This window comes from Amia ocellicauda, chromosome 11 (assembly GCF_036373705.1).
Source record: "Amia ocellicauda isolate fAmiCal2 chromosome 11, fAmiCal2.hap1, whole genome shotgun sequence".
NCBI lineage: Eukaryota > Metazoa > Chordata > Actinopteri > Amiiformes > Amiidae > Amia > Amia ocellicauda.
This window is the reverse complement of record NC_089860.1, coordinates 24,934,843-24,997,992: the sequence shown is the minus strand read 5'-3', so window position 1 is coordinate 24,997,992 and position 63,150 is coordinate 24,934,843. Positions and strand designations below refer to the sequence as shown.

Genomic DNA, 63,150 nt, shown 5'->3' with positions numbered 1-63,150 from the left:
CGAGACTCGCTGTGTCCAGTAGGGTTGATTCTTGATCCCAGCAGCTGCTGGGATCCTGATGGGGGAAGTTCCCACAGACAGTCTCAAGGGGCCGGTTTGGCGGACAGGGATTAAGCCTAGTCTTGGACTAAATTGCCCTTTTAAATTGGATTAGTGCAAGGTGGCTTTCTCAGACTCAAAGAGTCCTAGATGTAGCCTTGTCTGGATTAAACTAATCAAGTTTCCATAAAGAAGAGTAGAACTACTCCAGGACTAAATGAAGGTTTAATATTTGGAGCAACCCATTGAGAGATCATTTTCCGAGACAGTGAAAATACAGTGGAGATCATTTCAGTTCCTTTGTTGACACCACATACATCTCCAATGTGTAAAATAGTTCATAAAGTCTGCAGGGCCTTTTGTGAACAGAAACATGATTTAATGAAGTTCCCTGTTGCTGCAAGCCAAGCCAACTACAAGGTACAATTCTACCAATATGGGAGTTATTGGCTGCATTGATGGATGCCATATTCCAATCAAGTGTCCCTCAAAAGCAGATGCTAACAATGACAGAAATCACAAGAACTGTTGCAATTATTGTTCAGGGTGTATGCACTCCACATGTACTGTTCTAAAACATTGTTGCTTGGTGCAAGGTTGCAACTCACGATTCAATAATTTTCCTGAGCTCCTCTTTGCATGCTCAGTTTGAAAGAGCAGACCATGGTGGAATTGTACTTGGTGACAGTGGGTATCTCAGAACAACTTCTTCTTCACACCATATCTGAATGCAAACATAGCCAGGCTTATATCCGCACCAGAGGTCTGGTAGAACGCGTGTTTGGTACATGGAAGAATCATTTCCAGTGTCTAAGGAAAACATGTCCGTTTGAACCAAGAAGATGCTGCATTGCCATCATTGCAACAGCCATAATCCCCAACTATTTCAAGTAGTATCACTTCCCAGATCCTCAAATGGAAGATATGGATCTACCAGATGTTCCCACTGTTAGGGTAGAGAATGATAGATGTACTTCTCTGACTAGATGGAATGTTAAATGCTAAATACACAAGTCTGACATTTGTTATTCAGTAGGTCACCTAACGAGTCATTTTGTACCTGCTTTGGGGTCCACCACCAGTCTTAAACCTTTCTCTTCTTTTTAGGCTGATTTTGTCATTCTTCCACAGGACATTTCAGGATGGACAGAGCAATGTCACACAAACTGAAATAATAAAAATTAAGGTGGTTCTTACCTGAAGTAGTATTGTTTGTGTCACTTTCATAAGCATTGAATTAATTGCAGATGTCTGTCCATGCATGTTTCTTCTTACATTCAATAGCCAAATTGTGCTGTTTATTTTCTATTATGGTGTGGTTTGACACTATTTGCTTTAATCAAGTTTTTTCATACTCGCTGAAATTACACGTTTCTTCTCTTATTTTGTCTGTCTCCTGCTCCAGTTCCACACAATGATATATGTTTTGTAATCCATTCCTGGTTTTATGAGCAGTTGAAGGCTTGAGCCATGTGCACACACTAAAATTAATCAGGACTAACATAGTCAAGCACTCCATAGTCAAGAAGTAATTAATCCAAAATTAAGCTACCAAGAAAGCCACTTTCTTAAGCATGATTAACTATTCTAGCTTAAGGTCTGTTCCTGGCTTAATTTATACCCTGTCTGGGAAGCCGGCCCTAAATAAGATTGTATGGAATTTGAAAACATCTACTTGTGCATGTAATCCAATCCCTACTAGCCTCTTTAAGAAGATTTTTAACTACTTGTCTGAATATATTCTAGTTATTGTGAACTGTTCACTTGAGAGTGGTGTGTTTCATAGTGTTTTCAAAATTGCTTTGGTGAAGCCTTTACTAAAGAAAAGCAGTTTGGATCCAACTATCCTCAGTCTATCCTATTTCTGAGCAAAATCCTGGAGAAGGTGGTTTTTAAGCACAAACAGAAACAATATTCATGAGAAATTTCAGGTCAGGTCTTCCCATTAATCACTGCACTGAGACAGCAATTATCAAGGTGGTTAATCCTTTACACTCATTGGGGAAATTCCACAAATTTCCATTTGGAAATGATAGAATATCCATCTTTGAAACTGCTTATCCTGGTGAGGGTTGCAGGGAAGCCAGAGCTGATCCTGGGAGGCATAGGGTGCAAGGCAGGAATACACCCACGACGGGATGACACAGACAGAGTAATTTAGACTGACCAATCAACATAACCTGGATTGAATATGATATAATAACATGATATTAATATGGATTGAACATATCACAATATTTTACTCAATTCGTTATTATTATTTTTTTGTTATTTACATTTGTTTTGTTTTCATTAATTCAAGACTAGAACATAAAATTAAAGTGTAGACTCCAAAAAACAAAAAACAAAAAAAAAACAACCTGTTATTTCTGATTGGGATATCCAATTTAATTTATGTCGGCATAAGCCATAAACCAGAGCGTTTGCGCCATGCCTTTAACGGCGGGGGAGGTCGGATCACAGTCTCTCCGTGGATCCGCGGACAGAATGCAGCAGAATCGCTACCTTTAACGCATACCCCAGTCGCATAACAGTATCACTGCCTAGGGTGGGGGGGGGAGAGATTTACATATTAAAAAGACGAAAACATCAACAACCAACATGGTATCGTGGATCATCTCTCGATTAGTGGTGTAAGTATGAGCAGCGCGTTTGCTGTGCAAGATGAGCCATTGCCGCAGCTGTATCATCCATCCGGGAGGATGCGGGAGCACGGAGCAGCTGCGGCCGTGTTGTCTTTCCACGGGCAGTGCGGAATAATGTGCATGCTGATGTGCAGGGACAATGGCCGGAGATGCAGTGCTTACCTGGAGCTGTTTCTCTGTCTGTCGCTCTATTATCTCTGTTTTGCAGAATTGCATGTAATCGTACATGTTTTTCATGGGGAATGGCCAGCTGTGTGCGTTTTGTGTGTATGCGTGCGCGCTTACCTGCTATTTTCCATAAACATGTATGTATGTATGTATATATATGTGTAAATATGTTCGACGTGACTAGCAGGAAGATGCTGCTTCATAGTTCTAGCTTTGCAGGTGTACATATTTCTTAATTTTTTAATGTTATATTTGCTCCTATGATATGATGTCAAATTCGCTGTTGCTCGCAGTGTTGTGCACATGTCCTGAGCGGGGTGATGTGTCATGGCAGCATGATGACCACTTGCTGTGGCCCTCACCTGTCTCCGAGCGGCCATGGCAGGGCTATCTGTGGAGATGTGGAAATAATCAGGGAGTTCTTTTGTTTTTTAGTTCTTTGCTTATTAATCACAAATGACGCTTTCATCACCATCACCATCACCATCATCATAATCATGAAGGCAACTTCACTGAAATGTCTTTGGTGTGAGTGGCTCTTTGGTCAGACAGAGGCATCCCCCTCTCTCAGCTCAGGCGATTGGGTCTGTCTGGCCACCCTGAGGCGTCTCTCTCTCAGAAGGAGCTGCTGTGTGTGGAGGTGGGATTCCAACACTAGATGCTGTCATGATAAATTAATACTAAATAAATGATTACAGCTACATAGACTACTTCTTCTACTACTGCTACTAATATTACTATTACTATGTCTACTAGTTCTAGAGCTACTACTACTGCTAGTTCTAAACATTAAGGTTTTAGTGTACATTTCACTCCAGAGCTGGTGCCCAGCAGCTCCTCTCCAGCCCTGTTCGGTTTTGACCGCTGATGGATATGAATGATGTCTAAGTAGGCCAACTAATTAGGCTCTTGGCATATTTAGACTTATTTAGTCAGGAGACTCAGAGTTTTAATTCTGCCTATTTTTGTCTCTCCCTCTCTCCCACTAGGTGTTGGTAGCAAATTTCACATGCTGTTAAATTTTTGTTGTTGTGATCTTTTCTTTTTCCTTGACACACCTGTGTGTGTGCAAGTGCTGAGTAACGGCTGGGTAGGACATCCTGCTGCCTTCACCTGGGTCAGTTTGCAAGTGCGTTTGTCTTGGCATGTGCGCTGCAGTACTCCATGCCTGTGAACACGGTGAACAACTGCGTTCAGCTCAGAGCTGGTCATGCACTGCATTGTGTTCACACCAGGACACCAACACTGTGTATGGCCAGGCTGGGCAGGGAATCATAATGGACTTGTGGCAGGACTCAACTAGACTGGACTGGACTGCTGCAGAATCACTGAATGGACTGGACTGGACTACTGCAGAGTCACTGACTGGACTGGACTGGATTGGACTGGACTGCTGCAGAGTCACTGACTGAACTGGACTGGATTGGACTGGACTGCTGCAGAGTCACTGACTGGACTGGACTGCTGCAGAGTCACTGACTGAACTGGACTGGATTGGACTGGACTGCTGCAGAGTCACTGACTGGACTGGACTGCTACAGAGTCACTGACTGGACTGTATTACTGCAGAGACATTGAGTGGACTTAGCAGGGTCACTGACAGCCCTGTAGCTATATGTCCATCTCTGTGTAACTGTCCGTATTGGGTCAGGAGAATGAGTGCGGTGTCTGTGAAGTTAAGACTTCGTGCCCACGTTACTGGGCTCTGTGTGCCCTGGCTCTGTGTCCTGCTCTTTGCCCTGGCTCTGTTTTCCACCCTGTGCCCTGGCTCTGTGTGTCACTCTGTGAGCCACTCTGTATCCTAGCTCTGTGTGCCACTGTGTGCCCTGGCTCTTTGTGCTGCTCTGTGCTCTGGCTCTGTGTGCAGCTCTGTGTGCTGCTGTGTACCCTGGCTCTGTGTGCCTTGTCACTTTCTGGCTCTGTGTGCCGCTCTGTGTCCTGGCTCTGTGTGCTGCTGTGTACCCTGGCTCTGTGTGCCACTCTGTGTCCTGGCTCTGTGTGCTGCTGTGTACCCTGGCTCTGTGTACCCTGGCTCTGTGTACCCTGGCTCTGTGTGTAGCTCTGTGTGCTGCTGTGTACCCTGGCTCTGTGTGCCACTCTGTGTCCTGGCTCTGTGTGCTGCTGTGTACCCTGGCTCTGTGTGCCTTGTCACTTTCTGGCTCTGTGTGCAGCTCTGTGTCCTGGCTCTGTGTGTTGCTGTGTGTGCTGCTCTGCCTGCCCTACTTTTCTTCCTGTGGGAATTTGAATTTGTTTTAGAAAGTGGATCTTCACTTTCTGGGTGACCCTTGTGTTGATGTGAGTGTACGTTTGTTGGTATGTGCATGTATGTACATGTATGTACATCTGTGAGTGTGTTTGCACTTGTGAGAGTGCTGCCTGGCAGACATGCACATATGACAGAGCACATTCTACTTCTTCCTGGCTCTCGAGGCGCAGAGCATGTGCTAGCACAAATGAAGCCACAATATTCAGAGTGACTACTCACTCCAGCTACAGCCCTCTCTCTCCTGGGAGGCAGCAGGGCTTGGCAGTGCTGCGACAGTACAGTACAGAGGAGGGCCGGGCAGCTGGGTTCACAAGTCTGGTGTAACAGTGCAGCATAGAGACGTGTCAATATTTAACGCATCGATCAATAGGAGGGGCCAGGGCCTTTCTCAAGGCAGCTGCAAGACTGTGTCATTCAGCGCAGGATAGTTTTGATGCAGTACAGAGACACTTCAATATTTAACCTGTCACCTGTACCTGACCCGTTGTCTCTCTCTCAATTCAATTCAATTCAATTCAGTTTGCTTGATAACAAATAATATTTCAAAAATAAACAATACAGAAAATACATATATATATACCCCCCACCCTCACACAACCCAAATATAAACAGAACAGGTCCCCTTCCATCTCTCCCTCTCTTTCTCTCTCTCTTTCAAATGAGCATCATTGGCATGACATTGTCGTGTTGCCAAAGCTTACCACAAATAACATATAATAACCAAAAAAAAACACAATACAAATATATAAATAAATATCTATTAAAAAACAAAATTGAGGAATATGGATAGAATCTTTCCCCCCCACCTCCCATTCAACAGCAACAGGCAAGTAACAGACAGAGTGTGGCAGGCAGGGTCTCACACACTGTTCCTAAGGTCCCTCTGCTCACTGTTTCCATCTCACATTTTCAATTTTCAAATTTCAAATTGCTTTATTGGCATGACAGTTATACAATAGTATTGCCAAAGCATTATAAAAAATCTCGCTCTTTCTCTCTCTCTCTCTCTCTCTCTCTCTCTGGCTGTGCTGTGCTAGGCTGGGCTTTACCTGGGGGGTTTGCATCGCAGTGTCAGCCGGGCTGCTCAGGCCACTCGCTGACAGCTCCCTTGATTCCTGTCTCCCCGGGTTGAGAGAGAGACAGAGACAGAGAGAGAGGGAGACAGTGAGCAGAGGGACAGCCTCATGGCAGTGAAGCAGGGAGATTATAAGATGAATAGCGATCCGGCGCAGCAGTGCTGAGCAAGGAGAGCGGGTGAAGTGCCTGCAGGCTCCTGTCCTCTCTCTGGGCATTATTACAATGTCCAGCCAGTACCTCAACCAGTCAGGAAGGAAAGAAAGAACTGTTGCTGGTGGGAGATAGAGAGGCAAGAACAGTGGCTTTAAAAATATATGTGTATATATTGTTGTTTTTTTAAATTCTATTTAATTTTTCTTTTCATTCCCATTCTGTTGCTTGTGAGAGTGGGAAGGTGGCTGTGTATCTACACAGTAGGATGAATGGCTTCTGTGCTGATGGGGGAAGGGAGATTAATGCAGAAACCCACAAAATAAAGTTTTGAATGAAAGTCAGTGTGTTGGCAAGAGTTTTGTTGAGAGTTTAATGTCTTTGTGTGGGGTACAGGCAGAGAGCGAGAGAGAGGGAGGGTGATTGTTCTGCACAGTGCTGGTTTGCAGTAGTAGGTGAACATGAATAATATACTGCAGTTATATTATGATTTTTATCCTTTTAACTATTAGGGCAGCAAAAAGTAAATCGCAAACCAAAAGATAAGTGGTTACTGGTTACTTCTTTACCTCTTTCTCCTATCTTTTCTCTCTCTCTCAACTGTCTTTCTCTCCTTTCCTTTCTCTTTCCCAACTCTCTCTCTCTCTCTCTGCTGTCTCTTTCTCTCCTCTCCACTCTCTCCTCTCTCCTTTAGGCTAATATTTGGGACACTGTACCCAGCCTACTCCTCCTACAAGGCAGTGAAGACAAAGAATGTCAAAGAATATGTAAGTACCCTGTCTGTCTGTTGCTGCACCTGTCCCCCTGTCCCCCTGTCCCCCTGTCCCCCTGTCCTCCCTCACTTGTGAGTCCAGGGCGGAGTCTGAGAGACCCTTGATGGCTGCAGCAGCCTTCAAAGGGATTGCCTAATATACTGGCCGGATAGAACTGCTTTCACTACTGCATACACTACTACTACTGCTGTCACCCATTTATGCCAGTGTCGTATAGTATAGTGTGGCTGAGTACTGGGAAACCCCTCTACCACACAGCTGTTTAGACCCCCCCCACTGCTGCTCTGTATGGAACACTGAGTTCTGGAACATTCTTCCCACGGATATGGAACACTAGGGTCGGAGCTACCTAACAACAGTTGTCACGGAGACCTGGAAGCCGAGTGCCATGGCTGGCTGTAGCGCTGGGACGGGGGATGGGTTCAGTGCTGTTTGTGTGATTGTTCAGCACAGTCGATTTTGCAGGCAGGTAGTGATACAGCTCCCTCTGGATTGCCAGAGCCCCCACTGCTGGTTGTCACACTGCCATCACACTACTGACACACTGCTGCCACAACATCACACTACCATCACACTGCTGTCACACTGAAACACTGCGGTCACACCGTCATAGTGTTGTCACACTGCCGTCACATGCTGTCACACTGTTGTCATACTGCCATTACACTGCTGTCACACTGAAACACTGCTCTCACACCGTCACAGTGTTGTCAGACTGCCATTGCACTGCTGCCACACTATTGTCATACTGCCACACTGTTGTCACACTGCCGTCACACTGACACACTGCTGCTACACTGTCACACTGCCGTCACACTGTTGTCACACTTTTGTCACACTGTCATCACACTGCCATACTGTGTATCATTGTGTTGGTGTGTCAGTAATCTGTGTGTGTTGCAGGTGAAGTGGATGATGTACTGGATCGTATTTGCGTTCTTCACCACGGCCGAGACGCTCACTGACATCATCCTGTCTTGGTGAGTCACTCCGGCCAGCAGGTCATTTCCCGGTGGACTGGTCAGTTTTCATTCTCACAGCCACTCAGTGATCAGGGTGCTCCTTGTTGGGAACCTTTTGACTGAGAAGAAGAAGCTGATGTGTGATATTTTAGCCCTCGGACACAAAGCGCTCGGCCTGTGCTTCCCCCAGCTGCCCTGTTGCCATCCAGTGTTCATTAGTGAATAAGAACAAAGAGGAGTCACACTGTACCACAGCGGACAGAAGAGGCTCCCTCACACAGCTCACCCTGCCCTGGCTGCTCTGTCCCCTCTGTCCTCCTCTGACAGCTTCACCCGCATTAATCAGAGGAGCAGACTGAAATCATAATAATATATTATTATTAAAATATTAATAATGATGATAATGATAATATTAATGAGTAGTGGATTCAAGAAGTGCAGTTCAACTAGAGAGGTGAGCTGTGATTGGTGTGTCGACAGTGTCAGTGAAAGTGCTGCTGTGATTGGTCTGTTGACAGGTTGTCAACGTGAAGGCTGCTGTCAATGTTGGAGATTGTAATTATGGGGAAATGGAAAGGTTGGCATTCTGGAACCCACGCCAGTTAGTCATGGAACAGATTAACCCACAGTCAACAACAACAACAATAATAATAATCCCTTGGCTGAGGATTCGGTAGATAGGGCTGTTGGCGAAGGTTCTTTTGTTTCATTATTATCGAAAGAAGATGTATGAATAGAACATTCATTTTCGATGAAGCTGTGGAATGCACAGGTAGGAACACAGTTGATTTATGAGAAGTGATGTGTGTGTGTGTGTTGCTTAGCCCTGACACGTGCCCACTGTCCTCCCAGGTTCCCGTTTTATTTTGAGCTGAAGATCGCCTTTGTTATCTGGCTCCTCTCCCCCTACACCAAAGGCTCCAGCGTGCTATACAGGAAGTTTGTCCACCCGACGCTGTCCAACAAGGAGAAGGTGAGAACTCAGTGTGCTGTGCAGTGTGTACCTGTACTCCAGGTGTGTGTGTATGTAGTGCACGGTGTCTGTACATCAGGTTAACATATATAATATATATATATATATATATATATATATATATATATATATATATATATATATATATAATGTGTACCTTCCTCTCTCCTCTTCTCTCTGTCTTACTCCCTCTTCCCCCCCCCCCTCTCTGATTTTTACATAGAACTTTTTTGAAAATCAAAATAAAATCTCTCTCTCGTTTCCCCCGCCCCTTGGTCCCTCCCTCTCTGTCAGGAGATTGATGAGTACATCACTCAGGCTCGTGATCGCAGCTATGAGACGATGATGCGATTCGGGAAGAGAGGCCTGAACCTGGCAGCCAGTGCAGCAGTCACCGCGGCCACCAAGGTGAGGCGGGCACTCTGTCAGTCAGCAAACCAGACAATTAATTGATCAGTCTATGCAGTTCAGCCAATCAGTCAGTAAGTCAGAAATCTGTGTGTGTGTGCAGTATACACTCAGTACAGTTGTGTGTGTGTGTGTGTGTGTGTGTGTTGTGCAGGGCCAGGGTGTGCTTTCGGAGAAGCTGCGCAGCTTCAGCATGCAGGACCTGACGCTCATCCACGACGAGGAAGACATGCACCTGCGCAGCTCTGACCCCCGTCTGCGCAGCTCTGCTGCCAGTCAGCTGGACTCTGTGGATGACTCAGGAGGTGGGGGCAGCGCCCCGAGGGGCAAAGGTACAGCAGCACAACACGAGGCAACCCAGTACAACACAACCAGTACAACACAACTAGTATGTTATTATGTTGTGGAGGGAGTCTGTGACTGCAGACTCAGTGATGTTGGGCAGGCGCCTTCATAGGCTGTGGTACTGCATGATAATCCACACAACACACACACACACACACACACACACACACACACACACACACACACACACACACACACACAGTATGTTTCCGTTCAACACTAAAATGCAGCCCTCCCCTTTTCTCCCCAGTCTGGAAATGGTTTGGTCCAGGAAGGGATATTATTTAAACACAGGTTGTGCTCACACACTCACACTCGATTCAATTCAATCCAGTGCTTGGGAACAGGGCGGTGGGAACAATAAACACAGTCACACACTCTCACTTACGCACTCTCTGTGCTCTGTGCAGCCTGCTGAGACAGCAGCAGTCACAATAGACTCTGCCTCAGTACAGACAGCAGGCAGCACAGTCTCTCTCTCGCTCTCTCTCTGTCTCTCTCAGTGTGTGTTTCTCAGGGCAGGGAGACTGGCTCTGTCAGAGACATTACCTCACTCAGAGCTGGCAGGCTGGCCAGTCTGTGGCAGTGAGAGTCTGGCTGTGTGCCTGACAGCCCTGGAGCAGAGTCCTAGGGACAGGAGTCTTCATTGTTGGCTGGGCTGGGTTTACTATACTGGGCTCAGCTAGGCTGGGACTAACTGGGCAGGGCTGCACTAAGCTTTCTCTCCTTGCTCTCTCTGTCCCATCTCTGTCTTCCAGCCCGCAGCCCCGCCCCCTCCTCCTCCGCTGACGAATCGCACCACAGCCAGAAGTCTGATGGGGACCAATCGGATGCGCGGACAGAGCAGTCGGACGAGGATGCGGCAGAAAAGGCACCCAAGCGTGTGGTCACCACCAAGGCCACCAAGAAACCGGTCGCTAAGACGGAGGTACAGCCCTCTAGGGGTGCCGGTGGTGGGGGTGAAAGTGCACAAGTTGCTATGTGGGGGGCTATTGCATTAAAATCTATTTATTTCTGTGTTATTTGGAGCCCCCCACTCTGTGCTGCTGGTGGAAGAGTGGGCTGAGTGAGTGAGTGAGTGAGTGAGTGAGTGTGTGAGTGTGTGTGTGTGTGTGAGTGTGTGTGTGTGTGTGTGTGAGTGTGTGTGTGTGTGATGTGTCCAGAAGCTCATTGTTTAGAACGGTCAATAGGTGGGTTTTAAAAGGAATGCTGAACTGCAACAATAAGCTCTTGTTCGACTCTCTCTCCCTCCCTCTCCCCCTCTCTCTGTTTCTCTCCCTCTCCCTCAATCTCTCTTTCTCTCTCCCTCTCTCTCTTTCTCTTTCAGACTCAGACTAAGACGGTGAAGAGGCAGCCAAAGAAGAAATCCACGCCTACTGTCAGCAGCAATACCGAGACTGCGTGAGCCACACCCTCGGTCACGCCCCCTGCTATGCCTCAGTCTGCCCTTCCACATCTGTGGCCACACACACTTTCACACACGCAAACAAAACACACACACACACTTTCACACGCACACAGACACACTCTCAACCTCAAACACAATCTGCCTTGTTCCCGCAGGCTCTCTCTCCCAGAGCTGAGCCATAGTGCTCTCTGTGTAGTCCCTCACAGACAAACCTACATGCTTAACATACAACTTTACATTTATATGTGTGTGTGTGTGTGTGTGTGTGTGTGTGTGTGTGTGTTATATATATATCAATATTGTCTGTCTCCTTGACTTCAGTCTGGCCCAATCCTCATTCTTCCACAGGGAAAGAACCACTGTACCACTGAGCTGCTCTCATGGTTCTGATCTCCTCGTGCATGCGTGTGTGTGTGTGTGTGTGTGTGTGTGTGTGTGTGTGTTTGCTTGCTTGCAATGGCCACAGCTGAGTTCTGTGTTGTCCCCAGGGAGGTGTCCTGGGCCTCCCCACTGCAGGTCAGAGCAGGCCAGCAGAGGGAGCTGTTGAAGCTTTAAGTTTCATTTTAACTTTAGAGGCATCTGTTTGTGGTTTTAGTGACTCTGCTTAGGGTTGGGAGGGGGGGGGGGGTGCAGCAGGTGCCCCTCTCTGGAAGGCCTTTTAATTAGAGGGGGTGTTGACATACTAAGCTTGTTAACTGATTGATTAGTTATTTATTATTATTATTATTATTATTATTATTATTATTATTATTATTGAGGTGGATTTAATTAGGGAGGTCCAGGTGTATCCTGTGACCTGTACTAGCATGAACTGGAAGGTCTGGTCATGTGAATAAGTACTGTTTTAAAATAGACAGAATACATAGTTTTGAAAGAGAGGGAGAGGCAGTAGGAGAAGGAGAGTGGTAGTGAGAGAATGAGAAAAGATAGAGTGGGGAGGATGGACACAGTGGGATGCAGAATGAGAATGAAGGACTAAGAGAGAAAGAGAGAGAGAGAGATAGAGAGAGCTGGAGTCTCTGAATGAGTGAGTGAGTGTGGATTTCTGTTTGGATGAGCGTGTATCTTAGGTTTTCACACTAAAGAGTAAAACTTGGTGTAATATAGAAATGAACCAATCGATAAATCAATGGATAATCTGTAGTTTATTTGCTCTATGACAATAGAAATAGAAAGCTTTCCTTAGAAAAATCCAGGCTGCAGTTTTTAAGTTTAGTTTTTACTTCTGGTTTAAATGACAGGACCCTTCACATTGTATCTCTCTTAATTTTAGTTTACCTTTTTGTCGTTCGCTGTACAGTCATTGGCCATAGCTGACACAGGCAGGACATTTCCATGTGTTTTACAGCCGAGTCTTGGTAGTATGTCGCTTCTCTTCTTTCACACATAGTGGGAAAAGAGAGACAGTCACCTGCACAGTCCGAGGGGTGGGGTCTGAAAGCAATTATCTTTTAAGCAAATTAGTGGTAATTCCATCATCCAGATGAATATTGTTACTTAGTTACCACACCCTGCAGACAGAAAGCCATGCCATCTGTGGAACGATAATCACGCGCGGTGCTGTTAACAGGAGAGGCAGCATGGCGTTAAGGTGTTAATGACGGCAGAGGAAGCACAGGAAGTAAGAGAACTGGATGCCTAGCGATAGCCTACAGATATGCCCTCGAGCTTTATTCATATTTATTGTATTTTATTGCAGATCAAGTTGACTCCTTTCAGCCACAGAGAAAGGTCTGACTGAGATGTTAATGTCTTTAGCATGAATCCCCATCCCGCCCCAGAGCGTCACATTGAGCCAGGGGCTGTGTGCTCTCCCTGCGGCCTAATGACGATCCGGTATCGCCTGCATGGCCCGGGTCTGCCTCCCTGCTGTAGGAGTTCAAGTACAGCTTACGTTATCTACAGACATGTCCGCACATCTTCTGTACTGTATGTGTACAAATAGACGCTGTACAAAGTGTATATATATATATTGTGTACATTATCTGTCGTGCACTGTATAGGAAATGTATACAGTATATGCAGATATCTATCTTATCTACCTGTGCGTGTGCGTGTGTGTGTGCGTGTGCGTGTGCGTGTGCGTGTTACAGCCACCTGTATGCAGTTACATTATGTGCAGGAGGTGTGTATAGGGAGCTGTATGGATGAAAGTGATTATCAGCCTGATGAACACTGTTTATAAAGACAGATGTCCATTGACGTTCAGGTTTGTTGGTTTGTAAGAATTCTCTTATCGGTACCCTTCCATTTTTTGTTTTTTTTTTTGTCCTGCCTGCCCATAAAACTGAGATTTACACCCTTTTACACCAGGGGGACGTCTGTCCTGGGGCAGGGTGGATGTGGGGTAGGGGGGACAGCAATGTCTCCAAGCTTTAGATTAGTATGCACACATGGATCATAGAAACATATATAATAACATTTTCTGACTTGTAAGGTGTTGAATCTGTCTCTGGGGGCTCCACTGATGGCAGCAGGTTTACAGTGATCCTGTTTTACACCGCCGAGCTGCCACTCTCACCTGTGCCAGAGCTCCTGGAAGCCAGTGAAAGGCTGCTGTTCTTTCGGTCTGCATTGGGTCACAGTGGGATACTCTAAAACAGGGTGTCCAGCCCTGGTCCTAGAGACACAGTACACTGTATATAATCCTACGGCACTGTATTATAACCCGTCTCTCCAGGGCGGGAAACCCAAGCAGTGCCCTGGCAGTGGGTAAGACAGAGAACTCTCTCTCTCTTCACTGCTGCCCGGGTTGTGTGTGTTTGGGTGTTTATTGAAGAGTGTGTGGCTGTTTCTTTGTGTGTATGGACGCACTGTTGCACTTGTCCTTTACAGCGTTTTTGATCACGATACAATCTCACTTTGCAATTTATATGACCTGGGCCAGTTAATAATAATAATAATATTACAGACCTGGCCTTAATTTGTTTAGTTTTATTCTAATTTATTCTTTAGTTATTGTATATTAACGATAATTAACACATTATGAAGAAGAAGGAGATAGAGATAGAGGGATGGAGAAGAAGATGACTAAGGAGGGGTGGAGGGGAGGAAGGGAATGGATGGATGGATGAATGAACAGAGGAAGGAGGGAGGAATTGGAGAGCCGGGAGCAGGAGGGGAGGAGGGGGATCGAGGGAGGAGGAAAGTATGGAGCAGTATAGGAGTGGACAGGGTGTCAGGGCAGTGCAGTGAGAGCAGGCGGGCACAGGGTGGCGCTCCAGAGCTGCACTTTATTTACCCCGGCTCCCTCTGCACCACTGGGCCGGCCTCCCCTGACCCTCCTGCAGTGGAGACCAAGGAATCACAGATCGACAGGCAGACAGTTAAACAATGCAATGCTTAACAACAACTTCTACTACTACTATTTATATATATATATATATATATATAGAAAGAGAGAGAATAGAGCAAATGGAATAAATACCGGACAGGCTTTTTCTCATGTACAGTCATGACATTGATTTTATTCTGCTGTCATCTATCTATGACATCTACCAGTTTGGTTAGATCTTTGGTCTGTTTTTTATTTTTCTCCTGTCTTCTTTCTTAGCTTTTTTTAATGATTTGAATGTTGCACTAGTGATATTGCAGATGTTATTTTATTTTTTATTTTTTGAAAGATAAAATGTATTTAAAACCGGCTGTATGTAACTGATTATGTTTTCCAAACTGATTAAGGCAGAGATGAGGTGTGGAAATTAAACTGCAGAACTTACAGAATGTATTAAAAAGTTGATACTTTATATCTGTTTCCTGTTCTTATTGGTGCTGTTCTGCGTGTCCTGCTGGCTTCCCGTTGGGGACAGAATTGTCACAGCCTCCTGTTTGGCCCCTGGTCCTATCAGACATTTCACATGGACATATCTGATATTATACTACAGCTACTAACCTACTTACTCTTACAACTATTAACTATTACTCATGTATTCTACTCTTAACCTAAATTATACAATTTCTACTTCTATTACAATGTATCACTAATTTTAACCTGCATACTACCACACATTAAAATATATCCAATAATAGATCATGCAAAAAGTCCTGTCACACACACAGTATGTTCAGATATTTAAATTCAAATTTTTTGTATGTATTCAGTCTTATTATTATAGCTGTAGTACTTGGCTCCCAACACAAGATGATGTATACTTACCAAGTGAGAAAATAGTTATGTAGATGTTAAAGGTAAGGGGTTGGGGAGAAAGTAACATTTTTGGTGGTGATGGGGTTGTTTATTCCCTTCATACCTTGAATAAACTGTATGTGTTTGTATGTTTGTACACACACACACACATATATATATATATATATATACATACACTCACCTAAAGGATTATTAGGAACACCATACTAATACTGTGTTTGACCCCCTTTCGCCTTCAGAACTGCCTTAATTCTACGTGGCATTGATTCAACAAGGTGCTGAAAGCATTCTTTAGAAATGTTGGCCCATATTGATAGGATAGCATCTTGCAGTTGATGGAGATTTGTGGGATGCACATCCAGGGCACGAAGCTCCCATTCCACCACATCCCAAAGATGCTCTATTGGGTTGAGATCTGGTGACTGTGGGGGCCAGTTTAGTACAGTGAACTCATTGTCACGTTCAAGAAACCAATTTGAAATGATTCGACCTGTGTGACATGGTGCATTATCCTGCTGGAAGTAGCCATCAGAGGATGGGTACATGGTGGTCATAAAGGGATGGACATGGTCAGAAACAATGCTCAGGTAGGCCGTGGCATTTAAACGATGCCCAATTGGCACTAAGGGGCCTAAAGTGTGCCAAGAAAACATCCCCCACACCATTACACCACCACCACCAGCCTGCACAGTGGTAACAAGGCATGATGGATCCATGTTCTCATTCTGTTTACGCCAAATTCTGACTCTACCATCTGAATGTCTCAACAGAAATCGAGACTCATCAGTCTTCAACTGTCCAATTTTGGTGAGCTTGTGCAAATTGTAGCCTCTTTTTCCTATCTGTAGTGGAGATGAGTGGTACCCGGTGGGGTCTTCTGCTGTTGTAGCCCATCCGCCTCAAGGTTGTACGTGTTGTGGCTTCACAAATGCTTTGCTGCATACCTCGGTTGTAACGAGTGGTTATTTCAGTCAAAGTTGCTCTTCTATCAGCTTGAATCAGTCGGCCCATTCTCCTCTGACCTCTAGCATCAACAAGGCATTTTCGCCCACAGGACTGCCGCATACTGGATGTTTTTCCCTTTTCACACCATTCTTTGTAAACCCTAGAAATGGTTGTGCGTGAAAATCCCAGTAACTGAGCAGATTGTGAAATACTCAGACCGGCCCGTCTGGCACCAACAACCATGCCACGCTCAAAATTGCTTAAATCACCTTTCTTTCCCATTCAGACATTCAGTTTGGAGTTCAGGAGATTGTCTTGACCAGGACCACACCCCTAAATGCATTGAAGCAACTGCCATGTGATTGGTTGGTTAGATAATTGCATTAATGAGAAATTGAACAGGTGTTCCTAATAATCCTTCAGGTGAGTGTATATATATAACATTTTAACTGTTTAAGAATGTGTTTCAGAGTTTCTGGGTCAAAGTGTGAGTGTATATGAAAATGTGTGTGTTTATGAGAGAGAGAGAGAGAGAGAGAGAGAGAGAGAGAGAGAGAGAGAGAGAGAGAGATTGATTGATTGATTGATTGATTGATTGATTGATTGATTGTGTGTGTGTGTGTGTGTCAGACAGTTAAACAGTCCCTGCTGCTGCTGTAAGATGCAGAAATCTCTGCAGTGTCTGAATCTCATTACAGACACCCCCCTGCAGCCCCCTCATAGCCCCCCTACAGTGACCAGGCAGGGGCACCAACAGGGGGGACTGAGCGGGCCAACATCTCCACTGGAGTGTAGGGATTCCCCTGCCTGAGGAGGGTGTGAGATAATGTCAGCTGGGGTATCTCTCTGTCTCTCACGCTTCCTGTCCTGTCTGTCTCTCTTTCTGTGTCTTCTTTCATTGGTTTTAACGAGAGGCAGGTGTTTCTCAGGGTGTGTGGGTGTGTTGGGGTGTTTTTCAGGGTTTTGGTGTGTTTCTCTGGGTGTGTGAATGTGTTGCGGTGTTTCTCAGGATGTGTGGGTGTGTTGGTGTGTTTTCAGGATTTATTGAGGTGTTTCTCAGGGTGTGTGGGTGTGCTGGGGGTGTTTCTCAGTGTGTGTGGATGTGATGGGGTGTTTCTCAGGGTTTTTGGGTGATTCTCAGGGTGTGTGGGTGTGTTGATGTGTTTCTTAGGGTTCTGGTGTGTTTCTCTGGGTGTGTGGATGTTGCGGTGTTTCTCAGGATGTGTGGGTGTTTTGGGGTGCTTCTCAGGGTGTGTTGCCGTGTTGCTCAGGGTGTGTGGGTGTGTTGGAGTGTTTCTTAGGGTTTTGGTGTGTTTCACAGGGTGTGTGGGTGCATTGTGGGTGTTTCTCAGTGTGTGTGGGTGTTTTGGCGTGTTTTCAGGATTTATTGAGGTGTTTCTCAGGGGGTGTGGGTGTTTCAGGGTGCTTCTTAGGGTTTCGGGGTGTTTCTCAGGGGGTGTGGGTGTGTTGGGGTGTTTCTCCAGGTGTTGTAGTGTTTCTCAGCATGTGTGGGTGTGTTGGGATGTTTCTCAGGGTTTTGGTGTGATTCTCAGGGTGTGTATGTGTGATGGGGGTGTTTCTCAGAGTGTGGGTGTGTTGTAGTGTTTCTCAGGGTGTGTGGGTGTTTCTCAGGGTGTGTTGGGGGTGTCCTCAGGGTGCATTGGGGTGTATCTCAGGGTGTGTGGGTGTGTTGGGGTGTTTCTTAGGATGTGGGGTTGTTTCTCCAAGTGTATTGTGGTAATTTTTAATGGTTTTGTATTTTGGGAGTTTGGTGGTGGGTGGAGTAATGATTTCAGAGGATGGTGGTGAAAAAGTCTCTCCTCTCTTTAACTATCTCCCCACCCCCCTTCCCTCTCTCTCTCTCTCTCGCTCGCTCGCTCTGTTGCAGGGATGCTGTGTCTTCCCCTTGCCTGCTGACGTGAGAAAGGGAGACCCGGTGAAATTACAGCTGGTGAGAAGAGGGAGGGAGGGAGAGGAGAGAGGAGAGCCGGGGAGGGCCCAAAGTTATTCTGCCCAGAAATGTGCTGATGCCTCCCCCCACCTCCCCCAAAACATTGCGCTCCCTTCCCCATCCCCTCCACACTCTCACACACACACACACAAACACACTCTTTCTCACAGCCAATGAGAGAGGAAGATGTTGAATGCCAGCCAATGAGAGAGGCAGGGCTGAGTGCAGGGCCTACCGTAACCTCTCATCATCTTCATCATCGTCAGCCTCAGCTGCTGCGCCATAGCGAAACCTGTGTGGATTGTGAGGTGCGCTCAGGGTCTGAGAGAGGAGAGCTGGCATCTGTATGGAGACTGCAGAGAGAGCGATGAAGGGACAGGGGAGGAGGCTGTGTATTTCTGGCTATTCCTCCTTCCTCTTTTTAAATATTCTTTCTTTAAATCCCCCCCATCCCCTGTAGCGAGAGAGAGAGAGAGAGAGAGAGAGAGAGAGAGAGAGATGCTGAGAGACCCGAGACTATCAGCAGAGGGAGGCAGGGATCCCCCTCTGTGATGTCATGGCAGGCCTGTTGTATAAGAGCGGCTGGCAGAACTGGGGCAGGGCGCTCACGGGGGTATTCCACTGAGTAGGTGTGACTGAGTGCGTGCAAATGTGTGATTGTGTGTGCTTGTGAGTGCGTATGTGTATGTAAGTGTGTGTATTTGTGTTTGGGAGAGGGAGTGCATGTATATGTGTGTATGAGTGAGTGAATGTTATTATTATTATTTATTATTATTATTAGTAGTAGTAGCAGTATTACCTGGGGTTGCCGAATCCTGCCTGTATCAACGTGATGAAAATAAAAACATTACCGCCCATGTCCACTAGAGGCCGCCCTTAATCCACTTATTGATCCCTGGGAGGCTCCTCACAGTAAATTCTGCTCCAGCTTCCGCGCACCATTAACAATAACCGTCAGCTGTATCTTCTTCTCTTGCAAACCTGTGTGTGGAACTCCCCACTAGAGGCCCTCAGTCCCCTTGGAGACACACAGGGCAGCTCTGGTCCCGAGCTGTGTGCTGTGGGGGGCTACAGTGTCTGAGTTTCCTGGTCTTGTTTCGTGCTGGCAGAGCTGGAGAGGGAGATCCCCTGCCAGCTGCCCCGGGATCAGGCGTTTGCAAGTGTGTGTATTCAGACCTTGGGCAGCAGTGCCAGAGTGGGGTCTGTGATGGCTGGGGCGGGGCTTACCCTGAGCTCGCCCACTCCCCCAGGGGTCTGACTCTAAGCTAACCCCTGCGGCCACCCAACCCTCGAGGAGTGGAACTGCCACCTGCTCCCAGCTGTGGAATGTGTGTACCTGTGTTCACAAGCTGTCCAGTAGGGGGCAATAGATTAATGCCATCATTGCTTGCGCTAGAACCCAAGCCTCCACCCTGGGGACAGCCCACACATTCTGCCCTCACCCCAAATGCTGCAGAAGCACAACACAACAGTTGAGTTTGTGTGTGAGTGTGTGTGTGTGAGTGTTTGTTGGTGTTTTTTCAAATTCTAAGTATAGCCCATTGGATTGTCTGTAAATCCCAGTCAGCGGGGAACAGATAGCTCTTATGTAAAGCTGTAGGTGTGTGACTCAGAGCTGTAGACAGGCAATTCTCCACTCTCCATTCCTAATGCAAAACAGACACACACTCACACACTCACACTCACACACTCACACACCCAACACTCTGGGCCGTGAGAATTGAGATGAGTGGATTCACCCCCTCGTCCTCTGTCTTCCTTTTCCCTTTCTTTTTCACAGCAACCCCCCCTGCCACGCCGATGCCCCTGAAACCTGCCTCCTCTCTTTCTCAGCAGCCCCTCCAGGGTGGCGGGCAGCAGCACAGTGTCAGGAACGGCAGCCCTTGCACTCGGTGCTGCTCCGGCCCCGCCTCTGCTATCGGAATTTCAGATGATGTGTTATGCAACCTGTCAGCTGTCAGCTGTGGACTGGAGAACAGAAATACATGATGGCAGTACAAACACACGGGAAGAAGGGTTCCTGCCTGAGAATGTGGAGGGGGGGAGTCAGACAGACAGGGGGTTTGAAAACTGACCCATTTTCCTGTGAACTGCTCACTCACTCCGCTCACTCACTCATGTAAGGAACATGTGTGCACCTGGGCTCCCCTCACTCCAGCTGGAGGACACTTCCCACAGAGCGCCGCAGGAGGGACGGCTGCTGCATTTCATGGGGGTAGGATGGGGGGCTGTTGGGTTACCTGTGGAGCACACCTGTAAACACCCCTGTGCACCAGGACTGATTCTACACTGACTGACTGACTGACTGACACACTGACACACTGACTGACCGCCTGACTGATGGACTGAATGACTTTGGCTCTTCAGGACCAGGGCTCCCCCCCCACTCTGCAGCTCGGCGATGCTGGAACCCACGGATGCTTTGAGTGTCACCGGTTACCATGGCGATGGCGTGGCGATGCGGCGTCCTTGTCTCCGGGCCCGATGCCCAGGCCTGGTGGGGGGGGATTCTGACCTGGTCCAGTGTGCTGCTGCTCTCTGGCACAGTACTGCAGTGACATCATTGCCCTGCACTGGACGCAGTGTGCTTCTGTGGGCCGGTGGAGCAGCAGGAGGGGGCGGCCTGCGCAGGTAACACATCGCAAGGAAGTTAAAATCAAAACAAACGCCCCAACTGTGTTTGATCGCATTTATTTCCTGTAGGTATTGCTTTTCCTCTTCTCCTGTTCCAATGCTTTGTTAGAGCCCTCGCCACAGATTCTTCTCTCTTTTCATTTTATTTTTGTACTTTTTTTTTTATGTGCTTCTCATTTTTATCTGCTTTTTTAAATGCCACAGCTCCGCGTGCGTCTCCATGGCAACACGCACTCCACACGTGCGCAGCCTCCCATCACACACGACAGCAGAGACAATTAGTGCCTCACTAGTGAACCTGTAGCCAGGGTGGACAAGAACCCCTCTGTCTGTCTCTGTCTCTCTGTCTCTGTCTCTCCATCTTTCTGACCACAGCAGTAGTGTAGAGTAATACCAGCAGTAAATCCATGTGAAAAGTGAGACACTCCTACGGTCAATGTACCAGTGCACACGTGCAGGATGGGCAGTCTCACTCACCAGGGAGGGGGAGGCTCTGAGGAACCCAGCTTGGGTACCGACAGACCAGCCAGGCTGCTCGTGTGAGTGGGGGCTGACAGCAGTGCAATAATTCGCTCCCAGGCCTTCATTACTGGCCAGTAATACTGTCAGCCTCAGACCTACAGAGAAGCTCGAATCAATAGTAACCTAATAAGGCCAGTATATTTATCTCAGATCAGGAAGTCTGGCTGGAGCTGACAGTGCCTGGGCTGGTGCGTGGGTCTGGGAGTTCCCCTCCGACTCACCTCTCCGGGGCATCCCCTGCAGGACCCCAGCACTACAGCGTTTCAGGCCAATTTTAGACCACCTATTGCAGAGTGTGAGAGAGTGCGTGAGCCGAGACCCCACAGCAGGACAATGAGCCGCACTTTAATACCCCTGCGACTCTGTCCACCCCACACCCCCAACTCCACACACAGACACACACACACCAGCCCTGCAGTCTCCCCCCCCATTGATCGATCTCTCTCTCTCTCGCTCCCTCTATCTATCTCCCTTCTCTATCTCTCTCTCTCTCCAACTCTATCCATCTTATTCTACTCTGTGTCCCAGCCGAGCCATGCGGTCCTCTCCTGTCACTGGTGGTTTAAATCGATGTGACGCCTGCAAATTATTTATTTATCCAGCAGGAGGAAGGGCTCCTGTTCTCCCCCTTTTCTCTTGACAGACATGGACGTCTTCATTCGCTCTCCGGGCTCCCGAGTGCTGTGGAAGTGCCGCCCGCACCCGCGCTCCGGGGGAGAGCGGCACAGTGTTCCACTCCTGGTGTTAAGCAGCAGGTATCCTGTCAAGACAGCAACAGGGTACAAAGTTGTTATTTATTTATTCATTTATGTATTTATTATATATTGTTTGCTTTAAAAAGTTTTTGTTTCACTTGTTTTTATTGTTTTTTTAAGTCTTTAAGCTCTGTCCCTCTGTCTCTCTCTCTCTCCCTCCCTCTCTCTCTGTCTCTCTCCCTCTCTGCATGTATTTAATTGGCCAATGCTAGCCCTTGCTCTGTGTGTGTGTGTGGGGGGGGGCATCCTGTGTGTCCTTCTTGTGTTACAGCTTCAACCAGCCACTGCTATTAACATCAGGGATCGAGAGAAAATAAAACAGAATAAAGAGAGGCAGAGAGATGGAGAGAGAGAACGAGAGAGAGGGGGAGGCAGGCTCTGCTGGCAGCAGGCAGTCCCGGCAGTGTGTGTGGGTGCTGATGGAGATCTCCCTGATCTTTCCAAAGAGAATACCCCAATCACCCCCGCCCTCAGCCCCCGACCAACGAGGTCCCTGATCAGTCTCCCTCCCTCCCTCTCTCCCTTTTTGCTTCCCTCCACCTATCTCCCTTTGCTCCCCTCTCTCCCTCTCATCCATCTATTGACCCTCTTTGACACCCCGTCCCCACGCAGCACATTAAAACTAGACAAACACACTTCCCCTCTGACACTCTCCCTCTCTCTCTCTATATATATATATTGCCTGTTCTCTCAGCTCTCTCTATCTCTCTCTCTCTCCCACTCCCTCGCTCCCTCTCTCCCTCCAAGGCTGTTGCCAGGTAGACAGACGCCCTTGTTTCTGCACAGAGGTTGTGCTGAGGACAGGACAGAGACACGAGCAACACACGATACTACTAAATCAACTTAGTACCAAATTAACTTTAAATTAACTATGACTATTGTCCTGTGCTTGTGCTATTAAACACACTTCCAGGTTGAGTCAATGTCTCTCTTTTCCACCTGCAGCAATTTTATCATAATAATCCTAATCCAAATCATAAAAAGAAGGAGAAGGAGAAAATGAAGAGATGGAGAAGGAGAAGGAGAAAGAAGGAAAGGAGAAGGAGAATCTTAGGCAGAGAGAGGGAGATGAGTTGGATTCTCACACAGCGAAGTCTCTTTAAGGCAGCAGAGGAATTTCAACAAGCCAGTGAGTCAGCCGAGACGACAACTGTTGCTAGTTTCCCCCAGGCGACCGCCCACCACACTTTCAATACACTGGAATACAGGGCAACTGACAGACACACACACACACACACATACACACACACTCACTCACACAGTGTCTGTGAGTGTGTCTGTGTGTGTGTGTGTGTGTGTGTGTGTGTGTGAGTGTCCTACTAGGGTCAGTGTCTGTTTGTTTAATGTTAGCTGGCAGGACACTCCTGGGGCCCCTGTGTTGTGTCTACATTTAGTCTTCGGCGGGATTACCGACACATTGACCTATTCACTAGGGCTCAGCATCAATGTCAGCCGGCCGATGTGATAGTACGTCCGGCGCCCAGTAGCATCACCCTGACAACGAAACAGTTGCATCTGGCAACCCTTCAGAGTTTAACCCTTCCAATGCCGTAGGGGAGGTGTGTGTGTATGTGTGCGTATATGTGTGTGCGTGTGTGTGTGTGTGTGTGTGGAACATGTGTGGCCTGGGGGGACACTGTTGCTATGAGATTACATTACGGGATTGCTGTACTGTTGCTATAGAGATGGTAGGGAGGGAGAGCGCAGCGGAGGGTGTATCATTCCCCAGTCAAACACCTCGAAGAATGGGTTTCATTGCCTTTATTACATACTTCTACTTCTTCTTCTTCTTCTTCTTCTTCTTCTTCTTCATGTCCTCCTCTTCCTCCTCCTCTTTCTTCTCCTCCCTCCCATTTCTTCTTCTCTCTCTAATTTTCACATGAACAAGACAACTAACTTCTCTGAACTCTTTCGCTCTCCTGCCCGGGCTGCTGTATTCTTCTCTTGTTGAAGCTCTCACTACACTGCTACTCAACTCTCACTACACTGCTACTCCGCTCTCCCTACACCACTCTGTACACCCCACCCTGGGCCACAAGAGCTGCACCAAACAGGGGTCTGATACAAGAGGCGATATCCTACAGGTCATAGCTGAGGGTTTAACTGTGTTCACACCAAAGTGCGCCGCCACTGATACGTACTGCATATAGTTTATAAGTACATCTCCTTGGAATGTGCAGTTTATGCACCTATATATATACACAAAAATCTAGATCAAGTATATATGTGAAAAAATAACCCTCCTGTCTCTCTTCAAGTCCTGTTCTCCATTCCAGACGCATCTGAGTTCACACAGGCAAACACATTTGTCCTATTACTGTTGTTAGAATATGACAATATTCTAATACCCCTCCCCACTCCCTCCACCCTTAAAATGAACGAGAACAAGATAAAATGAGGTGTGGGGAGGCTTGCTGTGAAACTGTCCATCGTGGATTAATCCTATGTCCACATGAACTCATCCAAGAAGATTTCATTTGTGAACGTTGTCAGCATGTTGAAATCCTAGAGATCAAGGTCCATGATCTTAAGGCTCAGCTTATCTGTGCTGTATTAGTGATATAGAAGAATTAGTCAATCACCCCATGAGAAAGATGGTGTTTGCTCCAAAACCTAGGAGAGTTGAGACCTTAGAGGGGGAAAGTGGACAGAACTGCTGGGTTACAGTAGGTCGTAACCACAGAAAAGGACGTACACAACCCTTAGAGACATCCCAAGAGCTAGAAATGCCCAACAGGTTCCAACTGCTGGACAATGAGTTGGACAGTGACAGACGCTTTCTAACTCAATTTGTCAGGGAACCAACCAGAGAGAGAGCATGCATTGACTGGATCTTTTCAAATGACCAAGATAGAGTCTGATGGACACTAGTTAGAGAACCAATGGCAAACTGTGATCACAGTATGGTTAGCTTTGAGGCATTCTTTCAAAAAACAAGAACCAAGTCTACAAGGTCTACAATTTTAGAAAAGCAAACCTTGAAGGTATGAGGCGGCACTTAGAAGCGGTAGACTGGAACACAGTGGATACAGAGTCAGTTGAAAATGGATGGTTATATTTAAAGAATATACTACTTGAGGCTCATGAGAAATTTGTACCAAAACTTAGCAAATTGAGGACCAAAAAACACTGGCCAAAATTGTTTAATGTTGTACAGCACATACAAAAGGGATAGAGATGAAACACAATACAAAGAATATGTTGAAAAGCAAAGAGGGAAATGAAAGAAACATAGCTCTAAAACTAATGCAAAGAGTTTTTTCAATCATACAACAGCAAGAGGTCAATAAAAGAGGAAGTGAAACAGATAAAGGGCAAACATTTAAGTATCTTGGAAAACTAACAAGATGTGGCAAATGTTCTAAATTACTATTTCACAGAGGTTTTTCCACAAAATACGGATAACGGATAACATGCCACAGGTTAACAACCAGTCCAGTCAAACCCTAAGAGAGATCAGGATAAATGAGGAGGAGGTACTACAGGGACTAGCAGAATTAAAATCAAACAAATCACCTGGGCCAGATGGTATATTTCCAACACTACTTAAAGAAATGAGGGAAATAATTTATAGGCCAGTAACTAAAATATTTCAAATGACACTTAGAACAGGGGATGTGCCAACTGATTGGAAGACAGCAAATGTCATCCAATCCACAAGAAAGGGGACAAAACTGAGCCAGGAAATTACAGACCAATCAGTCTCACCTGCATCACCTGTAAAATGTTGGAAACAATGATTAGATAAAAAATAGAAGAGCATCTTAATGAAAACCATATTCTTGTAGATAGTCAACATGGGTTTAGACGAGGCAGATCATGTCTTACTCATTTATTAGAATTTTTTGAACACGCAACTGCAGCTGTGGATCATGTGAAAGCATATGATACGATATACTTAGATTTCCAAAAAGCTTTTGATAAAGTTCCACACCAAAGACTGATCCTCAAATTGGAAGCTGTAGGCATTCAGGGTAATGTAAGTAGATGGATTATGAACTGGTTGATGAATAGGAAACAGAGGGTGTCGATTAGAGGAGTCGCTTCTAACTGGAGTGAGGTTGTTAGTGGAGTTCCACAGGGATCCGTACTAGGGCCTTTGCTTTTTCTAATCTATATTAATGATCTGGACTCTGGGATAGTCAAAATTTGTCAAATTTGCAGATGATACCAAAGTAGGTGGCTCAGGAGATACAATCATGGCAGCACAAGTTATTCAAAGGGACTTGGATAATATTCAGTTGTGGGCCGACACCTGGCAGATGAAATTCGATGTGGACAAGTGCAAGGTAATATATGCAGGTAACAAAAATGTCCACTATAATAACACTATGGGAGGAATAGAACTAGATGAAGTATTGCATGAGAAAGACCTAGGAGTCTACGTGGACTCCTCACTTTCTCCATCCAAACAATGTGGGGAAGCAATAAAAAAGGCAAACAGGATGTTAGGGTATATTGTCAGAAGTGTAGAATTGAGAACAAGGGCAGTGATGTTCAGACTGTACAATGCGCTAGTTAGAGCTCATCTGGTTACTGTGCACAGTTCTGGGCTCCACACTTCAAGAAAGATATCGCTGCTCTAGAGGCAGTTCAGAGGAGAGCAACCAGACTTATTCCAGGTCTGAAGGGAAAGTCCTACGGAGAGACTGAGGAACTGAACCTTTTCACCCTGGAACAGAGGAGACTACGTGGGGACTTGATTCAAGTCTTCAAAACCATGAAAGGCATCGACCACATCAAACCAGAGGAGCTTTTCCAGATCAGCAGGGACACACGCACCTGGGGACACAAATGGAAATTGGGCTTCAAGACATTCAAAACGGAAAACAGGAGGCCTTATGCCTGCCTCTGCGTGTCTGTCCGCTCTCCAGAGCTGCCCCCTTCAACACCTATAGTGTGAAGAAACCAAGGCAGAAAGAAGGAGAGAGAGAGAGAGAGAAGGAGAGGGGGACGGAGAGGGTGAGGGAGAGAAAGAGAGAGAGGAAGACAGTGGGAGAGAGGAGGGAGAGGGCGGAAGGGTCCTTGCTGTAGAAACAGATAAGACGTCGGCATGCCGTTTCTATGGAGATCACATCAGATGACAAATTGACGTTGACCTTCAGGTGCTTCGTTTATAAAGAAAAAAAAGAAAAACAGAGAAAAGAGAAATATTGATGTAGAACTATTTACGGTTTACAGCAAGAAAGACATGAAACTCGAACGCCACACTGAAACACCTTCTGGGGGAGATGACTAAAGGGGTCCCCCCACACCCCCCATCTCCCACTCAGTAAGGTGAGGCGGAGGGCTGTGGCCCATGAAGGGGTACAGGCCTGTAGAAGTGTAGGTGCTGAAAGTGATTATGTTATTGGGACAGTATTAATATTATTATTTATTGGCAGTCACCCTTATCCAGCCCTTATCAAGTTACAGTTATTAATATGTAAACATAAAAAACATCTAGAATATCTGTGATTTATTTTTCCAATTTTAAATTGGCCATTATTTTCCTGGTCTTAACATGACTGTCCCAATCTGCCGTGCACAATAAAGCAGCCACGTCAATTCAGCAGAGACTCTGTACACTTCTGACGCGTTTGTAAATTTCAGCTTCAGGGCAACTTTACAATCTTGTTGAGCCTGTTTGTGCCCCAGGACTGTGAGCCTGTTGGTAAAGCAAACAGCTCACTATATTATCCCCTGGACATGGTTACATAATCACGCCTTGGCTAAATGTAACACAGAGGACTGTATTGTGAAGTGACTCAATTAAAAATACTGCTTCTTAATAGTTTATGGGTGACGCAAGGCCCATGATTGACTTCTCAAAGTCCAGGTCTCAGAAAACACATGGACAGTCATTCGTGACGGGACAGAACTGCCAGCTGTCTAGGACCCGGACTCCACTTCCGGTAGCTTATGAATATTAATTTTCACTGTAGCTCATGAATATTAATTGAACACTGTAGCTCATGCATATTAATATGAAACCAGTGTTGCGGTTGTTTCCTGTGTGGCTTCAGCACTTTTGCACTGCACCCTGGGGAGACCCTGATATACTGTGATCAGTGTCTATGAGGCTTGTGTACTTTGGCAGACATGGGGTCACACACACACACACACACACACACTCTTGTACATGCACACACTCTCAGAGACACACACACACTCACTCGCTCACAGAGATACACTCTGACATACTCTCAGTTATTGAGCGCTGAAGTAGAAGGAGCTATTAACACCTGAGAGAGAAAGAGGTAGAGAGAGAGATGGGGAGAGAGAGAGAGAGAGAGAGAGAGAGAGTGGTTGAGAAAGCAGCAGAGAAGCACAGAGGGAGAGAGAGAAGCCAAGCTAATGATGTCAGAGCAGAGCGCTCTGGCAGACGGCTTCATTAGAGGCCTGTGCCGAGCCGGCCGCATTGATCCAGCAGCAGCGGCTGATCGATGGCTGGGGCTCGCTTCCCCCGCGCTGGGGAATCCGCAGCGCCCGCCCCCGGCTGCGTGAACTCCCTGGGAAGTGACAGGACGTGCCAGCCCCCGCAGGCCCACGGAGCCACCCCCAGGAACAGGCCCCCCGGCACTGCGGTCTCACATGGGCCGACATGGGCAGTGGGAGACGGGCTGCCTGGCTCTACCCTGTCCACATCCCTGGCATACACACAGCTTTATTGCATTGGCATGTTTGTGTGTGTGTGTGTGTGTACATGCATGTGTAAATATGTATGCATGTACATGTATGTATATATGTATACAGCTCTGAAAAAAATTAAGAGACCACTTAACATTGATTTCTGAACTTGGAGTGGTCTCTTAATTTTTTCCAGAGCTGTCTATGTATCTGTGTATATGTATTTATGAGTGCCAGCCAGTGGTGTTTGACTAGCACAGGGGAAAGGAATTAATAATGATGCAACAGAAATGGCAAGAAAACAAGAAAACATACAAACTCACACCATTTTTGTATTTAAAGCTCCAAACTTGAAATATAATATAATATATATAATATATTATATAAATATAATATAAAATTTGAAAATATTTAAATCTTGTATTGTATTGTAAGAGGCCCTTAAAGACAACACAGAGTGACCTGTTTTCTTTAGATTTCCAGCAGCTGTCACCAACATTAGTGTTCAGATAACCCATATCATCCCCAGAGTGCTGGCACCATGTTAAAGAGACCTTAATCCCACTCCATGACAACTGCAGGAAGTATGAAAATTGCAGGAAAAACAGACATAGTTCTGAAACTCTTAAAAAATAGAAAACAGGAAAGAGATATTAAAGGCCCATGTCTCCAGTTAGCAGACAGGTTTGGTTCTTCGGTTCTGGTTCCAGAGCTCTGAGATACTTTATTGAACTCTTACTCACAGGACTGGAGGCCCTACAACTTTTACAAGTATGTATTTTTGAACAGCAGTAAATCCACAGCCCACTGCCAGGGAATGAGTGTCTAGTGTTAATGTGAGCTCAATCATGCACACACAGGATAGGAACGCAGGAAACGTATGAGGTTGATGGGAACCCGGGCATTGCTGGCTCTGTCTGCCGGGGATGCGCGGCCTGTTTACACTGCTGCGGTGGAGCTGGGGTGATGGAATTTAGAAAATCAATCAGCCAGTCGGCTCATGAGCTCGACTTTGAAGGGGTTTGAGTCTAACAGCAGTAGCAGAAGCAGCTGAACAAAAGGCGACATTTAAAAAAGAGAAGGAAAAAAATGGCATATATAAAAATAAAATGAAACAGAAATCCCTAGTTCTTTTTCCAATGCGCTGTCAATCTCACCGGGAAGAGATTTAGTTTCTTTTGCATCCCAGCGGGGGATAAATCTTTGTCTTAATAAACGTTTGACACATCCGTCATTGTTTTGGGGAGATAAGTCGAGGAGTGCGGAGTATAGTAGATGGGCAGGAGCCGGGGGGGTTGGCCGGCAGCCCGTGCTGTGTATCTTACTGTGACACTTACATTATCTCAGATGTACCCGGTTAAATCCTGTTCACGGAAAAGCGGATGGGTTTGTGTGTTTGTTGTCACGGCTGTATTTCTGTGCTTCTCCTCCACCGACGCTGCTGCGGAAGATAGTTTATGGTTCCTTAGAGACTAGGGAAGCTGACCATTTTCCTTAAAGTGCCTTTAAGTCTTTAATTAATCAATCAATTAATCAATTATTTTGTGTCAGCTGTTCGTCATATTTCATTCTTCTTCTCGTTCCTCTCTTTCCTCTTGTTCTCCTTCTTCATCCAGAGGTAGAACAGTCATAGAGATGTTACCAGTCCCCCACTCGGTGCTTCAGACGTCTGTTCTGTAATGTGCTCTATGCAGTGGCTGTGATTGATTTTTTGACAGAAATACTCTCATTAGGTCTGTTCAAGCAGCATGAAAAGAAACACAGAGCAAAAAGGATTTTATATATATATATATATATATATATATATATATAAAAAAAAAAGAAGTTAACTTGTTTTTGACACTTTCTTGCTTTTATCTGTTTTGCATTTCAGAATTTAGTTTCACACACACACATATATATATATATTTACAGTTGCCTGAAAACAAGTGCATTCTTTGTTCCTGATGATATAAACACTGTGGGTACCTTACAAGACCTCACACGAAAATGGGGCAGCTTTGCTTGTTTCTTATCTTTGCGTGCCGTTAAAATCACAGCGACAACAACAGCAATAACAGGGAAAAGAAAAGCAACATTAATGCCAGCTGACTTCTGACTAATTATCAAGTCTTTGATAGACACGGAGGAGAGAGGCTCTGGGCTTCAGTGTAGGCTGGGGAATTGAACAGATGAGTGTTGGGGTGTTTGGGGGTTCGGGGTGTGGGGGGTGCATATCTGATCACATGCATCCGGTGAGAGATCTAGAAGCCAACGCCACAGCTTATCAACTCCTAATTATTCGATGTGTTTATTCTGAAGTGGGATGTGGTTCTAGGGCCTGGAGGGGGAGAAGCAACTTTCTTCTTTTTTCCCTGTAAACAAAGACCAACATTTTCTTTCACAGTATTATTCCTCTGTTTCCTTCTCCTCCTCTCTCAAACACTGTCGCTGAACTTTTAAGTTTCTGTGAAAAACTGCACTACACTACACTACACTACACTACACTACACTGCACTACACCACAATACACTACACTACACCACACTACACCACAATACACTACACTACACTCACCTAAAAGATTATTAGGAACACCATACTAATACTGTGTTTGACCCCCTTTCGCCTTCAGAACTGCCTTAATTCTACGTGGCATTGATTCAACAAGGTGCTGAAAGCATTCTTTAGAAATGTTGGCCCATATTGATAGGATAGCATCTTGCAGTTGATGGAGATTTGTGGGATGCACATCCAGGGCACGAAGCTCCCGTTCCACCACGTCCCAAAGATGCTCTATTGGGTTGAGATCTGGTGACTGTGGGGGCCAGTTTAGTACAGTGAACTCATTGTCATGTTCAAGAAACCAATTTGAAATGATTCGACCTTTGTGACATGGTGCATTATCCTGCTGGAAGTAGCCATCAGAGGATGGGTACATGGTGGTCATAAAGGGATGGACATGGTCAGAAACAATGCTCAGGTAGGCCGTGGCATTTAAACGATGCCCAATTGGCACTAAGGGGCCTAAAGTGTGCCAAGAAAACATCCCCCACACCATTACACCACCACCACCAGCCTGCACAGTGGTAACAAGGCATGATGGATCCATGTTCTCATTCTGTTTACGCCAAATTCTGACTCTACCATCTGAATGTCTCAACAGAAATCCAGACTCATCAGACCAGGCAACATTTTTCCAGTCTTCAACTGTCCAATTTTGGTGAGCTTGTGCAAATTGTAGCCTCTTTTTCCTATTTGTAGTGGAGATGAGTGGTACCCGGTGGGGTCTTCTGCTGTTGTAGCCCATCCACCTCAAGGTTGTACGTGTTGTGGCTTCACAGATGCTTTGCTGCATACCTCGGTTGTAACGAGTGGTTATTTCAGTCAAAGTTGCTCTTCTATCAGCTTGAATCAGTCGGCCCATTCTCCTCTGACCTCTAGCATCAACAAGGCATTTTTGCCCACAGGACTGCCGCATACTGGATGTTTTTCCCTTTTCACACCATTCTTTGTAAACCCTAGAAATGGTTGTGCGTGAAAATCCCAGTAACTGAGCAGATTGTGAAATACTCAGACCGGCCCGTCTGGCACCAACAACCATGCCACGCTCAAAATTGCTTAAATCACCTTTCTTTCCCATTCAGACATTCAGTTTGGAGTTCAGGAGATTGTCTTGACCAGGACCACACCCCTAAATGCATTGAAGCAACTGCCATGTGATTGGTTGGTTAGATAATTGCATTAATGAGAAATTGAACAGGTGTTCCTAATAATCCTTTAGGTGAGTGTATATCACACTACACCACAATACACTACACTACACTGCACTACACCACACTACACTACACTACACCACACTACACCACAATACACTACACTACATCACACTACACTACACCACACTACACCACAATACACTACACTACACCACACTACACCACAATACACTACACTACAATACACTACACTTCACCGCACTACACCACAATACACTACACTACATCACACTACACCACACTAAACCACAATACACTACACTACATCACACTACACTACAATACACTACACCACAATACACTACACCACACTACACCACAATACACTACACTACACCACACTACACCACAAACACTACACCACAATACACTACACTGCACTGCACTACACCACAATACACTACACTACACCACACTACACCACAATACACTACACTACACCACACTACACCACAATACACTACACTACACCACACCACGCTACACTACATTACACTACTCTATGCTACGCAACACTACATTACACTACTCTATGCTACGCTACACCACACCACAATATGCTACGCTTTACTACGCTACACTACACTACACTACATTACACCACAATACACTACCCTACACCACACCACACCACAAGACACTACACTACACCACACCACACCACAAGACACTACACTACACCACACCACACCACAAGACACTACACTACACCACACCACACCACAAGACACTACACTACACCACACTACACCACAAGACACTACACTACACTACACTACACTACTCTATCCTGAGCCCCAGGTAGGGCACCGGTTTGGCAGCAGTGACATCAGCCTGTAGGAGCCTGTCTGCCCACGCCAGGTGCCCCTGTCTGGTGGTGAGAGCCGTGTGCAGCAGTAAATATTCTCCCCCTGGAACCTCCTCCCCAGTGCTGGACACCAGCTGCTCTGTCATGTGAGAGTGGGAACCAGCGTAGGGAAAACGCTCAGCAACATCTAAAAAAGAATAGTTCTCAGCAGCCAGGTCTCCTTGGTTTGATCATTGATTGATTGATTGATTGATTTATATTTGCTCCTGCGTCCCCCGCCCTCAATGAGCTGTTGTGAGGAGAAGTGGGGATGGGGGGGGCTGATTCCCATGGGGAAATGTTGCAGGCCATTAAAGCATGGAGAAAGAGAGAGAGAGAGGGAGGGAAAGGGTAAGAGAGAAGTGGAGGGAGGGAGGGAGAGAGAGAGGCCCCCTCACTATGAGAGGGAGAGGGAGAGGGAGAGGGAGAGAGAGAGAGCTGCACCACTTTCAAATCTGACACTAATGAGGAGTCTTTCTGATGCGAGCTGACAGTGGAGGAGAAGAAAGGAAAATCCCTCGACACCAACACGACAAAACACTCTGGCTTAATTGGAAGAGAGAGAGAGAGGGAGAGAGAGAGAGGGGCGCTGTATTTTGCTTAAAATGCACAGGCAAAGGAAAAGGAAAAAAAATATATAAATACACATACACAAATATCTACATATAAAAATAATAATACAATGACTTGACTAGGGAATTGTGGGAGGCTCTGGGGTTTGTTTGCACAGCACCGAGTCAACAGGCTGTTAGTCGTGTGCGCAGAAAACCGCGGACATCGTTACCGCAGAGCTGGTAAAATCCTGCACAGCGCTGCACAGGCATGTTACAAATGCATGCAATTAATGGTGACACAGTGCCTGTATATGGCATTAGGGGAAGAAAACAAACAAACAATCAGGAAGCGAATGGGGAGTTGGGCTGCCAGGTGTATCCTCACAGGGGCCGAAGGGAGGGACAGGGGGTTAGCTCCGCGAGGATTGTCCTGGGGAGATTTTCTCTGAAACCCCAGTGTAGTCCTCCTCTCCGCTCATTCAGCACCAGTGTCTGCGGCCAGCCGGCCTTCTTACGGGCAGCTTCAGGGCAAAGCTTCCACAAATGTGGAATTTGTTCAATATCTAACATATTCCTTATATAACAAACATGTTCTGTCAAGACAAGAAGTAAATACAGCAATTAAAAATAAATAAATAAATAAATAAATAAATAAATAAAATAATGACAACCCTTACAAACCGTTGCTTTAGTAACCAATGACCTCATGGGGAGACGGCAGAGAGAGAGAATGTCAGCGCTAAATGTTTGAAGGAGATATTACTTTGACTGAGCAAATATGTATCCGGAGTAATAACCCCATCCAAAACGACTTATTATATTGACACAGACAGACAGACAGACAGATGGATGTGTGAGGATGGGGTTGAGCGGTAAAGAGCTCTCCTGACATGCTAACATGATCAAGTGTGTGAGGGAGCAAATAGGATTATTGTAGCACCTCAGCTATCAATCACTTCAGTGTTAGTTATAAAAAAATAAGGCAAACATTGCAGTAGCAACATTTCATATGCATGTATGTGTATTTATGCATGTTTATATGCATGTGTGTATGTATGTGTGTGCGTATGTATGTGTTTGTATATATGTGTGTGTGTGTGTTTAATTAAATTTAATGAATGTTAACCTCATGTACAAATCTGTAAAAAACAAACAACAACAACAACAACAACAACACAAAACCCCAACATGCCTGCTCTCTGTCTTCTCCTCTCTTTTTGAACATATCGGAGGGATTTGCGTTGAGGGCTGATGCCAGCTCGAATGAGGAAGAGGGAACACATGCAAATCTCTGAGCTGATGCGATTAGAACCGGAGCCGCAATCAGAGCGGACTTGAATAGACACAGATCATGAAATCGTAATAGGGAGATTCGCTGTGCATGGCGTTATTCACATCGCTTCCCTGGCGTTCCTTTAGTGACCTGGAATTTCTGCTTGTTTTGATTGATTGATTTATTTTATTTCTCTCTCTCTGTCTCTCTCTCTCTCTTTCACATCAAGAGTTGGCTTTATTAAATTTGGCCACTAAATGGCACTGCTTTATATAAAGGGTCTTGTTTCATTTCCTGAGTGCCCCCCTCCCCCCCCAACCCTCACAATCGCAATCACACTCTTCCCCCCAGTTGCCTGATGGTCATTCCCTGCTCTCTGCAGACGCCCTCGTTAACACCACAGCAAGCCTCTCACTCTCCCACCCTCACTTCCTCTCTCACACTCCACTGGAATGGACATTTGATATTTGATATTGCAAAAAAAAACAAAAAACAACAACACAAAAAACACTTACTGAGATGCGCAGGGTGCCTTGCAGGATCATTATAACAGAGAGCTCTGATTTCGCAGACGCATTATCCCTAAAGGGCACTGTCTGAGAAGCGGGGGCTGCATCTCTGGTAGGATATCTGGTAACATGTTTCATAATAAGGTTACATCTCAAGCAGTTAACAAGCCATCCCTGTAATATTAACTGATGATGAAAAACAGCCTATGAAAGTGCAATTAATGTAGTTATTAACCCGCTAGGTAATGTAACTTGCGCTGTTGAAACACGTGATCACTGTGCATGCACTGATGTGGTCATATCTGTAATCTGGTATCTTTATTGTAGCGACTGAAATAAATACAGCACGGGTTGCTCTCACTTCTGTATTCCCATTAGATATAGTTGAAATTAATGTAATTCACTTATACATGTTTATAACTACATTACAAATGCTTTATAAGGTTTTAATGATCATCTATTACCATTATACAGTGCAGCTGGCACTGTTTCTGCGGAGCCTGAATACACCTCTTGCTCGGTTGACTCTTTCGAGACACCATCTTTGCATGTGTTAGTGTTGAAGACTTTGTCCTGATAGGCGCCTAAAGTTGGTTCCAAGTCTGCGGAAAATAAGCAGCTGAAATGGTCCAATGAATAAACCCAACATTCTTTTCTTACAATACATAGGAAAGGCATCCATATCAACTATTTAAATATATGACAAATATATACATGCATCTTAAATAACACATTACCAGTTGCATTTCATAATTCATGGTTCAGTGCATTTGCAGTATACAGGTGTCAATAAAATAAATGCAGTTATTTAAGATGCGGTTTGTTTTGAATGTAGACAGGGACAGTCCTAGGCATTGACTCATGGGGCTCACAGACAGCCAGACCCTGCCTGCCACTCTGACTCACAGATGGACCCACTGTGGAGAGGGCAGGGGGGATGGTGGGGACGGCGGGGAGGTGAGGGCAGAGAACGCCAAAGTTGACAGAAGGCGGAGGTGACCGGGGGAGCCCAGGAAATCCGTCTGCCGTGATTGTTTCTGCCAGAGAGTCAGCTGGTGTGCTAGGGCTCGCATCCAGACGGAGAGGAGTAAGAGGCGAGCCAGGAGTGAGAGCTGCACTTTTTGTATTATAACTTCTTAGAATCGTTTTAGAGATTATGGGTTGACCCTGTGGAGGAAGCTTTTGAGGGGCTATGAGGAGCTTTTTGTTTGTTCCCTTTCTGAGAAGGAAAAACTAAAATATGTCCATGTCATCATGTTTGAAGAAACAATAAAATCTTTGCCAGCCACGAGGTTCTTCAGGAACCCTCAAGACCCATTCTTGTTTAGAGGGCAGACAGAACTGCTGGAAATATGTTGCACAGTTTTCAGATCATGTCTCTTGAGCAAAGAGTAATTAAAACCTAATCATTTCCCTGAACTGAAAGCAGGTTAATTAACCCTTGTCCTCGTTAGCTTTTCCTCAATTACCACCGACACCTGCTGCAATGAGGAGAGCTGTTTCATTTTTTTCTGGCGAACTCTTTAACTAAGTAAGCTGAATACAGGACAACCCTGAGCAACGCAGATAAATAGCCAGCATGCAGAAAACCAACAACACACGTGCATATATTCCTGCACACTGTGGGTTCTCACAACGCAAGGGTGCAGTTTGTCATTTCAAGGTGACCTTTGATACTTGCACCTTTGACTGCTCAAGCCACTAAGAAAGAAGAAGAGGGGCATAAATAAGAGAGAGAGAAAGAGAAGGAGATAAAACAAGAGAGAGAGGGAAAGAAAGAGAAAGAAAGAGAGGGAGAGAAAGAGAGAGAGAGGGAGTCACTCTTGCTGAAACGTGCTGGACTTTAATTGGTCCCTCAGGCTGTCTGTCCTCCTGTCGCTCTGAAATTTCCCAGTTTGTTAAACTCATCAGAGGGAGAGAGAGAGCGGGAGAGACAGGAAGGCATAGGGGTATCTCAAGACATTAATCAGGGTCCTGGGGATTTGCTCATTACATAATGCAACACAACTCATCACGGCATGGCATCGCACGACTTGTACAACTCCCATATTTCTGGTTTGTTCCAAAACTCTTGATTGCAGGGAGGGAGGGGGGCGACATCGAACATTTCAGAAGAAGCCCGGAGCTCCAGAGCTGTCCCAGCCGCGGGTCAGAGAGAGCTGGGATAAACAGCCCTCTGGCCTTCGCCACGCGTGTGATGTAACTATATCACATTTATGTGCCCTTACTGTCCGTGCCATTCTGATGAAATGTGCTTACATACATTAATATATATATATATATATATATATATATATATATATATATATCTGTAGAAACATTTACATTACATATGCATATTTGTCTATTTTCCTGTGGTTAGATTAGTTCAGCTTGCCTGCCACACGCAATCGCAGCCCTCAGCACTCAGCAACTCCCTGAATTTCCAAGGCAGCCAGGGAGCTGCAGCCCCAGGGTCGCCTGGATTACCAAATGCTTCTTTCCCGGATGACTGCCATGATTCAGAAGAAGAAACTGCGACCGCACAGCCCTGCACCCGGCCAGCTGTCCACTCAAAAGCTTACTGTGAGTTAGGCTCATATCTGACCGGCCTTATCGGAACAGGCATTCTTCAAAAGCAGTTTCTTACTTTTTCTAATCACATCTGTTTCAGGGATTTCTTTTGCTGCTTTATGTGTGCATGCATGTATATAGCACAGTACACACCCAGTGCTTCCAGTCTACGTTTTTGTTCTCATCCTCCTCCATCAGTTTTAGCTGTGAACACCAAAGCTTGTGCAAGGGGGCTGCCAGAACACAAGACACAAACACCATCACCCAATAAAAGGGACACCTGTTTCTGGCTCCAGAGTCAATTGGGGTCAATGCTGAACCACAGACACAACCAAACACTTCACCCAGGAGATCATTGTAGACTGATGTAGACTTTCTTTCTTTTTCTTTCTTTTTTCTTTCTGTTTCTTTATTCCTTCTTTCAATTTTGTAATTGAAAGAAACACAGATATCACATTGAAAGGACGGCGATAGCGAGAGTTTGTGCTCGTGATTTACGGGGGATGTGTCAAACCCTATCTTCACTTCACTTAACGATCTAAAAAAATTAGGTTAATGTGATTCATCAAAGAAAAAAAGAAATATGTATATATATATAAATATATAAATACAATAGAATCTCACACATGGCTTGGAGACAGTGAGTAGCGTTCACTGCTGTTAATCAGACTCTTTAGAACAGTTATCTTTCCTCCACGCGCTGCGGCGATGATTAGACGGCACGCTGGGAGAATCTCTATTGAGCCACGGAGTCGTTCTGCACTGGGGTACAGTCGCCCCACCCGCCCTTGAGCGTGTGAATTCCTGCCATGGGAGATGGCAGCACGATCCACTCCACATCACAGCCTTCGCAGTTTCCTGGCACATTCCCGACTATTTCATCCCTCACTGGTGCCACCGTGCCCAGGGAAACCGATCAAAAGCAGGGTTTTCAATCTAGTGTTATTATTATTAATTATTACTACTGTTTTACTCTTCTTTTTTTGTGTTGTGTTGTTTGTGCAGCTTCATTATGGACCGGACGCCCCTGCCCCACCTCCTAGCGTGCATCTCCGTTCGTTCGCCTCCTGTGTTCTTTGCGTACTTTAAAGGTGTTGTCCTGTAAAATTAATATCAAGTTCAGGTTTCCTCCACTGTCACTGTATTTTCTTCTAGGGCTAGTAAACACAATAAACACCCCCTGCCACCCCTCCCCTCCCCTCCCCGCCCCTCCAGCTCTGTCCCTGGTGTCTCACCCCTTCAGAGGGCCGTCATCCCAATGAGATACAGGCTGGTGTATGTCTCCTGGGCCTGCAAGAGAATTAATCCGCTGTGGCACAAAACATTCAATTACATTTCTGATGCTTATGAAGACTCACTTATCAGATCCATTTGCGGACCGGCGTCTTCAGGCCGGGGGGGCAGTGTAATGCGATTCATGCACTCCGCTAACTGTGGGGCCTAGGGGAGGATCTGGGCCATCTCTGCGCTGGCGGTCCCCAGGGATCTGCAGACGCCAGGCGGGAGTGAGGGAGAAGTGGAAGTGGCCCATGGGGAGGAGCTTTTTGCCAAGGATCCTGTGCGAAGGGTGGCCTTTTCAAATGAATAAATAAGTAAGTAAATAAATACATAAATAAGTGAATAAGCAGATTAGGTATTGGACCTACTTCCAGTTCATCACCTACTGCGCAGTGTTGTGTAAACCAAGACAGAGCTGGGCCAGTAGGTGTGTGTGTCTGTGTGTGTGTATGCATTGCCACACCACGTACCTGTGCATGGTGACAATGTGCCATGGCTGACTGACTTCACACTGAACTTCTGACTCACAAGGTCACAAGGCCGTACATAAAGACCTTTCATCCTAAAGAGTAGAGAGAGAGAGAGAGAGTGAGAGAATGGAGGGAGCACTGCATTTCCAATGGGGATGTCTTGTCCCGGTGAGGTACGGCAGCCGCTCGGATCTCTTCCATATGACAGAACACGTTTGCTCGCTGAAATGGGACAGCTCCCAAGGATTTCATTAATCTACGAGATTTCTCCACACTCGGAGTCTCCGCTCATGCTTTGTAGATGAAAGAGTATAGCTTTTGTCAATGGCCCGCAGCAATCTGAATTAAACATGGATTCTATCGGAAGTTTAGTCACACAACAGGCATCGCTGATTCACCAGTGTGCTGCAGGAGACTGGAGCTGGGGAAGGAAGGACAGGAGGTGGCAAAGAAGAAGAAGAAGAAGATGAAGGGGAAGGGGAAGAAGAAGGAAAAGGAGAGGAAAATCAAAAGAGGAAGAAGAAATAGAAGAACAATTAGTGCACAGAGATTTAAAATGGCACAGTGTCCCATATTGGAGCAATTAGAGAAGACATTCTGCAATTAGAAGTGAGAGGAGGGCATTGGGGACAGCCCAGAGCTGCGACTCTGATTGATCATTACTGAGTGATTCTCAGTTGACCATGGAGACCCTCAGATACATTTTCTTTACAAACACTTTGTGTGCTTCCCCCCCCTCCCCCTTGCCCTTGTCCCCCCTGTCCCGGATGCTGGAGGAGAAGCAGCAGGATGGAGTTTAGAGTTTGTTTGTTTGTTTATGTATTTATTGAGTCCCTTAGCTTGTTTTCTACTTTACACACACAATGTATATGATGCAAAAAGACAATCTACTGTGCAGGGAAGAAAGAAAGGGTAACACTTTACAATAGGTCTCCAAAATTACAGTTTATGAACATAGTAGGTACTCATTAACTACATGTTAGTTACTCATGAGAACACTGTAATTAAGCATTTGTTAACATGTACCAGCCCAGCCCAGTGAAGTATTACCCATCTCAGCGGTTTCACCGTTACAAAGGAGACCTCGGATAGCCTTGTGGAAGCTCCCAGGATGCACCACAGCCGACCTATAAATAGAGTCCCTGCTTCCCTTTTGGGTCACAATTCTTGTGCAGTAGGGATGAATAATTAAAGATTTCTTGCTTTATTTTTTAACAGTCTTCCTGCCGAAGTGCAGTAGTCTAGCGTGAGTCATTAAAATAAAACGTAACTATGAATAAATATACATATATATATATATATATATATATATATATATATATATATATATGAGAATAAGAGATGGTCACCGGTACCTTGTCCAGGAGCTGGCTGTGCTATGACCAGTCCCGTGTGATTCCCAGGTCTCTGTTGGGTGTTATATAAACTGTCAGTCTGGGTTACAGAGAGGGAGAGAGAGAACTGGAGAAAGGGTGGAAGAGAAGGAGTAAGTGAGAGAGAGAGAAAGAGAGAGAATGAAAAGAAGAGGGAATGACAGGGAGCAAGAAAGATTGGGAGATGTGAGAGATGAGGGGCAGGTGGAGGAAAAGGGGAGACGATGGGTGGGGGGAGGAGTGGTAGGATGAAAGGAGCAGCAGAGGGTGAGATGTTTAATAAAAACAAATAGAATAATTCAATAAATAAACAATAAAACTTATTTGCACTGGTCTCCTTTCATACAGATTTAGCATCTCTCTGAAGAGTAGAGAGCTCTGTACATTACCAGCCCATAGCAACTAACACACCCCAAAGTGTTGAAACTGCAGAAAGTGACAAAACTTAGACAATGTTAAATTCTTACACACAGTTTTAAAAAAGAAAAAGTTTCTTTAACAAAAAAAAGATTATTTAACATATGCATCTACCACCCACAACACCACCCCCCTGCCCCTCCTCCATCCTCTCATTCATATAACAGGAAGAGTAATCTTTCCTCTTTGCAGGTTCAGCATTAGCATAATGGATTTTCTCAGTGCTAACACATTAAGGATCCGCGATTGATTCTATGTAAATTGCATTCAGAACATGCATTAACTGAGAGGAATACATTAGCTGTCATTTCTAGCACATAATGCACAATCGCTGGCTGATGAATGGCCTTGACCGCTGGGGTGGAGAGTCAGGGAGCCCAACGGTACACAATTAGCATTCCTCAACACCGCGCTGGATGCCTGTGAGTGTAGCGCCTGCAGTCCGACCCCCTCCACTCGGGTCTGAACTGTCGATTCAAACACCCCCTGAGCGCCTGCCAAACCGGCATAGCTTCACTGGCAGAATGACACACCCGCTTCTCTGCACTGCATTAACACACAGACACACTCCATGACACACCTGCTATACTGCACTGCGTCAACACACACACACAGAACAACACACCTGCTACCTGCACTGCGTCGACACTCACACACAGAACGTCACACCCAAGACACTTCCTCAGTGAGACACGCTCTCACATTTCACCCTCAGTTTGAAGATGTATTTGTTGGGCTCTGATGTTTCAGTTAGAAAACAGAGAGATAGAGAGACAGAGCGAGAGAGATTCCCTTTATTGTTCTTCATTAACAATGGTGGTGGGGAGAAAGTGTGACTGTGTGTGTGTGTGTGTGTGGCCATTGGGCGATTCTGGCAAATTTTTTGTTCGATGGGCCGGTCGCTTCCCATGTGGGCCGGTCGCCCCGTGTAGAACCGCACATCGTCAACACCCCCAACCCCACCCCCCGGACCGCACTTTATTGGGACCCAGACTTCACCTGGGTAAAAGTCCAGGGCCATTTTTCGGTCCCCCAGGTGTGGTGGTAGGTGGGAGGGTGAGGCAACACGCAACAAGAAAGAAAAACAAAATAAAAACCGAATGTATCATTCTCCGTGTCTCTGGGCACTGCCCCAGGGCCTGGCCTAGTGGCAGCATGAAAGCCTGAGATGAAGAAAGCAGAGCCGCAGTGGAGGCCCAGAGAGCTCGGTATCAAAGTGTGCTGCTTCAAACCAGGGGTCCCACGGTGAGCCTCTCTCTCTCTCCCACACTCAGAGGCGCTGTGTGTTATTCTGCAGAGCTTGGCAATTGCCACTGTACAGACATGTGTGAGAAAGTGCATCAACGCTCAGCGCAGCAGCGGCAGCAACCGGAGGGAGAAGAGGAAAAAGCCCCAAAGTTTCAAAGGAGTTACTTTTTCCAAACTCTCACCACTTTTTTTTCACTTTCGCTCCCTTTGTCTCTTTCATTTTTCAATTCTGTATTCCCTCTTAGGAATCTTAGGGAATCTGTGTTCTAATTAATCCCTCTCTGTCTCTGTCTCTCTCCCTGTCCCTGTCTCTCTCTCTCTTTCTCTGTTTTACTTTTTAATTCCTAGAATTCTCCTTCACTGCACCAGTCTTGTTCTGGTAGTTGCAATAGGTCTTAACAGGCTGGAAACCTGTGGTCTGCGCAGTGTCATGTCCCCACACCCCATAGAGAAACGCTTTCACTCGCAAAACGACCAGTTTTTCCAGAGCCCAGTGCTGTAGTGCTGCTGATGTGCTGGCAGTTTGCTGAAATAAAAGTTTGAAGGTGCGAAGCTAGCAAGGGAAAGACCAGGTGAGAGAGATGAAGCTGAATGAGTCAGCGGCAGGGACCCAGCAGGGGCGGAAACTGTGAAAATAACTAAAACAAGACTTCCGACTTGCTTTCCTGGATGGCGTGATGAATATCACCTTCATGAATGAAAATATCTCCTCTAATTTGCACAAACTCTTTCGCAATCTTTTCTTTATCTTTCCTTAAATACCCCTCACACACTCTTTATTCATACAGAATAAAGAGTAATAAAGAATGAATCAATAGCTGAATCACATGCAGCGCCCCTCCTGTTTGAGAGGGATCACTGAAAGCTCGGCCTGACTCCTGGCTTGGCTGAGAGTGCCTGGTTCTACTAAGACCTGACCCAGTGTGAGACTCTCAGGCAGAATCAGAACCCTGGGGAAGAAAGAGTTAATGAACGATTTTGTTAATTATGGAACCAATTAGTTAATTAAGAACAGTGGAATTAGAACAGTTGGCTCCTTAAATAACATGAGCTGTACCTTAAGTGGCAGAAGACTGCGATGAAAGCGACAAGGTAAGATCATTAATAATGAAATGTTCCTCCCCTTGGGGTGCGCAGAATGCCCTTGACCAGACAGAACCTTCCGGGTCATGCAATTTGGGTCCAAGGCGTTTTCCCTTAATGGGTTTGTTCGGCCAGGCGTACAGCCCCTTGTTTCTTTTCCAGTGCACAAAGAGCAGTATCCTGTGTAAAGCGGACAGTGACCTCTGACCAGCAGAAGGTGCTGTTTAGCCACTACAGTTATTTTTAAATTCTCTGAGGTAAATTCTGCTGCTGATTATTCTGGTATAAATTTAAAAAATACCTCCAGTGTATGCATATTTAAATGAGAACCACTTTGAGAAATGAAGAACATTATTGCGTGGAATACATGAATTTATTAACACCACCATCCCCTCCGGACCCCCCCCCACCCCCACCCCCACCCCCAGAACACATTGTAAACGATACTTATAATAAAAAAGACATGATTACATTGTAATCATGAGCACTGAAAAGCCTTTACAATGGCAGGCAACGTGATAGTTAATTGTGGGTAATTGCTCTGAAGTCCCTGTAATTAATCTGTAATTGCTTAGAACAGCTTTGCACAGCTAGGTTATAAAAGTGAAAATGCTACAGAATGTGGGAAACGAGGTTCCAATGGGTAACTTGAGAGAGAGAGGGAGAGAGAGAGAGTGGGAAAGAGAGAGAGAGACACTGAGTTTAATAAGAACACAGATTCCTGACCTATTCCTATTGTTCTCCTAACTGGGAATATAGAATTAAAAAATAAGAATTCACTGCAGTTATAACCATAATTAAAAAGAAAAATGAGGTGATGGACAGATCAGATTATTTCTTCTTCGTTGTTGAACTGTGATAATAAAATTGAGAGTTGAGCAGTTCTGTAATTGGCACAGGAACAGGCAAAGCTCCCAAGCATTTGAGCTCAGCAGCCCGTCCCCAGCTCACTCTCTCACACTCTCATTCTCTCACTCACTCTCTCACACTTGCTTACTTACATGCTGTGCTTTGAGGAGGCGCTATAAAAGAAAATATTCATAAGAACGATCAGGGCCGCAGACCATGAGACGAAGATCTCTCTCCCTCTTGCTCTCTCCCTCTCGCTCAGTCGTGTGGAGCACCGCATGGATGTTGAGATGTGTCCAAAGGCTGTTCCTGCTCCACAGATGCTGGTTAATTTCATCTAGGGGCCTTCTCTGCCCATCTGTCTTTTGGTGCCGCTGGGAGAAGGAATTTCATTTTCCGCGTCTTATTTTTCTGACGGCAGGGAGGCCTGGAAGGGACAGGGTTTTAATATGTCACTGTGACAGAGACCACAGACCACAGAGATACCCCCCTCCGCCCCACAAATTAAAAACAATACACAACAAAACATAAATACAAATGCTGCTGTATTTCAAAACCAGCCCCAGTCGGACGGCTTCTAGATGTCAGGAGCTGTTGAATGACAAGTGTCTTTATTATCTGTGAATTTTATATTAACCTTATCGTGTGAGACGCTATTGATTACACTGACCTCCAGAAGTCAAAACCTTTCCAACTTTTTACTAGATGCTCTACGGTGGCCTCTTTAGTACACACTACTTAAGAACATGCGTTACCTAATGTTCTACAGGAGTGTTTCTGTGGGGCCTAGATTGTCAAATCTCACATATTTATTATATATGTTTATATATTTACTGTGTATTGTATTCTCACTATGTTACAAATATGGACAGCTCTCGCAAAACAGAGTGTATCTCGAACTGTGCCGTATCCAGCCTGTTTTCCTATAGACATGCAAGAGGGGAAAAAGTATCATTTGATTTAATTATTTTAGCCCTGGATTTACAATATATATATATATATATATATATATATATATATAAATGTAATTCTAAAACAACTACAAATTTAATAAAGATAACATTACAAAAATTACTTAATAAGGAGTATAATAAAAATAATAACCGAGATTAAAAAGATGATCATGTACTTAACCAGGGGCTATAGGGCTGTATTTGAAAACATAATATATATATATATATATATATATATATATATATATATATATATATATATATATATAGTACTTATGAGAGTTTTCAAGAGGGTGTACTGAAGTGGACAACAAAACAACTGACAAATACGGAGAGGTGATTTAGACTGGAGATGATGTTGTAAGAATTGACTCTCCTGGCAGAACCTTGCGATAGCTCGTTAAGTCCATGACCCAATTAAAGAACATAATTGGTATTTGTTTTCTTTTGATCCTAAGATAACTTATCACAGCAGCTTGACATTATAAAGCATCAGCTGTGCAATGCCTTGGAGAGAACGGGTGAGCCTATGTGTTAGTCAGTGTGTGTGTCAGCACGTGTGTCGGCGTGTGGGAGCAGCATGTGTGCCAGTGCGTTCCCAGTGTGTGTGTGTGTGTATCATTGTGTCAGTGTCAGTGCATCGGTGTGCTTAGCAGCTTGTGTGTGCTTGTCAGTGTCGGTGCCAGTGTGTGTGTGGGGGGGTGCTGTATCCAGGGGAACCCCCCTCCTGCCAATTCCCTCTAATAGGAGAATCCCTCCCACACAATCTCTCGCCCAGTAATTGGCTGGCAGCCCTGGTAAGCAACTGTTCCCATTCTGTCCTCCCTCCCATGCTCCCGCGCTCCCTCCCTCCCTCCCTCCATCCCTCCCCCTCACTCCTCTCAGGTTGCCTTTAATTGGATTTTTATTTTATTTAATTTATTTTTTCATTTCATTAAAAAAAGAAAAATACAGCTTTCTTCTTTTCATCCCTCAGCCTTCCTACCTTTCTAGTTCTCTCTCTCACTTACTTTTCCTTTTCTTTTCTTTTCTCTTTTCCTTTCTTTGCATTCTTTCTCACCGCCCCCAGCCCTCCTCCTGCCTCGACCAGAGATCTCTATCAGTCTCTATCATGAGGGGAAGCCCTGTAGAAATGGATCCAATGCATCACCCTCCAATTAATTATTAAGCTGATAAAATTAGAGAGGGAGATAGAGGCAGAGTGAGCAAGGGAGAGTGAGAGATGGAGTGGGAGAGGGCAAGAAACAAGGAAAAAAGAACGAAAGGAAAGAAGGAGTTTTGAAAGTGGACTTTTTGTCACGATTGTGCATGTTGATCTAGCGTATGCGCACTCCTGCTCTGACTGCATTGTTCAGGTGGTGGGGACTGAGTTGGTGTGGGTTGTCAGGGAGATTCCCAATTGTGCATTTGTGGAGCGCTGTGATCGGTGCGCAAACTGAGACTGATCCACGGAGCAGTGCTCTCCCTCTGTCTCTCACACACAGCGGCACTCTCCTGCACATCTGCGCAGATGCCGGGATTGTCCTGCAGTCCCAGTGTTGCGTTGCCGTGGGTTCCATGGCCACGCCTCATACCCCGGTCCTGTACACCTCCACATCCCCGGTGCTGTACCGCGACACCACTTCCCATTCATTGCTGCACTGTGCAGTGTTTATACCAGGGCCTTAATACAGTGAGGTTTTATAAAGGATGAAAGCAGAGATACTTGCCTTGTCTAATGCAGCCTCAGTACTGGACTGCTCCGTTAAAGGGGAGGCTCTGTGTTGCTGCTGAAAGGAGAGTGTCTGCAGAGCCCTATGGCCAGTTGCATAAACACCTTAAACATTTAACATTTAGTTTGGAAGTGTCCTACTACCAGCCCGCTACTGTACCATCTGAGTCGGAAGCCCCTTGTGCAACAGCCCTTAAACCCAAAGGAAAGACAGAAAAAACTTAAGCTGTTTTAATGCCACTTGTCACAGGTCCCCCTCCAAAGACGGAGCCCTGGAGTTTGTGACTGCACTGGGGGGTCTGGCCGCTTAGCCACACCAGCCAGCACTGTAACATGATTATGGCTCCAAGTACCATCGCATCGAAGCGCCAGAGAGATTCAAGACTCTTGTTCGTGTGCTTTCTTCATGTCCTGACAAAGCTCAGACCCCGGATGGTCTATTCAACGGCACCTTTGGCAATGACTGTTCCCATTAGGCACGTCCCCCCCAGGGCTCTGTGAACTGTGCATATGCTTACTAAACTGTGTCATGGCTGGAATTCCAATGCCAAACAGAAGATTCAAGCAAGAGGTGTCCCCTGTGGCTCCAGAAACAGTCTTTATGCAGCATCTAGAGACACAACTTCAGTCTAAACTAATATATATATATATATATATATATATATATTAGAGAGAGAGTCTAAAGAGAGATGTCTTTAAATAACAAGAAAATGAAAAAGATCAAAGTTAAATTAACCTCCATTTGTCAGACGTCGAAGATGAGAGCACAAAAAGGAGAATGTATTAATATTTAAATGTGGTCTCTTTTTCTCAATTTTTTTTACATTGCTCTAAGAAAAAGGTTAGATAGAGCAATTATGCAGGTGGCGTTCTGGGGGAGAAGTGATGATTCTGCTTTGACACTCTGGTGTGAGCGGCGAGTGCGGCGAACGCGGCGGTGTGCGGCTGTGTGGCATGTAGCTCAAACACGGAACATCTCCTGTGTAATGAATTAATTTGTTCAGTGTGGGGACGATGATTTCTTTTTTTTGCTGCAAATGTTCAGCAATTAAGGAATCACTTGTTTTAATCCTGTGTCTCTGATGTGGCTTTCAACTCAGGCAAGCATGAGAAAGAGCGGGGGGTGGGGAGAGAGACAGAGAAGCTCAGATCACGCTTATTCACAAAGCATTTACCTGCTTCTCACACACACATGCATGCACGCTCACACAAAAAGCATGTGCTCCCTCTCTCTCTCACTCACACATACACACACACACACACACACACACACACACACACACACAGGTCTGTCACCCATAGTGCTGCCCCACATTCCCATGCTTGTGAAAGGCAAGCATATCGATTGCTCACAAACTCTTATGGAGGATGCTGTTTGGAGGGCTGACCCTCCCGCCTGGGCTGCAGAGGAGACTTTTCATTTTCTCTTCTCCTTCTGAATCAGCTAAAATTTGGGAAAATTTGGCAGTCGTGCTGCAGGTGTCTCAGGAGAAAAAAAATCAATAAAAGCCTATGCTGATTTTGCTGTTGAGGACTCCTCCTCTCAGGAGGACATTACCCTGCGTGCCTCCGACCCGTCCTGGAATCGCTGTCTTGTCTTGCTCAGGCTGAGCTCCCTGCGCAGCTCACAGGGTTTGATCTCTGTGTTAAGTGTTCAATTAATGTCAGTGCTCCGGCTGCGAGCAGCACGCAGGGGCGCCACTCTTCCATTCTTATTGTTTCGCTTGGTTCTGCGCGGGTTAAAGAACGGAAGAGTGATTCACTTAATTGGACGTTAATTGCGGTGACTCTGGCAGATCTGCAGTGTTGATGGGAGCCTATATATAGCTTTAAGACAGAAGAAGGGGATGTGTGAGTCCTGTAACGATGGTCCCTGGCTGGTGAAGCTCATCATGGGGAAACTTTAGGTTTATGATGAAAAGAACAGAAAAAAACCCAAACCAAGCATGACGACACTGATGTGAGTCTGTGCTCTCAGACCACGCCAGACTGACAGACAGCGGTGCTCTGGAAATGCTTTATTTCCTCCTGTCAAGTCTTTGGATCCTGGACACAGAGGATGTCGCTGGGGGCGGGGAACCCTGGGACAGCAGCTGTCAGAGAGAGCTACCAATTACCCTTCCCCTGAGGGCACCACAGCAGCCACAGACATATATATATATATATATATATATATATATCTGTGCAGAAAAACCACCAACTGGTGTCAGCAGCCTGGCTGGTGTTCTGGTTGTCGACCCTGCACATTATTTTCTATCCCTCTGACTGCTGTATCACAGTTCTTGTTTTTGTTGTTGTTTTGTTTCAGGACACTGTTGTCATTCTGCTTTTTCTTTTTCTTCTTTTGCACAACTTTCACTGTCAACCAGTCATGCTGCTTATTGTATATTCATGCCAGCCTCGGCACTTGTGTCTACTGTCAGTAAACACGGCCTGCGAACCGACTGCTCTGCATTCTTTTCTTAGCATTCTTGGATGAAAACATCTGCAGAATTGGAGGAGGAGGAGAAGGAGAAGAAGGAGGGAGAAAAGAGAAATAGAAAGAGAAGGAAAAGAAGAAGGCAGGCCAGGAGGCTCTGAAAGGCAGGACACACTTAACAGGAGTTAAATGTGGGGCGTGGGCGGGGTTTGTGACACCTGAGGTCGTTTGCCCCCGACGAAGACGAGGAGAACAAGGACAGCTACAATTGCACGGTGCCAAAAGACACTTGTTTTGCTGCCCTGCTGCCCCGCAGCGCATTGCTGACACCTCCATTCAGAGCACCTGTGCCACAGGAGGACGGGCTGATAGCTCCACTCACCTGCTGCTGCCGCTGTGCATGGGAGAGAGGTACAGCCTCTAACAAAACAACCACGAAAAAGACAAGGACAAAATGAAGAAACACGCTTATAAAACACAATTACAGTCAGAAGGAGCATCAGCTCCCAGTATCCTCTCTCCCACGGGACAGCCCAGAAAACAAACAAACACATCAATTTAAAACAGAAAAACGATATAAATCTAAAAAAGTTGCATGCACACATACACACACACACATGTGCACACACGCACACTCACTCAAACACACTTACACACACATGCACACACAGACACACACACTCACAGACACATAAATATTCACTTAAGAGGAGAAAAGGCTGGCCATCGTCTTGGCATTTGCGTTGCTTAAATATCGACCCGAACCTTGTTGCCTGTCCTTCGAGACAATGAATTCTGGAATTCTGTTAAAATTCCGTATTTTCAAGTTTTGCTTTTAATCTCGCAATGCACACAGAGACAGACCTGTCTGGACAGCACGGTAGGGGGAAGGGGATGTGGTGATTGCAGGTGTGATGGGCTCTTTGTGTAATAAGCCAGTTGCAATTATATGTCATCCCCCAGAATTCAGTGAATAAAACTAAAACGTCTGGAGATCGGCCTAGCTATAGTGGGTTTGTTGCTGTGCTGGTGGAGTGGTGTGGGGCGGAGGGCCACAGGTGCCTGAGACAGAACTGTTTGAATAGGAGCGGGGCCACACACAGGAACAGGGATCAATGCCTCAATTTTAATGGCATGATCCTAAATTCACTCATTTTTCTCCAAAGAGAGGCAGAAAGAGAGACAGAAAGAGACAGAGAGGAGGAGAGAGAACCAGAGAGTGAGGCAGAGAGAGAGAGAGAAATGGGAAGCCAAGCAGAGTAATTTAAGTCATTTTTGTGCCTCACTGACAATGACAAAACCAAACCTGTAGCCGCAGTGGTTTGACTTTGGAAAGGCCCTGCGCACAAACTAATGAAAGCTGTTTAATTAGCATTTTAAAAGGCAACTTTAATTGAACTTAATTAAAATCTGTAAATGGCCAGTTAACTGTATAAATCGTTTCCATTTACAAACAAAACCTAAAAAGAGAAAGTAAGCAAGAAAACCCCTGCAGAAGTGGCAGATGAGTCTCTATAGATGAGTGCGACGGGGGGCCTGCAGAGACCCTGCCAATCACTGAGGCAGACAGCAGATTTATCACTGCGCAGCACGGAAACTCCCTGAAGGAGGAGGAGGAGGAGAGAGAGATGAAGAAGCAGGAAGAGAAGGAGAAAGAGATTTATGATGATATGAGGAAACACAGCTGGCATCTGAACATCCTCTTCATGATCACACGAGTAACAGCTAAGCTCAGGGGTCAGGGCGTGGGGTTTCAGACTAGTGGTTAGGGGCTGAAACATGTCAACATCAGAGCTCAGAAGAAGAGTGTGAGGTATTGAGGAGCCATTCCTGAGTTTCTCACTATCGTTACTGGTGGCACTGGTTGTTACAAGAACAGTGCTGGAGGTTTGTTGCCATGGCGACGTTGACAATTCTTGCTGGTGCTGCGATTGTTGATCCGTCATTATGTGATATAGTGCCCTTCACACAGCCATCAGCTTTTTCTGGTATCAGTGTGCCCATGCTGTTCAAGTCAATGTACCGGAGAAAAACAGTAGGCAGCGAGGAGAGACGAACAATGAGCATCGTAGTTCTGTGCTGCTAATTATTCGTACTCGTGCTTTGCTGTTAGTTGTTGAAAACTCATACCAGTGCCTTCCTGCTGATTCTTGCTAGTTCTTGCCGGTCGAGTCCAGGGGCCCCAGCGCCACAGCCCCCGTGGTGCGAGTGTGGTTCCGGGCCCTCACTCTCCAGCTGGCCGCTGTGCTGCACTGTCACAGTTAACAGCTCTGCCCTCCCTGCCTGCTCACAGATGTCTCTCCACTGTGACTCTCCCTCCGAACTTGCTGAGGTAAGAAGATCGAGTTTTCCACTCAGCGGAGCGTGCCATCGTTGGCTGCTTCCCCACGGCCGGCCCAGCGGCTCTGTGTATGAAATTTTAAAACACACCGAGGAGGCTTCCTCTTGCTTGAAGTGGACTGCGCCTGAGCCCGCTCCGCCACAGAGGAGTCCAACCATGCGCGTGCCCGTATGTGCGTGTGCATGCGTGTGAAGCATCTGTGTAATCGGGCAGCCGGCATTTCCAGCATTAACAGCTCTGCGGCCCTGTTCTCAGAATCCTTCGCCAGCTCTGCGCTGTGCTGCCCGTCAGCTGGGAGACGCCAGGCCAGAGCAGTGACCCAAGGCTGCCCTCTCAGTACTGTGCCCCTGTCAAGTGTTGAGGTGTTCAGAGACCCTGAACCTAGGCCACAGATGCAGCTGTAAAGCCACACCTTGCTGTTGTTCCAAACACGTAAGGTAACCAGACAACTCTGAGAGTGTAGGGAAGAGATCAAGCTGTGATTTTCCCCTGGAGCCCCGATCACAATGTGCCCAAACTCCAGCAGAGCTGTGTAGACTGAGTTTTCCATGGGGAGCGCTGTGTCCCTCAGACTGGTATAGCAGCATAAGTGTCAGTCTCAGTGCTGCACCTTAGAGGGGGAGTAGCAGTATATTAATGGCAGGCACGGGGTGGGTGGATAGGTCCTCAGTGGATAGGTCTTGCAGGCACCGACTGCTGAGTAATAATCAAAAGTCAAGAAAAGTCTTCTCATTCCTACAACTCTTCAGCTTGTGACTGTTCCCGCACCAAGAGTGGCAGCAACTCAATGGCGCCTGGTCTCAGCAGAGCACTCTGTATTTATTTCTCTATTTCAGTGTTGCCGTGTGATAATCTGCAGAGTTTTTAAACCTCTTCCATAATGTTATTTTAAGAGTTTATTCTATTTCCATCTGTTTACTCCTCTGTGAGGTGCCCTGAACCTTTATAATAAAGGATGAGGCCTATTATTATTATATTTTTATGTGGGGTGGTAATGAAGCAGTGCGACCACAAACAGGGGAAACTCCTGGATACATATTTGTACAAATGTAGGTTTGTGTTTCTTTGCTGTGGCCGGGTGCTGCGTCTTGGGTCGTGGCTCGAATGGGGTGCCTGTGCGCTGCGGAGCCCCGTGACTGTCCCACGCAGCAGGGCCTCCCAGGAGGCCACGGAAGAAGTGTTGAAATTTAACACATCTTCCCCACAGCAGCTGCTGGGAGGTTGCACCTCCGCTCCTGTGCGTGACATGTCTCTGTGTCTTACAGCCTCTCTCTCTCGCACGCTGCTATATTTAGGTCACCCCAAGTGATTTGGAACAGGAGTTTTTTAAGATAATTAAGGTCTGTGCTCCCTGCAGGGGCACACTGGCAGCATCATTATCTAAACAGAGTTAACAAACCACAGCTCGGTAATTATTAGTGTTTCATTTCGGTATCATTTAGAAGTCACGTTTGATAGTGAACATATTAAGATAAGGGGTTTCCTTTTAAACTCTGTAAAACTGATAGATGTTTTCAATAAAACACACACACACACACACATATATATATATATATATATATATATATATAGATATATATATATATATATATATATTTATAAGAGATAAAAGGGCACACTGATCACAATCTAATAAGGGAGTTATATCTTCCGCTACTTCATTAAAGTAATAAAGAAATCAAGTCAGATTGGTTCATCACTCTGCTCATCTGTTGAAGTTCACATTTTTAATTTATGTAATCGTGCACTGAAAAAAAAAATTAAATTAAATCTGATAATTGAACACTGATAAGCCATGACACAATATGACAGCTGCCAGTGAGTGACTCACACTGTCCTGATTGTGGTTCTAGACAGCAGGTATCACCCACCTTATTGGAGACACTTCTAAAATCAACAATGAAATAATTAGCAATGAATATAGGTAATTACCATGCTTTTAAATCCAATTGAAATTTTGAAACCATTTTAATGGCTTCTGCTTCTTATACAGACAGAAAGAGTTGTGGACACTGACCCTCCTGGATGATACTTCAGCAAAGTGAAAGACGTCTGAAAGACTTTAAGGAGCATTTAACCATATTTAATGTCCTTTAACACAAGATTAAACTTTTATGCAACTGGACAGAAAAAAATAAAACAACCAAAAACGATTTATAAGTATGATGGTTTGCCAGGAAAGCATGCAAGACATGATAAATTGGAAGCCCTTCCTCATTAGTGTGAAAAGGACCTGAGGCCCCGTCGACGCTGCGCTGCATGCGATCACCCCGAGCCGCATTAACAGCAATTTTTGGTAATGCTTTCAAATTGGCGTTTGTGCGTTTGCGATTTTTATTTACATTAATCAAATTATTTTAATGATCTTGTTCCCCGATGAAGACGGCGCAATTGCAACTCTCCCCCAGGGCTTCCTTGGCTGAGCAGATGAAGCTGGGCTGAAGAACACGAGGGGCTGGCTCCGTCTGCCTTCCTCCGCTCCGGCCCCAACTTCCTCGTTGCCTCGTCCGACCACACAAACTGCAGACTTATGTAAAGACCTTCTCATTACCGCAATACGCTTCAGTTCCTGGGCAGGGAGCTTTGGTTACTTCCAGGCTCTTGATCAAAAAACGTTCTGTTGATTTTTTAATTTGCTTATTAATTTTAAGGGTTGTTTTAGTTTCTGAAGAAGAAAAGTAAAGTAACTTGAGTGTCCGGCAATTTAGGTCAGTGCCTTTGCATTGGGATCTGCCCATGGATATCAGAGTGAGCTATGCATCTGCATTTATTTCTGGGAAAAATTGAGTGTAGGATGAAATGTTCTCTAGTATGATTGGGTGGGTGCTGTCCCCTTCCGGGCGAAACCCGTGGATGGAGTCCCTTCACTAGGCTTTCCCTGTCCTTCTGTTTGATTTGAAGGTAAAGCTCAGGAGTCCAGGCAGCTGTCTGTCAAAGTGGATGGTTAAATCAGTACAGCCGTTTATGCATAAATGTGGCAAAAGAAAGAAAGTTAGATGTAATATATACAAATCTCCCTCCTGCTTAATTAACACCCAGCCTGTGTGAACGCGGTACCACAGCTCGCTGTTTCCCCATGGTTACGTTCTGTTGGAGAGCTCAGCCCGCGCCTGGGGAAGGAGATGGTCCTTAATTGCACTTTGACACTAAGCAATTAAGCCAACTAGCAATCCGATTTCCTTCCTCTGCCTCCGTACGCAAAGGAACTCGCCTCCCTTTTTTCATTAAGGCCTCTGTGTCAGGGACGACGCTGCCGTCCTCCTCTCGTGCTAATGAGGTATTTGAACCTGAAATGTTAGGACACAGTGAGGCAGGGATGAATAATGAAGCAGATCAGAGCGAGGGAGCTCTTCCAGAGAAAGTCGCGCAAAGTGGAAAAACGAAATATTGCTGTGCGTCTCCTATTCCGCTCCCCATCCCATTGTGTGTGTGCGACGCAGCACACAAAACAAATCAGCTCAGATCAGCGTGCTGCGGGCCCGTGTTATGCACTGAATACATTAGGTCTGTTGACGTCTTTGATCTCTGTTTCTGAACTAAATAGCTCAGGTGTGCCGACGGCAAACTCGTTTCATGACTCATTGGATTGATTTATTTTTCTTTATTTATTTTTAACTTTTTTGGTCTTCCATTTTTTCTTCTCTTTCACCCCACTCCTGCATTTGTATCTCCTTGCCCCAGTTTCAGCTGCATGTGAAATCATACTGCTTAAATTTGACAGGCTCTTTGAAGACACTTTAGGCTCGTTTCTGCTCAGAAACCTTGTAGACGAGAAGACAAGTGACTTATTTTTCCCAAAACCCTTGGAGTGATCTTCCTCACGTGCAAATTGAAAACAGAAGAGCACATTGACCAGGATTGAGTAATGAATTGCCAGCTTTTGAGGTCCAAGGCATTGGCCTTCAATCAGAGAGGGGCTGTGGTGTGATGTGATCTTGATGCCACCCCTAAGGTCTGGGTTTTCTAAAGAGAAGATCAATTTACAGCCTCTGGAATTCATGAAAGTGGTGGCATCACTGCTGGCTAAACGGGTGAAGGGTGAGCCAATGAAATGGAAGCCAGTTAATTGCAGCTAATTGCGGTTACACTAACGAAGATGAACGAGTTGACACTGCAGACCCCTGCCACTGGAGGTTGTGGCAGCCATTGTGGAATTTAATTGGATCCCCGTGAAAACGACAACTAAATGAAGGGAGTGCAGAAGCCATTAAGGAAAGATGACTTCATTTGCAATGGAGCTCAGGCTGGAAACAGTGTTGCATCCCTGTTGCCTGGGATACCGTTTATTGAAGCCTGGGCTCCGATTATTGAGAGAGGGAGGGAATGAGGGCTGGGCTCAACTGAAGGAAGAGGAGGATTTGGGGAGGGGGGTTAGGTATCCGTGACTCTTTCCTTGAATTCCATTTGCAAGGGGGGGTTAATCAAGCCTAAGCCCCCGAGACCGTGTTTCGACAGCAGCCTGCACTACCCCCCAGTCAGCAAGGCATAGCAGCAGGACAGGCTCTCCTGCTGGCCTTTCTCAACTGATCATTCGCTCGTCCCTTATTTGCTCACCATCTCACCCTTGTACACTCACCCTCATATGCTCGCTCTGCTTCCACTACTGTCCCAGGCCGAGCTGGGCTTGTGAGCACCAGGGCTACCCCTTACCCTGTCTGCCTGAGCGGTTCTTGTCCTAAATAGGCCCCAGCTCTGTCTGGGTGCAGCTGAGTCTGTCCATGGAGCTGTGAGGAAGCCTGTCTTCTCCTATTAGAGCTCGTTAGATTGAGAAACACCTTTATTCAGGGCCGTGCTGGGAGTTTAAAAAGTCCTGATTAAAGTAGCGCCTCTTGCCATTAAAATGCTGTTGCTTATTTATTTATTTATTTATTTATTTATTTTTAATTCTCTTCCTTCCCTGCTGCCTGGATGGGGAACTCACCCTTAAATAATTCATGAACTGCAGCATGTAGGATTACACTTGTTAAAAAGTAATGAGGCATTTCGATAATAAAAGCCTGTCTTATATTGTTTTACTAAGTGTCTCTCACAGCTGGAGGTATTTTCTAGCCTTGGGTTTTTACAAAGGGATTTGACTCTTTGGCGTGACAAAGCAGAGGGAAAAAACAACAACAAGAGAACGACCAAACAGAAAGGAAAGACAACTACAGAATCTGTGTACACTGGCAGGAATTGAAAGGCTAAAATCTGTCATGGATATTTTTCTTGTTGTAACTACCGAGAGATCTGACGCCGCTTTTGCAAATACTGTTATCATACAGCGCTTTTGAAAACCGCCACTTTAAAAGAATAGCTTTATACGCCGTGTCCAGGGAGCCGAGAATCAAATGCCATTCTCTCACTACAGTCAGGGGACATTGGCTTATTCTCTCAACACTAATAGACCCATTTCCGAAATCTTTTATTTGTATATATATATACACTCACCTAAAGGATTATTAGGAACCATACTAATACTGTGTTTGACCCCCTTTCGCCTTCAGAACTGCCTTAATTCTACGTGGCATTGATTCAACAAGGTGCTGAAAGCATTCTTTAGAAATGTTGGCCCATATTGATAGGATAGCATCTTGCAGTTGATGGAGATTTGTGGGATGCACATCCAGGGCACGAAGCTCCCGTTCCACCACATCCCAAAGATGCTCTATTGGGTTGAGATCTGGTGACTGTGGGGGCCAGTTTAGTACAGTGAACTCATTGTCACGTTCAAGAAACCAATTTGAAATGATTCGACCTTTGTGACATGGTGCATTATCCTGCTGGAAGTAGCCATCAGAGGATGGGTACATGGTGGTCATAAAGGGATGGACATGGTCAGAAACAATGCTCAGGTAGGCCGTGGCATTTAAATGATGCCCAATTGGCACTAAGGGGCCTAAAGTGTGCCAAGAAAACATCCCCCACACCATTACACCACCACCACCAGCCTGCACAGTGGTAACAAGGCATGATGGATCCATGTTCTCATTCTGTTTACGCCAAATTCTGACTCTACCATCTGAATGTCTCAACAGAAATCGAGACTCATCAGACCAGGCAACATTTTTCCAGTCTTCAACTGTCCAATTTTGGTGAGCTTGTGCAAATTGTAGCTTCTTTTTCCTATTTGTAGTGGAGATGAGTGGTACCCGGTGGGGTCTTCTGCTGTTGTAGCCCATCCACCTCAAGGTTGTACGTGTTGTGGCTTCACAAATGCTTTGCTGCATACCTCGGTTGTAACGAGTGGTTATTTCAGTCAAAGTTGCTCTTCTATCAGCTTGAATCAGTCGGCCCATTCTCCTCTGACCTCTAGCATCAACAAGGCATTTTCGCCCACAGGACTGCCGCATACTGGATGTTTTTCCCTTTTCACACCATTCTTTGTAAACCCTAGAAATGGTTGTGCGTGAAAATCCCAGTAACTGAGCAGATTGTGAAATACTCAGACCGGCCCGTCTGGCACCAACAACCATGCCACGCTCAAAATTGCTTAAATCACCTTTCTTTCCCATTCAGACATTCAGTTTGGAGTTCAGGAGATTGTCTTGACCAGGACCACACCCCTAAATGCATTGAAGCAACTGCCATGTGATTGGTTGGTTAGATAATTGCATTAATGAGAAATTGAACAGGTGTTCCTAATAATCCTTTAGGTGAGTGTATATATATATATATATATGTGTGTTTTTAATCTATTTAACAACAAAGGTTTATTTATTTATTTGTTTATTTATTTGTTTTTTTAGGAAGCAGACACCCCCCGCCTCCCTTCTCCAGATGTGTTAATTAAACAAGACAGTTGAACCAGTTTGATATCATGCACTTTAAACACACAAGTCAGTGAATCATGAGATTTTCTCTCTCTTTTTCTGTTTCCATTTCAGTCGCTTCCATTTCGTGTTGCTTCCTTTACTTCTTTCCTCCTAATCAGGCGCGATGATGGAAAAGCACAAATTCTTAATGACAGCTACATTTTTTCTTCATTAAATGTTTATTCAGATGTATTTTTCCAACAGAGAAACTGAACCGGTATGTTGTTTTTCTGTCTTTATTATTTCTGGAGAAAACCTTGTATTTCTAGAGTCAGTGCACTACAGGTGGGCATGGGCTACTGGGAGTCATGGCCACATGGTACTGGGAGCTTTCGTACAGAGAACCTCAGACAACCAGTAGACCAGATTCCCAACCAATGTGGGTTATTAGAGTAATTTTTTATTTCATTGGTAAAAGGTCCCGAGTTGTGTGACTAATTTGTGGTGTTGTTCATTCATGGGGTGGAAGTGGCGGAGGAGTAGGAGGAGGTCTGGGGGCAGAGACAAGGGTGTGGGAGATTAGGGGAGTCTTCCCTTCTCTCTATGTCACTGAGCCTCTCTTTGGACAGTCTCCCTTCTTCCTCCACATCAATTACCTCACAGACACTTAATTTACCGTTAATTACCTTCAGACGGTATTTACATCTTGGGAGAAGTCAACCAGAGAGAGACAGAGAGAGTAAAGCAGCAACAACAGAAAAGCAAGACATTTCTAGAGAGACTAGAAAGCAGCAAGAGAATAAAATAGACAGAGAGAGAGCGCGTAAAAGATAATGAAAGATATGGATTCAAGTAACTTATTGTTTCCCTGTTGTGGACCAAGGGTCAGGTGTATAGTGAAAAATATGACAAAAAGAGTCCAGAGGTTTCAAACCAATGTAACAAAAAGAAATGTATAAAACCCAAAAAGAAAATACAATTCTAAATCCATGACATCAACACAATCAATACATAAGAAATATATTTAGGGACAGTATCAACAGGTAAAAAACAATTAGTTGAATTACCATTAAAAAATATTTTGTTATTTATTTTCGACATCCCCTTCAGATTTAAAATGATCCAGCCCTTTCCATGCTAGAAAAAGGTGTCTTCTATTACCAACATTATGATAAGGAGAAATCCAATATTTCCCCTCACCAATATGGCCCCGGAACCTCCCAGCATTCCCAAACAAACATGGCAGCTCCCACACCCCTGGGCTTGACCTTCACCTTGACCTTATCCTCCCACACAACAGGTAAGTACAAACTTTATTTAAACCCCTTTAACCTTTCTAATAATCTTACTAATGTTGGTTCAATTCGTTTTTACATTCAATGGATGGGCATACCCCATCACATTCCACAAGAATTCCTTACTAACTTATTACATTTCCATCTGTGGTCTATCTTGCTGCATCCATGTGACCAGTGTGTCCATGTCTCTGCGTGACCGTGTCTCTGCGTGTCCATCTCTCTGTGTCTCTGCATGTCCGTCTCTCTGTGTGTCTGTGTGTGAGCCTGTGAGCCTGGGTGAGTGAGTCTGCACCTACATTGGGCTTCCCCTCTCGGCTGTCCTAGGGCCTATGGGTATTGTGTGCTCTGTCAGATAGAGAGACAGGATACATGTGTCCCATCGCAGCTCCCAATACCTTACCCAGACACACACATACAAACAAATTGACACAGAAATGGATGACTTATAAAATAAATGTATACACACACACACAACGAAGCGTAAGAAAAATAAAATGTTACCTCAAGGAATCTCCTCTCTGCTTTGACAAAGATGATGTTGGACAGCAAGTGCAGGGGAAGAAGCAGGTGGGGTGGGGGCATGGTGGTGCTGTTGGGAGGGACGGACAAAACAAACAGAAAAGAAAACAACTAATCGAGACCTTGTGATGGGGTGCAGTTAATAATCACGTAGGCCAGGAAGCACTGCCCTGGACAATTCTCCAGGCAGGAAAGAACTGCTGGGAGGTGTGTGTGTGTGTGTGTGTGAGTATGAGTATGTGTGCTGTTGTGTTGGCGGTGGTTGGGGGTGAATCGATGACTCATTGCACAGAATTCACGGGAGATTTTCTGGGATTCTTGGCGTGTCTCTGCATTTCCCACGGGCCCCAGTCTCTTGCAGACTCCTCCGCCCCCCTCACCAGCCTGTCAACATCTCTCACCCCAGCTCCAACCACAACCACACCAGGAGGAAACCAGAATGCAGAGAAGTAGGGGGGTGAGGAATTTTTTTTTAGGGGGGGTTGTGGCATGGCGACAGAAGACAAGAATCACCGGAAACTGATATAAAGAAAAAAAAGAGTGCTGAGCAGAAGTGGTAGGAAAAGCGTCTACTAAAAAGACGCTACAGAGAGCAAGACCTGTGGAGGATTAGAGAGAGAGAGAGAGAGAGAGAAAGAAACTATGCATTTCAACACTCATGGCTTCACAGTGATACATAAATATATATGTATGCGATATACAGATCCTTGTCTGAGCCAAGTAAATGTGTTTCACAGATTAGTGTCTTAGTGTCACAGCCGAGTGGCAGAACTTTATTCAGTGCTGAATGGAAACATTATGCTTATCAATACTACTAAACTTTCGACTAGAAATCTCAAAAAAGCATGTTTTTATTTATTTATGTAATTATCTTTTTATTTTGTATTTTATTCGGCATTAACTATTATACAGGAATAACCTCTCTGGCTCTAGACCTGATCATCCGTTCCTAGGAACACTATGTTAGAGAGACAAAGAAGGAGAGAGAGAGAGGGAGGGAGCAGCAGAGTGTAAGAGAGAGGGAGAAAGAGGAAAAGAGAGGCAGTGAGGCAGGGAGAGAAAAGTATTGAGAGAGCGAGGGAGTGGCAGAGGGTGAGAGAGAGGACTGGAGAAGACCACACAGAGCTCCCAGGTGTCAAGAAGAAGCTGTCGATCAGAAAATGACAGAGACAGCTGCCTCGGTTCACCTGTCCCAGGTGGGCTGTCTGCGTTTTGTTTTTTGCCTTTGACTGCTTTCCTTTCTGATCGATTTTCCTTCCCTGTCATTCATCAAAGCAGAAGCAAAACGGTTACCAACGGGCAATGTACAAGTCAAAGCCCTGTCTATCATCTGTATCTCCCATCTCTGTCTTTAAATGTGTCGAAAAAATGAAGTAGTCATTGGCAGGTTTGTCAAGGTCTCGGGGGCACTGTAGCATCGCAGCGCTGTGTGTCTGTTGCACACGTGCCCTTATATTCCTGCCACTGTTTTTTCAATTGAAACTATTCTTGAACATTTGTGGTTGAGATAAAGATTGCAAATATGGATTTCTTCTCCTGGTTAAATTGATCAAACAAGGTCCAAGTCAGTCTTAAACCCTCAGGCCACAGAAATGTGTGTTTTGATTTTATCTTTTATCTTTTAAATGGTGAGACAGACTTCTGGTTTTGGTTTGGGGTCCAAAATTTTAAAATAAATAAATCAGAAAACGGTTTGCTCTAGTAAGGGAACTGTCCCATTTATGTACCGGGAAGGAAGAGTGTGCATCTGTTGTCTGGATGAAGAACCTGAATCCCGGTAATGTTACAAAACAGTGATTTGGAGGCGTTTTTACGGGGCATGCCAAATCAAAGTACTGCAGGCTGCGACCCGGTGGAGTGACCCGTCTCTCCCTGTCTGTGTCAATGCATATTTTCTCCCACCGTATAGATCTGCAGGGAAAACATTAAAAAATCAAAGCCATCACCACCAATCTCTGCAATAACAAAAAATAATGCAAAAGCACGCATTGCAAAGCCATTGCGTTATTTATTTATTTATTTATTTATTGGAGCCAACTTGTTTGAATATGAAAAACACCATTAAGCGAATGATAATCTGATTGTCTGCTGCACCTCTGAAGAGACCTTTCGGGATGCTCACAGTGCTGGAGTGCTGTTCTCGATTATAGGCGTTTCACAGGGCCTTTAAATTAATGTATTGTAATTCA

The 63,150-nt window shown here is 45.5% G+C and overlaps 1 protein-coding gene across 1 annotated transcript; it reads left to right on the top strand.

The window, feature by feature from the left end:
* Positions 1-2,487: 2,487 nt before the first annotated feature.
* On the top strand, positions 2,488-11,822 carry reep2 (receptor accessory protein 2). The gene is made up of 8 exons (XM_066717093.1): positions 2,488-2,672; positions 7,040-7,112; positions 8,022-8,098; positions 8,933-9,053; positions 9,348-9,461; positions 9,616-9,793; positions 10,565-10,734; positions 11,134-11,822. The coding sequence occupies exons 1-8, from the start codon at positions 2,641-2,643 to the stop codon at positions 11,209-11,211; spliced, it is 843 nt and encodes a 280-aa protein (XP_066573190.1). The 5' UTR covers positions 2,488-2,640; the 3' UTR covers positions 11,212-11,822.
* Positions 11,823-63,150: the final 51,328 nt, after the last annotated feature.

Coding starts and splice junctions, on each gene's coding strand:
- reep2 (XM_066717093.1), top strand. CDS start 2,641: ATGGTATCGTGGATCATCTCTCGATTAGTGGT. Junction 2,673..7,039: donor ATCATCTCTCGATTAGTGGT/GTAAGTATGAGC, acceptor TCTCTCCTTTAG/GCTAATATTTGGGACACTGT. Junction 8,099..8,932: donor ACTGACATCATCCTGTCTTG/GTGAGTCACTCC, acceptor CTGTCCTCCCAG/GTTCCCGTTTTATTTTGAGC.